The 72,089-nt window shown below is 31.9% G+C and overlaps 1 protein-coding gene across 3 annotated transcripts; it reads right to left on the bottom strand.

Annotated features, from left to right (window-relative positions):
- Window positions 1-29,004: 29,004 nt before the first annotated feature.
- On the bottom strand, window positions 29,005-59,506 carry LOC125504424 (peripheral plasma membrane protein CASK-like). 3 transcript variants are annotated; one of them, XM_048666327.1, is made up of 12 exons: window positions 59,354-59,506; window positions 46,321-46,512; window positions 41,787-41,951; window positions 41,662-41,730; window positions 41,243-41,272; window positions 40,673-40,771; window positions 40,463-40,598; window positions 37,697-37,816; window positions 37,477-37,587; window positions 35,636-35,775; window positions 34,199-34,342; window positions 29,005-33,232 (listed from the first exon to the last, which is right to left on the bottom strand). In XM_048666327.1, exons 1-12 carry the CDS (start codon window positions 59,363-59,365, stop codon window positions 33,053-33,055), a joined length of 1,398 nt encoding a protein of 465 aa, XP_048522284.1. In that variant the 5' UTR covers window positions 59,366-59,506; the 3' UTR covers window positions 29,005-33,052. The 3 variants fall into 3 exon arrangements, with proteins under 3 accessions (XP_048522284.1, XP_048522283.1, XP_048522285.1); XM_048666326.1 differs by having other exon boundaries at window positions 37,477-37,599; window positions 59,354-59,505; XM_048666328.1 differs by lacking the exon at window positions 41,243-41,272 and having other exon boundaries at window positions 37,477-37,599; window positions 59,354-59,503.
- Window positions 59,507-72,089: the final 12,583 nt, after the last annotated feature.

Below are 72,089 nucleotides of genomic sequence, written 5' to 3'. Positions count from 1 at the left end.
TAGTTGGTAAAATGCCAATCCTTGCTAATCTAATTGTAATACCAAATAACAATTCTAACTCCTGAATCTAAAATGTCACTGGATTTTCAGGAACAAGGAAATTGAATAAGTCTCCTTGAACTTCTTCTATTTCAATTTGTACATTTATGTTCATCAGATGCCATCACAGACAAGCCTATAAAGTTATTTTTTGTTAGGTCATAGGTATTTAAAGTTAAATAATTTCAAGCTGCACTTAAGAATTTACCGAAAACTATAAGAAATTCTGTTGACGTCCGTTGCTGTATTTTCACAGAATAAGCTAATCATTTTTGAGAATGTTTTTAGTTCTAAAATATTTTTCTGTCTGTCGTATATCAATATTTGATTCCACATTTGTGTGGCATCCAGAAATGTAGATATCTATTGTTAATTTCCCATACAACGATAAGTCAATGTTCATTTTATCATCATCTGCTATTGTTTCGCTAATGTAAATCATGTATTTTCTTGATTAGTAATAATTTGATAATGATTTTTATTCGCTTATTAATCATGCTGTTAAGAATGTATTCGTACCTTTCGAATTCATCCAATTTATGCAACGAAACAATACGAGCTCAGCGGTAAAATAAGGAATTCTATACAAAGGATTTATTATGTCGGGTGAGAACCGAAAAACAATTACCAGATACGAATTTCACTTAACACGTAACATCACCATTTTAAACACAATTTATTTTAGTTTTATTCAGTTTTGGTGCCAAGATGGTTTTCGATGAAAATTTCTCCTTGCATGAAAATTAGCATAACTTCAAAAGTTATGATATATACACATATGTGTCGTGCTTAAATTGATATATGGAAAATAGAGACAAGATCTTCAGTTAACTGAAAAATATTATAATAAAGAATAAGTTTCTAAACATATTATTCACCCAATATATCGTCGAACATTGTGCATACCTATTTGTTTCTCTGATTATATTTTTCAAAAAATGAATACAGACAGAAATATTCAGAAACGTGGCAACTTTTTTAGAACTGAACATTTTGGATATTAATTATTTTTGGAAAAAAGGAACACCCTGCTCTAAGCAAATGTTTAGGTATATACTATAATAATCTAACACCTAAAAACATAGTCACTTTGATATAGGAGATTTAAAACAAAATTATAATGTTTTAAAGTGGAATCGAAAGGATATTACCTCGTAACTTTTGAGTGCAATTACAATTCTGGATTGTTATTGTATCTGCTAACCTATTTATTTTTTAGGCCTGTGAAAAATTGCTTTGTAGGCTTTAAAGTAATAATTAAGTAACCGGCCTTAAGACAGACATTCCCCCAACAGCTTGTTTATTTAGCAGGTCTTCTATTTTGAATGCGAAATAATCTCTATCATTTATAGTTTGGAAATATGTACCTTGTATTTGAGGAACAATAAATTTTAACTGATGATGATCATGTTATTGCAAAAATTAAATAACAGTGTGTATCACGAGTATTAAATTCATCCTAAAATTAAACGGAAATTAATACATATTAGAATAAAAGTTAAAATTATAAAAATTGAACAAACGCCCACCCAAGAATGAATTGCCGCATTAAAAGAAATTAAATGCAAAAAACTGACCGATTCTAGTACACATGATAACCTGCTCCTATTCCTTCTATGCTGCCAATTGCAAATTGAGATTTTGGACTGAAGTTACAAAAGAATTTGAGGCTATATTGAAACCAATGGTTTATCTGAATATTTCGTATATTGGTTTCTAATAATAATTACTAATAAAGTAATTGCTAAAATTGCTTTGATTCAAAAATACTCAGGTTTTCCTCCGATTGAATCACGAACTGTTTCTCAACTGACGATAATAATTATACTTGTAAATTCGCACTTAATAAACGATACAAATTTGACATTTTAAAAGTTTAAAAGTTCGAGTTACAAATGGCACTATGCGCTATTCTTCGGAACCAGGAAAATTCAGCTTTGTATAAACTCTTCTTCAGATCAGAATTTCGAAACCGTCTTGTTACCAAAGACAGTCACGTTTTACATAATTAACGTATATTGTGGGTACTTTGAAGATAATATGAAAATTGCGTTTTCTACAGCTACATAATAATTAGGTATTTTGAACACATTTCAGTGTTATATTTTTAAGCACTGACACATTTTTAATAGTTTTTTATATTGTTTTCAGATGAGCTGCGTTAAGTGTGGGTAAGTTGAAAAAGTTTAATAGAAATTATTGTTCCTGGTACGGAATTAAGGAGAGTCCGACAGAGTATACTTTTATTTGCAATGATTTTATACAATAGTAATAATTATTATGCAGGAGAACTTGTTTGAAATCAAGCACAAGTACGAGAGTTTAACGCTTCTTACATCAATATATTATTTAAATCGACCAAATTTCAATTATGTAATTATCGCTTATGAACCGGCACGTTTTTGCTAAATATAACTCGACGTCCCTGAAGGCACGGAAAACAATTTTTTGCATGCAATATGCTTTTTAGCGTCCAAAAGCTCTACATTCTACGGAAAACATTCATCTATTTCAGATTCCAATTTGGAAAAAATTGTTCCACACACGTCTTAAGTTCGATATTCAAATTGTCTTGTAGACTTTTCAGTCGACCTTCAGACCTTCAGTCAAAGACCTGTTACAGTTTTGTCGTTTCCCACTATTGATGATTTTGAAGTAGTGATTATTACTTCCTGATTTTATCTCATTTTTTTTAAACCTGAAGAGCTAGAAGTCGCTGTTTAGTTCTATTTTTCTCTTAAGCTTATTTAATTGGTTATTCTTACTTTTCACGGCAATAAGGTTCACCCTGATATTATGAGCTGTATGCGATCGAAGATGACGATCCCGAAAGATAAATACCATTGTCATCTTCCATATTCAATTTCTATTACTTGCACTGGTGGCTTCTGATCGATAGTGTTCAATGCATACTTATAGCATTTACATACAATTTAAATGAATATATTTGCCATCAATTATTTTTATAGCGATTTCTCCCGTTGTTAATGTACTAGTTTCTTTTAAATCAAACGAAGATCCGTCAACAGATGGTTGTGACAAGACGAATATCTTGAATATTATGAAACGGAATAGTTTGGTTGCAAAAACTATTACTGGAAACCCAAGAAAGCCTAAGATTAAAATCAATGTTGCATGTTGAATCAAGACTTTTTTCTTAGAAATATTTTTCATATTGTATCAAGTTAAACAAAGCCGATTTCGTAGAACACTCGACATTATCATGCACCTATCACGACCATCCCACATTCAAATTTCACTTCATAGAATTGAAATATCATTTCGGACAAGCACATTTTCCAAAATGAAACCTAATTGCACTTATCCACATGAGTAGCGTATGATAATTTTGTAATCATTCGACATTTGATTCTCGTGTAACAATAATTCGACTGTTATTTTGAAAAGCAGAAAAATTACAAGTCGGTTTTCTCACCAACAATCGTCACGTATTGTCTAATCTAGGTCTACGTGGAATATGAAATTCTGCAACGACCTCACGTACTTGAACGAGCCTGGCAGATTCATCTGCTGGTTATGAAATATAATTTGTTCCGGGGTAAATAATGATAATTATTAGCTTTCTTTAAAATTTAATTCTTGGGCGGGAAGGTAGGCGACAGCAAAATATATTTAACAGTTTATTAATGGGCATAATTAATATCTTTCGATTTACTTGAAAACTGCTAATGGATTCGTAAAAGTTTACACAATCTAGATATTGGTGTGGATGAGCATTCAAGTATGTCATTGCTGCATCCAAGGCCAATATCCTTAAATACAAGAGTTTGTAATAAGAAGCAAACAAATTGCATTGTTTATTCAGAACAATCCATTCGTGTAAAACGGCTGCACTATGCATATTGACAATTTCCAGCCTGCACAATTAAGAAGGAAAGAACATAAATCTGGAAGTTAACTTATTGCGTTATTACAATGACATTTATTCGAAGTAGTAATTAAATTATGCAACATAACACGATGCCAATGCCGTTAAGTACGTTACTTCGATATTTATCATAAAATATATCATTGACTAACTACAGCTAGCTTGAAGCGTGTTTAGATATGTCACGATCTTATAGCAAATATCATTTTTATTGATATCTAGTCAGTATGTAAGTCTCTTGAGAGCAGATCAGGGTACTGACAGAGATTGAAATATTTGAATGTTTAATTGTAGAATTTTGTCCATAACAGGGCATTGTTATTTTTATAACCTAAGGAATAATAATGCAGTACTTATGAAAATTATATCGCAATTTTCTAGGAGAACTTTCCACGCTATTTATATGCGATCGATGTACATTATTTGATTAAGATTGTCTGTGCAGCTGACGGTCATCTAATGTGTTTTCTAATGTACATTTTCCCTATTATCTTTGATCTGGCCATAAAATTAATTTCGAAAGAACTCGTCGCGCATTAAAATAAGCGAATAGTTACCCAGAGAGCATTTGTGACATTCCAATTCCGATGTCAAATTTAACTATTCAACTAATAGTTCTTATTTAATACGGAAATGGTTTCATTTTGTTAAAACATCTTTATATCTTGAAACTGCAAATTGATCTTCTGCTCGGGGATCTTTGTCGAGTGATTAATTTAAAGCGCTGCATAATGAATAATCATTTGAAGGAAGTTCCCTTCTCTAGCTTATATATTTTCTCTTCACTCCTTTTTGTGATATAATATTGTATCAATAATGCAATGTTTGCAATCTGAAAAATGTATACTCACATTAGTAGAATCACATTTTCTAATAATCACTACCAGTTTTTTTTTAATGTTCGATCCAATTGTGCTGTTTTAATAGTACATTGACAATGCTTTATAATTSATTTTCCTTCACATTATATATTATATTTATATACATTTTCTCTCCAAATTAGAAGATGCAGTTTTCTATTCGTGCTGAGAGTTATAGATTGAATTCAAGCATAAAAAAATGTACATCAATACAATACATACAAAAGTCAATACGTTATGTTTTCATGTTTTTMTATTTTTRTAACATAATTAAGATTGAACTTAGRATAATATGACTCTGTTTATAAAATAAATTATTAACCTATCAGGAGAAAGACATAAATGCCAGATACGGATACTYATATACGTACCTATTTTTGTATATCTAGTATAGAATGTATCTAAASATTGTACTTTGTTTTAATAACGTAATATTCTKTTAAGAGCTTGCAAATATTCTAGATATCCCAGAAATAYGTTGTTCTTTTGTAGGTCTTAGGTAGGTAAGTAACAATTTGAAAAATGGAAATGAAAAAACTATCCCTTTATTACTCTCCTACATGTACTCTCATAATTTGTATCGGTCTGGTAACTACGATTGCGTGCTTAAAACTATCACTTTCCGCACTCGTTTGGGTAATGTGTATTACACAATTGGATCTATCCGAAAATAAACATCTTAATTATTATAAAATGCGTTTGGGTCATACGCGATACATGAGTAATTGATGGAGAATCAAAGAGTTGGAAAGAAATGATATAAAAATGAATTAAACAACATTTAAGAAGATCAGGAAGTATTTAATTGAAACTTAACCTACTAAAACACTTGCTTTAACATGTATGCGTTTGCAGATAAATGCATTTTAGCATAGTTCCAAATATGTATTTGAAGCCCTGTTAATTGGATGCAAGAATAAAATAACTATTTAGATTCACCTGACCGATCATGATCTGAGTCAAAACCGATTGGCTGATTAGGTTATTAAAAAGGTCGCTTCAGTCAATAATAAATTAGCAAGAAACAAATCTAAACAAGACCCGGAACATCCTCTAATGACTTAACATCAACATTGCTTGCGTTACAGAGTCACATTAAGGTTATTCTTACGCCACCTAAAAACAATCTCTACAGGTAAAAATATTGTAGGTGTAAAAAGATGAGTAAATGATGAAGTAATGACATAAACAAAAGGTCTATTGAGTTTAGTAAAATAATTAATAGGTCGGCTAACATCAGTAAAGGTAATTAACTGAGTGTACTTAGCTAATTATTTACTTGTGTGAAAAATCGGTTATTAGCACACGCACGCTCAAACAGTTGAGAAATGTTGATGGGGTGGAGAGGTCTTGGACAACAAACACTTGAACCAAGAACTGATTTAAATAAGCTTGCATCAACATGTTAATTGGTTGATATGAGTAATGTATGTTTTTTGTAAATTATGTTGGAATCACCCCACATTTAGAAGTTATTGACAAATAAGAGCGGATGTTGCCCATGCAGTTGGATAATTATAACTTCAGATCTTAATATTAAATGAAATCTTCATATGTGTAGGATATATTTAGCATGCCCATAACAAACAAGATAAAGCGCTACCGTTAAACAGCTATTAGCGGGCTTATATTATACTAAATGGTTCTTCTTATTTAGCGAAAGTAAAAAGATCTTCCGGTTTCGCTCGGAGAAGTGAATAACTGTTTGAAGATGCGTTCCCAACGTCGTCCATGTCGGCAACCGGTTGTGTCATAAAGAAAGAACTTTCGATTATTGCGCCCGATAGAACAAATTTATTTCGTATGCGAATGTAATAGTGTGTGCATCTTTGAAACGACTTTTTCACTTTCACAGGTTGACTTCGAAGATTACTCATCATGCCAATTATTGACGTATCACTTTGAAAAATGTCGAATTTCTCCGACAATTTGCATTTAAATATATAGCACATCATCAAGTTTACCCATATTTGGAGTTTACAAAATGTATTGTGGTTTTTGTCACAATTCGAAGTAGGAACGAGATGAAATCGCGTTACAATCACAGCTAACGAATAAATCCGTACAATTTATTGTTCATCAGATTAATCAAAATAAGAGTCTTTAGTAGCGTCAAATCTACAGCAAGATTCCTTAGAAGCGATAGTAAAATTCTCCCGGTATTGGAATTTTTTTAAAGAGTCGATCACCTACGTGCAGCCACACATTTTTCTTGTCTAAAATTACTCAGATTTATTTGACCCAAGTAATGTCGCAGTGCGATTTTCAAGATACACTGGACACACGGTATAACTACATATCGCTCAAAAGTTGTTGTTTACTTGATGAAGTTGAAAATTTAAAAAATATTGGTACAAGAGAAAACTCTTGGCTACTAAGCAGAATTTTCTAAAGTGCCAAAATGAGGCTGAGTGTTTGCAGTTGCTGCTACCCTTCTATAACGAATAAAATCGCATTTTATAGAAGAACAAACTTTGCAGATCTTGAGCCTCAGATGCGCAAATATTAACCTGGTAGACAACATGTCAGTATTGATAGAGTGAAAGCTAAAAGTCTCGGTTATATTAATTGTAAACATTTACTTATGAGTGATTTTACTTTTTCATCCATCTGGAGGTTCAAAAAAATGCGAAACATTATCTGTGTGAGACAAATAAACTAAATTAAATTAGACAATTAAATAATTTTACGTACTTATACTGAAGTTACGTTGTTAATTATCAATTCAAATAGAAAAACTACATCTTTGATCTTTTATCTGTTCCCGATTGTTACTATGCTTGTACTGTCGAAAACTGCAGAAACGTGAAATTTTTTTCAATTTTAACATAAAGTTCGGTCTTGTGTTATTTTGTCAAATTAATTTTAAAGTTAAGTTTTTATATTTTATATACTTTTTGCAGTTTTTAAATATTTTAATTCGTTGTTACGTTACACGCTTAATAGGCCAAGTTGAAACTATTTCGGTACATATTCTTACTGAGCTACAAAATAAGATTATACAACTTTTGGTTCCTTATTTGGAGTTTCTTCGCAGACATAAAAATGGAAGGTGACGTTGAATTCTGGATGAAAAAGTCAAGTTGATCAAACATAAAATCACTTTTCAGATTCTGATAAATATAGGGCAATAATTTAAGAATCATATTGGGTAATTCATGGATATTTTGTTGAGAAAATGAATTCAGTTTTTAAAGAATCCGAGAAGTACTTTAATACTTACCAGAAACATTTTCATTATAATTGTAATACATTCTGAAAATTTTGCGCATATTATAAATTTATTAACACTGGAAGCTCTAAAACAAGTTGTATGTAATAGCATGTAATGTGGGGCCATCAAATTAAGCCAATTCGCCGAAACAAAATAAGTAAATGGATAATATCCGTGCCAATAATGCAACAACTTTTACTTTATATTCTAAGGTTTTTTTTATACTTCCGCAAATTGAATAACTGATGTTCTTCAATAAGTGCAGAATCTTCCAAAAAAATCCCAATGTTATTTTCCTAGAAGCAAATAAATAACAAATCAGTATCGCTTGACCTCACTTAACAGCTGAAAATTGTAAGTTAGGCAAGCACTTTAAAATGTTACTCTTTCAACCATCACAAAATAATGAAAAAGTAATGTTGAACTAATTTGCCATGAACAAACCTAAAACATCAGCATTATAAGCGCTTCACCTTTACAAATATGCAGTTTTCTACCAATTGAGAAATATGTTTCATTAAAAATCAAAGCAAATTTGATGATTACCAAATAATTGATCAGTCGTCAAAGGCACACAGTGTGCTAATAATTAGAAACAAAATAAAAACGGATACATCCATCAAATCGGATTCTTGGTGCGGGTCAAGGCGATTTTAAAGGGAACTCTTCATAAATAGGATTCACACAACAAACAGTTCACAAATTGACTTTAACGGTTTTGCACAATCACTATTTGACCGTCAAACAAAAAGTCGTGCATCAGATTCAGCGTGATTCCGGATTTTTATTAAATTTCATTAATGATTGTGGATGGATGCAGGAATATGATTCTTAAAGGTCGGCTCATCAATTTTTTGAAATACCGGATACGAAGTAATACTCGATTATTTTTAATTGTTGCTTGTATTAGTTAATTAAAAGCAATTTTCTATTGTTCATTTAATTATAATATATCTAGGAGTTTCACATTTTCTTATTAAAGGCTTGTATTACTCTCTTATAGGAGTTTTTTGCTAGGAGTGTTCTGAATTAGTTTTCCGTTCAACAACATTTTTTCCTTATTAATTGGCATACTCTTAAGAGAGGAAGTTCAAAATGTTCTCCACAGTTAATGCTTCTCTTATCTTTTCGTATCTTTCTGGCACAGTGAATGTACTTAGTTTCCCTATTCGGATTCAGAATGTTTTCTCATATCGACTTTGTTGGCAGTTGCTGTGTTTATCGTCAGCAGCAAATTATTGCTTCTTTAGTGCCAAGCAAAGGCAAATAAGTGCAACACATATTAAAATTGAAAGATAAAGGTTTTTTGTTCCAAATAAAAACTTCTTTGCGATACCGATTTTTGAAGAATTCACTTTCGGTAATTGGTTTCCACATTGACATTTTCGATGCAAAAACAATACCCGTTTAATTTGCCTTGACATTTTCAATTTTATTCGTAGAATTTGGCTTCAAAATAATTCCAAATTTCTTAATGCAACACCAGATCCTTACCATAAATACAGGCGACCTTCGTAAGTCATCATAATACTTTAAGCGGATAGGTAATTATTACATGGCATGGGAAATAATGGATAAATCTTGTACACAACAGTTTAATAATAATATCTTATCTGGTGCTTAACGGGTTGCTAGAGGAGTTAATTGACAAATTACCTAAATGTGTTAACTTATTTTGTTCTCTTTAATTTTTTTTACGTCGACAAGTGGTTCGAATAATTTTAAACACCGGAGAATGGTGTTGAAATGTCGCTGTTTCTGTGTAAGACCATTAGAGTCTGGCCATTTCAAATTATGAGCTCAAGTTATTGGTAAATTTTCCTCTTAGTGTAATTTATAACCTGATAGAACGAAAGCAATAAATGTATCGTCAGTATTCGATGATTTTTACATGCGAGTATACTTTCCACAGTAAAGTACTGAAATTGCAAATTAAAGAAAATTGCTGTAAATATATGGAAATATTTTTTTTCTGCTAACGTAAATTAAAAATTGTGGAGTTTTGTAACACATAAAAAAGAGCGCTTGCAGTTCTACAATTAAGTATTTGAGCTTAACCAATGCTTAACATTTTTTTATACATGTATGTATAGAGGAGATGCGTATAATGAAAATGAGAAGCAACAGGATTTATAAATAAACCGAAAACGCCAAAATAATAAAAGGTGTAAAATATATGTATTTATCGTATTTAAACTACATAATTTTATTATTTTACAACCACCAAAACGGACAAGCCGGTTATCAAATGAATTTATTATTTTAACAACTCAAGATATTTTTACGGGAAGAGTAAAATCGAAATTGTATTATTAAACTTCCAAGAGTTGTTGGTTGTTGGTCCACATTTTTTAAATTTTATTTTCTGGGAAATGTATTTGATATGTTGAGATGGTAAAAAGCATTAATTTTCTGCATTCTTTCATTAGTGGATAAAACCTTCTTTGTTATCTATTTCGTAAGCTTTAAAGAAGTCGTAAGAAACCCGAATTCGAAAATGCATTTTAAAGGTCAAAACAGTGTTTTTCTTTTATATTAAAAAATGTATATTGATCAAGTCTATGCAAGCTGATGTTGATTTAGAGAGTTCCTAAATTCTGAAGTAAAAAATGAAAAAAGTCAAAAACTCTAAATAGTTTTTTGGAGTATTTCATCCTCTCAAAATTGGTGTTGGAAAAACGGCAAATTTCATTTACTTCACATTTTTCCAAGCTAAATAATGTTTTGAGATAAATTTTTCCAAGATAATTTATCTTAATTATTCAAGTAAAAAACGTAGGGTTTTATTGTAGTAGGGTTTTGTAATAATTTTAATTTTAATCTACATTGTGTACGTTTACAAATCTGTAAAACTTAAAAGATTAGTAGTATGATGAGCATTTTTTCACAACACTATTTCCTTAAAACGAAGTCCTACTGGGTATATTTTAATATGAAGGGTTACTGAAAAAAAAGCGTTCCATCAACTATAAAATTAAATTATCGTAAATTCCTAGTGTGTCACCATTTGGTTTTTATACTATATATTCTCTTTTCTCACGATTTTTCACGATTGGTAGGTCACACAAAAAATATAGAGAAACCATCCTGAAACAACACTTTGCCTGTTGCTTGTTAACTATTTTCTCCTGCTCTTTGGGAAACCGTTGCCCTTTGTTAAGAAGCAGGAAACTGCCTAGATTATATAATAGTCCAGTTAATTACAAAAGCTCTTTTACGTCTAACTTCGCAAACTGCAATCAAATGGCCTAATGATCCCAGACCAACTAACTAACTATTGTGGACAGTGCACAATAAAATGCACTCCAACCTGAAAGAACTTTCAAGTACAGGATCTCATTATATAATCTGCTGCAAATACTAATGGACCATTCGTATTAAAATGTGGAACATTTATGTGGAACATTAAAATGTGGAACGTGAACAAAACAATAGCAAATCAGACATTGAAAATCTTCACTTACAAGTTGGGCAGATCAAAGTGGTAAACGATATCATTCGTATTGTTTCTATTAAGATCATCAATATCACAATCTATAACTATAAAGACATTACATTGAAAATTATGATTCCAATCGATTTAATCTCGCAGGAGTGGCGTTCTGTCAAATTTTGAATACGACCATGTCGACATGCAGTGGGATTTATTATAAGTTCATCTCTGATGGATAGACTTGATTAAGCAGAATATCAACCGTAAGGCTGAACGACAATAATATGACTGTATATTGCAATACATAGAATCTTTACCGGCAATTTTCGATATCTCATACCAACTCATGGCAGTAAATTAACAATCGGAATTAACTCTTGGATATTTTAATAAGTATCATTGTGCTAGTTGCGTAAAGAATTTTTTGTAAAGGTTATAGGCACATCTAGGCAAGAAAAATTGCGTACAATTTAATGGCATAATAATCGGTGTTCAATTAAACTATGGGCAATAGTTTGACGACAAATTATTAAGCAGCATTTATATCAAGTCTTGTGCAAAAGAAGTTAGAAAGAGAAAAAAATGCAATGGGGATCGTAATAAAAAGACATTAGGGTATATCGAGGACAAAAGCAACGGTGCTATAGTTCCGTTCAATTTGGGGGTCAATTTCAAACTTTCCACCCTTAAAATCACTCTTACAGTTAAAAATTTCAAAAATCGGAAATGCACGTCAATTTTATTTGTAAAGGGGACACTGTAAACGAATATTTTTAGCTTTCTTGTTTTAACCCCCTAGGAGGGGTAGATGTCACCCTTATCATCGTTCCAAACTTTATTTGAACTTCTAATTATTTATGAATAACATTTCGATGGTACTGTGAGTACCTAGTTAATTTGCGTTTATTAATTATCGCTTAACTTCCACAAAAAGCCTTTAAGTCCAATCAAGAAACTCTAAAAATACGTTGTTTTTGCTTAAAAAAACATGGTCAGCCAATTTAAAAGCTGCAGCCAAAACAGCAGTATTATTGTTAATTCGCTTTTGCTTCTTGGGCTGTTCAGTGATAACTTTTAATAAGTGCATAAAGTATTAGAATGGTTTAGTCTCTCAAAGAACTGAAAATATTTATGGAGAGGAGGTTGGAAAGTGCGCTCTAAAAACGAAATTGGTTTTCAATTAAATTATTCAGAATCATGCACAGAGAACTCCTTGCGGACAGTAGCAGAACAGTCAGGAATATCCCACGAGACTGCAAGAAATGCACTGAAAATTCAATAACTCTATCCAGACAAAGTGCAGAAACTTACTTATCACTCATGAGCTAGAAAAGAGGAGGAGAAAAGAAAATAGAATTTAAATTTTAAAAGTGAAGTGTAAATTTACATCTGAATATAGACCTAAACATATGTATTCTATTCTTGAAGATTTTGTATAAACTTAACTGGTGTCATGAAATGAAAGGACTGCTGATCTACAGTTTCATGCATTTTTGACTCAAATTAGCTCGACTTCGTCCTCAAAATGCGGATTGTTTGGATGCATAGCTTTCGAAGATAATTGAAACAGTCACACCCAATGACCACTGTAACGTTTCTGTAATTTGCGTTTCAGAATGCCTTGCAATAATAAAAGACAGAAAGAGGCAAAAAGGATCTAACAAATTATAAGCAAGCTTACAGTGAAGTTAAAAATTATTACTTAAAAATTAGTTATTTTTTTATGTATTTTTTAAGCGTAAACGCAAATATAAATTTGGGACTTCAATCAGTTTTTTATTTTTCTCCATTTTGAGTCATCATCACTCAAGTCAACGTTTTCCTTTAAAACAGCTAAATTGTCATTTTTTTTTATCAAAGTCCAGTAAAACATTTCTGCTGTATTTCTCCCAAGATCTTCTTGCACTTATCTCGGGGTAAGGGATAATTGAAGGAGTTTGCAACTGAGAACAAAAAATATATCTGGCTTATAAATAACTGGTTCAATTAATTTACTTTTTATACTCGGTTCTAGAGAAAATATAAATTCAGAAGTCTCAGAATTCAGTGCTAGAAAAAGTGAAGTCCATAATAGACACTAACCGATGAAAATACTCCAAAGTACAAATTTCTTTTATTTTAATGTAATTTTGTCTTCTGTCGATGATCCTATTAGATGTTGTCCATGGGAATCAATGCAAGATACCTACAGATTAGCAAGATATTTACATGGTGCCAAACGGATATTATAAACGCTAAACGCTATACGATGATACGATACGATTGTATCATTCAAATACTTGTTGACTTATTGAACTTCTCATGTTAATAAATGAAAGTTATTGAGCTTGTTAAGTAACAAGAAATGTTCTGTTAACGTTTAAACTGACACCCTTCAATTCCTTGCCGTTAATCTTTAATCATTTCACAGGATATTCCACCTCAACAGGGCTTTGTTAGCTCCTAATTAATATTTGCAACTATCTTTTACATCCACCTATAGCTCTTCCGAACGGCAGTTGAACAGCTATGCTTAAAAAAATTAAATCATCATAATATTAGCCAAACACTAATACTAATAATTTAGTAATCATTAAAGGATCTCTGTATGAATAATGTATAATTTAGTGAAAGTAAAAGTATAATATAGCAATAAAAATAATATCAGACAAGATACACGGATATCTGCGTAAATGTGAGTTTATTTTTAATAATACTGAAAGTTGATCTCGTCCCTCTAATGACTGCAGATTTGTTCTTTTAGATAGTATATTAAATCGGTAAAAATCTAATGAAAATCAAAACATACAATATTTTCAGTGTGATTATTAGTATTAGTGGATTAGGAAGAGAGGAAGACATTGAAGTATCGTTTATAAGATATTTTTTTCAATCTTTGGGATTTTCATCACTTTTGAGAAGTCGATAATGTAATTGGTACTAATTGAATTTTGACCATTTCTTTAGAAATTGTGTTTTAAATATGTCAAAATGGAAAAATCATTTGAAATATTTTAGATTTCCCCAACTTAGTAACGAGTAAATTGCTCATTCGAGAACTAAACCGAATTTAATATGTCCAACAATAGCAACCGTACTAATAATTTCGACATTATATGGCACTGAAACCTCAAAAACATGTTTACACTGTTTGTGAGGCACACTGAATGTGCTACAAATTATAATTTTTTTTAACTTTCAGCATCCGATATTTGAAACCAAGAGTGGTTAAGTCTTATAAATAAATTATTATTATTGTTTCCGAAAAGTATTGCTCTATATCAAGCAAATTTCTCTTGAAAAACAGCTAGAGATATACCACTTTTTGTAACTTGACTGTAGCAAATCCTTCTAAATTTATACAAAAGATTTTCCACAATTCAACTAATAATGAGAAAGTTTTGAACAAGGAAATGCAGCATTTTGTTCAAAATTTGCTTTTTGAAAACATACATCCGTCAATGTTTAGGGTTTAAAAAATGTATTTTGATAGTAAAACTTGAATTTAGTAAACTTTGAATCAGCTTCTGTACATTTCACGTTTTGCAGCAATTGAAGAAGCAATTAATCAGTCATAACGAACATTTGAGCAATACATCGCAAAGCAATCATTTCAAGATCGCTAAATTAAATAAATTAGCTAATGTTGAAATTATGCTTCCTGTCGGTATACTAACCTTGTTTGTACTGGTTCCTTCATAACACCTTTTTCTGATTTCTTTCACACCTATTTATTGTTTTATGCAAGTTAAACCACCCAATAATAATCGAGTGTTTGGCGCGGAAGAAACTGGACGTTTAAATACAAATATATTTTCAAACATTTCAAAATGATGTTAGTAAACGAAAACAATCACTAAACCAGTAGAGTTTTATACTAAAGTTTTATAAAACGTGTATTTTGTGATTCGTTTTTTTTTTAAATCGAACTGAGAGAAACACATTAAAAGTTTTCGGAAGTTACAGTTAAAAATGGGCTTAGTTAGCAATGTGGCTGCACTATCATTAGTTCTGAACGTAGAAAATAATTAAGTGGTCATAATTAATCACTTGGATGAACAGTATGCATTCTGGTTATAACGAGCAATCATATTCACCCATTGAACTGATGTATGCATAGCTCTTAATAACCTCAATATAAGTTTTTAAAATTCCTCAAAAAGTGAAGTTTCCGGGCAAATTTTAACAATTGAATTATCCTGCGGAGAAGAATATAACATTTTTATTAGCAGGTGAACACATAATTCCATTAAATAATTTATTGATACTTGATGAATTAAACTGCAACATAGTTTTCGGAAAAATATAATTAATAACAGATAATCGTATAAATCTGGTCTTCAGTTCCAGCTAATAATATTTTAGTTCATCTGCGTTAATTGAATCGAAGTTGGGAATTAATAACATAATGACGCGTTCATATTATACAACACTAAAATATATTCTCCAATGTACAATTATAGAATCGTGAGCGGCTTAATTGCTTCGGGCTTGTAAAAGCCGCAAAATAATTGTTTAAATGTCACCTTATTGTTGGCTCAACCTGTAAATAAATAAAGTATTTGAATTCAACAATAGCTCGATATCATCTTTATTATTATGGATTAGATGCGATATTCCTCCTCTGGTACCTGAAGAGATTCAATTTTCTGTTACGTTGCTCTTGTTGCCACATGTGAACAGGTCAAAGGAGAAGTCTCCAGAAGGGGTCAGATATTTACCCGTAATGTTTGGAATAATAAAATTAAATGTATAAACGCTTGATTAACTACGAACAATGCCATAAAGTACAAATTTGATCGTTATGGTTGAAGTAAAACAATTTTTTTTGGCAACATTCATAATAATTTTATTATTGTTACCGGATATTTAACTAATATATACTGATTGGTTATATAACCAACTACTTAATTTGCATAAATAACCCCACGAAAACGTGGAATAAAGGAGAGTTTTCAAATCACCCGGGGCAGAATTAGTAACTAATAAAATTCTAACATCCTTTAGGCAATCCTTAGTATAATTATTTAAGTAACAATAAAAAATAGTATCCTAAAGCGAACTTAACATTTTAAGTTGCGGCTATTTGCAAGTGGTTATTTCCCAACAGGTAGCATCATTAAAGATTATTTACAGGTASATAATTTCGCTTGGCTTTTAAGCAGATCGTTTARGAGTTTAATAAATAAACAGTAAATRATTTGAAAATTGTCTTGATAAGTCTAATTAGTGAACAATAAAAGTACARACATWTTARTAMAGACACAGCAAAGTACATTTTYGAAATACAYACGCARATGATCGCCGGTCGACATCAGCAGAATGCTATTTGTGAAGATTAGTAGTTTATATTATAAGTGTGTTTTTGTCTTGACTTTGTCTTGCTTGTTTGGTTTTTTTCTAATTGTTCTCAAGATTTTTTCCCATTCTTCATTAGTTAAAAAACAGTGGGAATTGGWAATTAAATGTTTCTTATGTATGCTGTAAACATTATCCTGACAAACAAATCGARAATCAACTCTATTTAGCTAGTTACTAGTWGTTKAGTTAGCAGACTACATTTTTATCCACATTATCTGAAAAGCMGTTCGAATTATAGTGATCGTGTTGTTTAAGCATCATTCATTGTTAACWGTTTTTTTTATTACTCAATTGRCTTTGCTGTTCTCACAAGTTTCTTAACTCGGTGGAATCTTCGGCATGCGATCCSAGATGCCTGACTTTAGAACTAGGCTTTCGGTATTGTTTGGATTTTTTAACGACCTTGTGTAAAATAATGCTAATCTTGTCTGCGAGCTTTTTTGTTTGTTCCAATTCTTGAAATTTGTTACCTGCTTTAGGTGAAATTCTGATTGAGGAAGGTTTGAGCTTAACATCGAATTCATTTTTTATGYGCCCAATTTGATTAATTTTGTATAATARCAGGCTATTAGCAGCTGGATGCCAAAAGCATAAATTCGCTGATGTCATCAACTATTTCACTTGTTTTGTTGCCTTTTATCAATTTCGGATTGGCTTCGAGGACTTCGAAAGTCTACGTTGAGCAAAATTGAGTCAATGATGAAAGAGCAATAAGGCGAGCTCAAGGGCTCGGTTGAACTGATAAAATAAAATTAGGCAATGAAAACAAAACAAAACGCATCTGATCCAGATGCACTAAGAATATATATAAATCCTATACATTCTGTTTGTAGAATGTTTCGCCAATAAATCATCCTTCAACACATAACTTTGCTTAGTTTTCAGTAACTCGTAAACGTTAAATTTGTTGCTTATTAGAGAACTTCGCTTTTTATCAGTACCAAACTAATCAAAAATCCTTTTCCTATTCATTTTAAAGGTTTTCTTCAAAATTATCAAATATCGAAAAATAATTATGTAACTTGCAAGAAATGTAACCCACGTAAATATTTAAACAACTAATAATTAATTCAACCCCTGAGCTACTTTGAAAGAATCGTAAATCTTAATATAAAGTTGAATCTGTTACAAAAAATATAAACAGATGGGGCGATGGCGTTTCTAATTTAAGACCCAAAAGATCTTCCAATTTCGAATTGCATCATAAAGTGCTAATTTTATCACTGACATATTATATAACAATGTACTTAATTCAACAAGTGAGTAATTTACATTCAAACTGGGACAATAAATGTATCAAAGTTTGGGTAACCGATTTCGACTATTCACAGTTAATTGGCAGTAATTAAAACGTGATCTTGGGTTTCTGCTTTTGCATTTCTCCAAAATAATCAGGAAGTATATCAGATAGCCAATTATATTTAAGATCGGGATTGCATATATTTGTCTATAATAAATTTATAATAGTCTATAATATTTTGTGTGTTTTTTTTGTACTTTACTTTCCCAAGCATAAAATGGATAACCCTGTATTTTCAATGATCTGCTCAGAACTCGATGTTATTTAACCCGTTGAAATTCACTTATTGCCTGTTTTGAATGTTCTTCTCTATCAGCATTTATTAAATTGTTTGATGGTCACGTCGTTTCTTTAATCTGTTAAGTTATAAATGTTTCCATCCAGATCCAAATTAACCCAAACAGACTAATAAAGAAGTTCACTTTAAACAACATTTTCTCAAATTAGTCCTTGTCATAATCTGAAGTGTACACCAAGCAATTCCACCTTTATTCGCTTCTCGCAAGTTACACTAAGACTTAAGAGAACAGGAACACCTTATATTAATACCAAAATATTTTTTACATTTATATTACTTCCTTCCACAATTTGTGGTGATTGTTTTCAACTTTATCGATTTCGATTAATTCACTTTCCACTTTTCGCCCTTTATCAGCCAGCTACTGCCTGTAGATGTTAAATAAATCACGCCCATGGAATAAGTTAGGCAATGTTACAATAAATTTTAATAAACTAAAGGTTTTTAAGAGAAAAATTTGTATTTAAACTTAAAATGAAAAGCTGCAAATAATTTGAAAAGTCGACTGGCCTCGTCCATTATAGCTCATAATCGAAACGATTTAAGCAAAATCTAGTAATCACGAATATTGCCCGCAATGGAGCGCTGATAAGCAAATATTATAATGTTAAAAGTCAGTCAGATGGCAGAGCACTGATTCATATCACGAAGAGATTTTACATCGTTCGTTAACATAAAAATCATTTTCCACGTATGAAGTACTTTTTCCACTCGTTATTAAAGCTTGCGTAATTAAATTACGTTATTATCTAACCACGTATGCAGAAAATCTCTTCATTCGCCTGTTATCGTAATAATTCGAAGCACATTTCTCTTCTCTAAACCGTTTCTTTGGCTTCTCTGGGTCACCTCATAAGATGTCATTGAAGCAACAAAGCTGCCAATTACACGAAAAAATTTCAAGTGTGAACTCGCGAAGTTTTGAAACGGTTTAGTGAACAACAAAATCCAACATCACGAACAACACGTATCAACAATTAGGCGTGATGCAAGCCGCTGATCAGAAGACGTCTTGATGATCAAGTAATGACCCCAAAAGATCATTAGATCTGCGGATTCTCTAAAATTTTTCGAAATTCAGACTAATTTGGGCGAATTAAATAGGATCGATTGGGCTGGAGTCGGTCGGAGCTTTAATTATTGCATGGATGCAACCAGAAGGTTATTGGGTTTCTTCAGTTACCACCGTAACATTAGTTTGGTTGTTTTGTAATGCAGTTAATGATCATTGAGTTGAAATTGTTAATAGGGCAAGGGCATTTTTAGTGGCATTATTATCGGCCAATTATAAAAATGTCGCTATTTTTGTAAGTAGAATTAGGATCCATGTAAACTGTTAGTTGCTAAAAGGCATTTCACGTGAAATTATTTTAAGGAACACTTTTTGGTAACAGAATGTTCCATCAATTAATCACATTAAAATTTTGAACTTCTCTTTTGATTATTAATTGCCTGGTAAAACAATAACGACATTATTACTCGTCAGGTTATTGGATGCATATTTATTTAATTAGTTATATTTTATATTAAAACAGTCCCTAGTAGATTATTAGAGTTATTTTCGAAACACCAGCGAATCAAGTGAATTAAATAAAGCAAGCATGGATGCCCAAACATCCCTCAAATGGACGTAGCATCAATTTTCAGCCGGCAAATTCTCAATTTGATTACAGGATTATAAATTTTCTACAAAACTTGTAAACAAATTACACAATTCGGTGCATTTGGTTCTGATAATGTTCGAATAGATGTAGCCAGAATGTGATTGATTCCCCGTTCTCACTGAAAAATCTAATTTAAATTCAAATTTTACAGTAAAACATGGACTAGCCGCTTAGTAAAGGAAAAAACCGCAAAAGTTCAATTAAGTTATTTTCACGTTTTCATTTGCAGTTGTTATCATAAATTTGTAGAGTCTTTTGTCGTGTGTTTTTCATCACAATCACAATAGCAGCATGAAGGCCTCTTGAACCCAGAATTTCCTAAGGAGTTCAACATGTGCAAATAAACAAATAACTGTCTATTTTCTAAGTCCCAAACTAAATATCTTCTTTCGGTTTTCTGAGAAGGGTAAACCCTCTCTCATTTAAAAACAATGAACCGTTAGAAGTTTTAATACTTAAAACCAACCTGTTTGTACTAAGCCTACTACGTGACATGCATTTTAAATCAGTTTATTAATCAAATTGTATGCTATTCTATTGTAGTAACTAATAGCAGCCATGGAAAAATAATTTAACTATTTATCTTAACCTTTTAACGGTCGATTAGTCAAGATGTGATCAACATGAAGATTTCCGATCAATATAGACGATTATTAGCCGGTGCAGGTATCCCTTTCTAAAGTATTTAATTATTGGCTCCATTATTGTACGTGCGTATTATTATTGGCTGAAGATGGAATCTTATGGTTCTGGATTAGGTTACTTAAGCAGCACCTTGCAAAATCTTAAATACCCCGATGTTAAATATTTACGTCTAGAAATTATAAGTCGATTGCATTGCATTATGTGCATTTCAGAAAACTGCCAATTATCGACTAGTTCTTTATCGAAGGAGTGTTAATTTAATTAGATTTGCCATTGCAAGTTATATCATTTATTGCTGAAAGTTCTGCAATATTGAATTTTATTGAAAGCAATAATATTTTTAAATTATTAGCTTTCTACTAATTGTAATGATGGGTGAATTAGTTTATTGCACTGTATTTAAGAGAGTCTTAGCAAACGGGAAGCTATTCAACTTAAGAACTATTGAAAAATAATCAGCAACGGGCGCAATATTAAGAGAAATATACATGTAAAAACTGGGCAGACAACAGCAGAATATTTCATTTTCTTCTTTGGATTCCGACAGTATTTCACATTTTGAATGATGGAATTCATTATTCTTATTCGTTATTATCCATATTCCTAGCGCAAAATTTATTCTAAAACCCACAATTATCAATGAACTGCGTTTTCGAAACAACATTAGAAGAACCAGGAAATGTACCCGTCGGCACTACAATATGAAATTCTTATTGGCTGGCTAATAAATTACGTTTTAATTTTTTCTCAGTGATTATATTATCAATGATTTGAATGGGGAATTTATGCAGTAAACTAGTTTTATAGATTACGCTGCTACTGTTCAGAATACGGTTGTATAATGAAAATTAAAAAACTTCATAATTCGTAGAATATATCAACGCAAAAATGCATTGATTAGAAACCATGTCTTGCAATGATATAAGAAAAAAACTGTCTATTACCATTCATCTCGCATAGTTATTACGATTACAATAATTGGATCTTGACTGTAAAATTATATTTTAAGATAGTTCCGCAGAAAGTTTTTTTGCGGAGTGGCACTTTCAAATTACGAAATCGAATTATTAAAAATAATAACTTGACATAGGAAATTTACATTCTAATAATACCTCCAATTGCAATGTTCATCTAAAGGATTATTACCCAAACCAATTTCAACAAACCGATTTAATCTCCATATTGTCTATGGAGCTATGATTGGTTCTCCAAAGTGACTTGAGCGAAATGCTTTCTTTCCCCTTGCTCAAATTCCAACAGTTTTTAATACAAAATCAGTTTAATCAAAATTGATATAAAGACAGTGAAATGTTCAATTGCTCGACGTAGTCCATGAACCAATCAGAGAGATCGCTTAAACTTTATACAGTTCAGCGGTTTAGTATATTAGATTTTATTTGTTCTTTTTATTGAAATTTGGTGAGACATTTATTTTCACTATGTATTGATGAAGTTGTGAAGCATCCTGGACTTCAATTCGTTTTGTAGGGCATTAATTAGCAAAGAGATTCTTATTCTTAACAGTTGCTGAGAAATATTGAATTTTCCAAAGACATTCCATTGAGTAATCGCTTGTAAAATACAAAATGTTAAACGTTGTAGGTCAAGGAAATCATCATCGTTTCTAATAAACATATTGCATGAAATCTCCATGTAGCAAAATTGAAAATTCGTCATTGCATCGGAATATCTTAATTAAACTTCAACTTGAAGAAGATGCATAAATGTTTGTGGATATCGACGACCGTATAAAATCATAAAATTTACACAATGACCATAAAATTTGGGCGCATTGAAGGATATTCAAATTTTATTTTTGGACATCTGGACAAAGTAAATATCAAGTAAACCCTAATGAAGTCAAATTAAGAACTTTGTAGTTTATTTCCTAGCCTGAATAATTTCTTTTCCAATTGTTATACGTTTTTCAAATGAATTCTCTTGCTTGTGCTGACCTGGTTACTTCCAGAAAGCAAATATAAATTGATGATCCCTCGCATTCATTGTCAAACATTTTTAGCTCATTGCCCGATTTCTCCGCGTTAAATAAACAATATTCTGCTCTTTTCTCTTCTCGGCAAATAAATAATATACAGTTTACTTATTGAAAGATGGGCAAGTAGATTCCCGCAAGAACCCACGGTAGTTAATATACTAAATCAACTTTTACTTTAAAATTTAGGTGAGCATATGCCTTGCACAATTTAACGCTTCAAATTTACTCACATATTTCATCGAAAGGTCACTTACTCGGTAAGGATACCGACAATGGAAATGATCAATTATAGTGCAAATAAGACAAAACATAGACATTTTCTGACTGGTAATTCCGGCAGGACAATTTTTTGTGAGATTTAATTGGTACAATACATCGTTCTAAATGTCAGTTGATTGACTTGTGATGAAAAAAATTGAATGTGAAGGCTTTTTGTTCAAAAGTAGTTGCTCTAGTTTCTGGAATTTTAATAGTAGTTATTAAAATCCTTCTCTGGGTTGTTGGCACTACATGCTATTAATCAATAATGTGCGAGTAAGCTTAGTTACACAATTCAAACAAGGAAGCTTTTTGCCTGTGCCAAAAAAACTAACATCTCAGGCCCAGGAGTTGATTTGATTTGATTTTTAAACACTTTTAACACAGCCAAGTCAACAAGCCCTTTTCAAACACAGAAATATTCAGCTTTAATTTTTGCTTTCTCAGAATTGACTAAGAGATTATTGAAATTGTTGAGTTTTGCGGACTTTTAGGCTCTCGTCTAAAAAGTCTCGGCTATTCGTGCTTGCCTAACGGCAAAAAGAAATTATTTTTCACGGCTACATAAAAGTCCCAAAAACTCACCAGTTTCACGCAATAGCAACGAAAACATAACTGTTTTGGTAATAATTGGAAACATTTGATCAATCATCAATTTACTGGAGCTGTGACAATTTATTTTTACGTATTTTTTAAACTTTAATGTATGGCTAATTCTGAATAAATTCTTGAGAAAGCTCTAGAAAAAACGGCATTTGAAAACACCCAAACAGAATGCAACTGTAATGTATTAATAAAATGAGTAGTAAAACTTAATAGCTTAATTTTTCAAACGAAAACCTTTAATAAAGTTTTTTAGCCACAATATACTACATTTTGAATCAGTTAAGAAAGGTTCGCAAAAATTTAATCACAAGCTTTGCAAGAAACCTTTAAATTAGTAAATTGATAATTTTCAGTTTTTAAATCCKTWTTTTTCTGMTTTTYCAAAAAAGTGMAGTGACACACGATGARAAAAGATCTAAACTCCGTCAAGAAAAWGCCACTTTTTCAAATACRAAAAATAATTTTCTACATTGTTTATCACAGAAARAGTTGCTTARAAATCYCGCTYAAGTTGGTMATTCTTGAGATAACAGAATTCATATCTGGYGATGTCACATTGTCATTTCTCGTTARATTTTTTAAACAAAAAACGTTTTAATCAAAGAGAGGAGTGGACGACAAATAAATTAAATTCGATTAATATGAAAAACTAGTTATTGGCGTTTGATATCATGTTGGTTCGATCAAAATTACCATTTTCGATTTTATAACAGGCGAGTTTAAGATAGAGCCAGCCTACTTAGACAACAACATTATAATTAAGATATAATAATAACATTATGATTTATAAAACGTAATTTGAAAGTGCTCTAAATTAGTTTGTAAATATAAAATATCGAAWACTGTTAAAAACAAGTACAAAAAAGTCAAATGAATAGTGCCACTGCATAGAGCGATATAAAGCCAGTAATTCTAAAACGGTGAACATGAGCAGGGMTAAAACTACTTCTCTGTAAAAAACAGCTCGAAAATCAGATTTTGCAATATGAATTCACTARTTCACACCATTCCAGTGTTGGCGCCTTCCAGCGGTARAAGTTACCATTTTTTACTTMAAAATTCAAAAAATYCYTTCAGCCTTTTTTAATTTTGCAAATACTTTATTAAYTTATAACYTTATTTTAGCGGTTAAAGYCTTACTTGAAAACTGTATCAACATCGTCTTGRAATGGRAGCTTTTAGAAATCTTGAATCGCGAGGAAACCTAATACAATATAGCAAACATTAACTAAAACACAAATAAGATGAARCAAAACTCATAAAATATTAGATGAAATAAGTATATTAAAAAATACTAGTTGTATAAGTAACATATACAAGGAAAACTATTAATGTAACATTTTTAAAGTAATGACAAACTAAATGTGTCTAAATAACCCAGTTGTTTCTAATTGGAAAAGCGCAAGTAAATTTTAGATGTTGATTATGAACTTTTGGAATTAACTAATTAAGTTAATGCAAAATTAATTTCCTCATCTGTGAAAATAGTTTTTTCAGATTTATTTCTTACATTGTTTACCGCCAAATCTACCAAAGCTCCTGACAATCCGATACTTAAAGAGATGGAAATAATCAGAATCTGTGTTCTAATTATTAATCTATATTACAAACGTAACATGAAAAAACATATCCTTTGGAAAAATTAATTTAGTGCTTATTTAACAATTAAAAATTCAAATAATAAAACCAACTAAAACAGGTAAAAGCTGAAATAAAGATGCCCCATTTTCATCAGGATGTCGAATTCGCAAAGTTTTCACACCTGCCCATGAACCCAAACAATCATTTATTTAGTTGCTTCTATTTAACTTGGCTTTCTACCCGTTTGTCTTCTGCTATAGCAGCCTAATTAGACATAAAGAGTTTTAAAGATTAAGCTACTTTTATAAAACACAAATTAGTGGTTAATGAATTGCTGTTCTATTATATGCTACCAACGTGAAGGTACTTTATATGAAACACTTTAAGGCTGGATATTTGAAAAGTTTACAACTGACTCTGACCTGGTTTCTGATCAGATTCAAAGAATATAAGGCACACAGTTTATTGAAAAATATGTGGTAGTTTTCTTGCCTTCGCCTATGATTTGCAGAGTGCCGAACCTTTCTTTTTGTTCAATCAATGGAAGCTTTGACCGGTAAAAAGGGCTAGATTAGAATGCTTGAAGGAATTGGCTTTAAGTTTTAGTTCTTTGTTTGTGAGCAAAAGCCCATTTTCTTTCAAACTGGTCTCGTTTATTTGTAAATCAAGTGTTTTTTTCATTGGCTTTGTCCCATGTCAATTAGCAACACCACAAACGCGGTGCAAGTAAGAGTATTGACTAAAAAATTAATGGCTAAATCAATCGATCATAACTATGGTGAAATAAAATTGTAAGTGTTGGCAGATCCCCAGAATCAATTGAATTAAATTAAATTTCGAAACATGTTCTGTTATTTTGAAACGTTCATTTAAAAATATTTTACATTAAGAACAATGTGGAAAAAATTGCGAAACATTTCAGTTTTCACAAGGAAGAAGACAAGTTTTTATCAACAACCCAACGATTATCTATTCTGCTAACATCTTAAAAATTAATTACATTTTCTTCAAGATTCCTTAGTTAATAAAACCGTTTTCTTATATCTGACCAATTTGTTTACTTTGCAACACCCGTATCTAGCCCATTAGTAATAGTTTCATCAGGCTTAATAAAATACGCAAATTTTCTTATAATATAAAATTGGCCAACTCACTTCGAATCCGTGTAACCGTTAATCCGTTCGTTTTGTACTAACCTGGGCTAACAAGCAACTTGCTTCATTGATATTCATTTTACTATGGGAAACTATTATGCTCATTCAGCTAAATAGGTACAGTAGAAACTTACATGTTGCTGAATTTTATTTGTTGTTCAAATGTGAGTATGATTGATGTTTCATGCAGCAATATACAAAACAATGCCTGACACCTACAGAGCTGGGATTTTTTTCGATGCAAGAGAAAACATATTGCAAAAAATGCGCTAAAAAGCCCCAAAATTACGCAAATTGGACTTACTTGTCGGCGCAAAAATCAAACAGGTAATCACAAGAAATGGTCCGCTGTGCGACAGCAATGAAGCGCGGTAGCGAGATTCAACTATTCAAATTTCGCGCTTAGACTTCCGCGATTTACCACACAAAAATCAAAATGTTTTTGTACATGCGAGCTCGCAATCAGTCGAGCAAGACGACATCGACTACCGAGAACGACTTCTTCGATGAACCGTCGAAGATGCCCCAAGAGTCCCCCCAGGGGTGAAATTCCCCTTCTTCCACCAAGCGAAGATGCTCTTCAACCGCATCTGCGGTACCGTCGCGACCTTTCCTGGTAAAAGGTAAAAGGCCAGCACATCGCAAGGATGTGACTTATGTCGGTTTCTGATAGTGAGAGTGTTGAATATACCAGGCACGTTCAATATTCGATAAACGTGATTTGCGAATTATATCGTCATACTAAGTCAACTTTAACTTTTTTTGAATATTTGAAAAAGTCCGGAACCCACTTTTCTATTAATCTTCGGCTTAATGCACTTGTTAGAATAATTACTCGAATAAATATTGTTTATAATATTTCCTTCGTCTTTAACTTGGATGTGCTTCTTTTCGCCAAGCATCGATGTGAAAACAGTGTTTGATAATAGAAGGTTCTAACTTCTTTGCCTACACCTCACTTGGTTTAAGAATGTCCTAAAATCTTGGGTTGAAATTCTCTGTGTGCTAGAATCAATTTGTCAGTCGACAGTAGATTAGTTTAATTTAGTGTTTTTAAATAAATACACAAAACTTTTTTACCTAACTTCGAACACTTATTCTGAAAGAGGCAGATTATTCAGCAATCACTATATACACTTTTCCATGAAACAATTTTTTTTTGTATCTCTTATAAACAAGAAAATATAGGCTCATTTTCAAACTTACAATTTTTTTATTTCGCCCTATAAGAGAGTAAACACTTTCAAATGTTGATCTTACCATTTTACATTTGACCTAAAAAGAGGAAATGACACGTAGACTACTTTTTTGGTAGCACAAAAAATTACTGAGAAACCCTATAAAAATGTCGAAAATGGAACACCTCTACTTGTCGCGCAGATTATTTCACTTTTTCGAAGTCCCCCAAAGGGTTAAAAGTTGGGCACACATTTTATGACTTAAGGCAACAATTAAAAAACAAATCATTATTTGCCAACAGATTACTATCTCACCTTATGGTGCCGCTTTTATTTTCTATCGAACATTTATAAACTGAGTAACTTTGAGAAAAGGAACGTTTCCATAGGTTCAGGGAAGTGCTTTAATTGTTTTATTGTATTGTTTAGAGCGTTAAAATTGAATTTTCACCAACTAATATCTATCGAGAAATAGTCCTAAAACGTTTTCTGAATTACCATTTCTTTCTTTGCTTTATTACTCAAAACCGATTACTATTTATCAGCTGGAATAAACGTAAACACATTTTCTCTATTAAGAAATATCACACAAAATTATTTTTCCGCAATGATTTTTGCCTGAAATAAATAAGTTGCAAAGTTTATGATTGAAATTTGTCTGGATGGAAGCAATATTGTTACTTTAGCGCTGTTCATTGAAAGTTATCCAACAAAATCAAGAATCCACAATTTAACTTAATAATTTTCTTCAAAAAAACGTCATTACATATAAAAAATCTAAAAATGAAGTTGTTTTGAAACGCAGATGAAATACATTCAATATCATACTACCAATAATGAAAAATAAAAGACAATAAAATTTTATTATGAAAAATAAAAGACAATACTCATCGTTTAATTAGTTATACTTCATTTATTAAATCGGATTAAAGCTTTACGATATCCGCGACTGGAATTTTAACATCCTAAAAAGGTCAACAACTTTTTCTATAAGGAATGTTTGATCACTTTGTTCAAACAACTTAAAAAAAGTCACCTCATTTTTAAAAGTAACGTTTTTCTAGCAACTAAACTGAGTTAATGCGCCGGTGCATTGGGTTGGCGCACCAAGCAATTTGCGCAGAAATGCGCCAACTCTTATAAATTCACTAAGTTACCCAGACCTAGTAGCCAGTAGCCGAAATATCCAGTTAATGAATCTATTCAGAAATAAAATAAATACAAACTCGGATTTATAGTTTTCTCGAACCTCAATTTTACATCGTCTCTACAAACTTTGCATAGACTGCAAAGCCGCTATCCTAATTTCTTCTGACAAATCTGTTAAAATGCTATGTTTGCTTGTATAGCAGGCTAACAAATCATAAATTGTCCTTTACTAATGGTAGGTTTCCACAGGCTAGTGCCCATGAGTTTAAAAAATCTTCTAGAAATAGTAGCTCAATATTTATTAGTGTTGTTGCTGCAAAAATATTTGTTTTGTAATAACTGTTAAATTTCGTCTTTAAAATTTGAAATCTTTACCCCAATGTCAAATAAAACTTCATTGTTTATTATAACGGTACATTTCTTTATTTCAGAAATATTCAACTACATTATTCTCACCTATCGCTTTAAATTTAATGAATGCGAACTCGTTCTTTCTATTCTAAAATATTGAATTTTCATCATCGATTTTACTTCTTATAGTGGGAAAAAACTTACTAAAGTAAACTTTTAATCGAAATCCGTTAAATTTTCCGTTTCGGATCAAGAATGCCGCATTAATTGCTTAATGCTTCCCACTTGAATATCGCAAAACCTGAGCCCATATCATCAGGCGCTTCAAAAAAGAATCACTTAATTAGGCAATTAAACCATAAACGGACTTTAAGTTTTTTCTCACTAAGGATTTATAAAAATGTTTATTATAGGTACAGTTTTTATAATTATCAGGAAGCAAAAACTTACTTATGTCACATGAATTGGGGTTTTTTTGTATTGAAAATGTAGAGATTAATACATTTATAATTATTATATTTTAATCATACACCAATTTATTAATAAGCACATTTGCAAAAAATGCAAAATAACATACGTGTTCAGTTGAAAGATTCATAAGTCAATCAAATTTAAATTACGTGTATTAACTGATCAATCTCCACATGATCAAAAACCAATGAACACTTGCACCTCTTAAATGCTTTTGATATAAAATGGTGTCGTGAATGGGTAATATACAGGCAACGGTGAACATGTTTATGTATAAAATGAACATACGTAATATATACACAACATTCTTTAAAATGATGATAAATGTTCTACGAATATCCAACATTATCTTAAAGTGAATACTAACTTTATGAAAATACACGCCGGGTGTCCCGTTTATTATTATTCGTCCAATCAAATCGAATTGTTGGATTCAATGCAAAACTTTAATAATTTCGATGCTATTATAATACTGTTAGTGTGACTTAAAAACGGAAGTTTTCTCATAATTTGAAACAATTAAATACCAAAAAATCACATTAATAGCTATTTATAGGCCAATAATTAGCTTTAAGAAATATTCAATAATAACCAGATGTTTAACATTTCTTTGGAACACCCTCTTAAACGCGAATGACAAATCAATATGTTTGCACCTCTAAAACACAATAGACTGTTAACTTAAACTTAATATTTATAACTATTCCCTATGAAGATAATAAATAAATATTCTAATAATTCAAATAAATATTACATCAAACATTAAATAATTTGAATGTTACAAAGTATGGCATGTAAGTTACAAAAGCGCGGTAACGGGGTAGAGTACTGCAAAAATGTATTATGACTATCCAGGGATTCTTAGAGTTTGTAATTTAACATTTTATTAAAATATAAAATTTTCTTATTGTTACTGTATTTTCAGCATAATGAAACGCAACATAATGGATAATTGATGGGTTTTCTTTGTTAACAAGTTTAATTTATTACGTCACAATTATAACTTTTTTGTAATAATTCTGTTAATTTTTGTTTAAAAAGTAACGCCAATTTAATTTAAACTAGTTCATCAAACAGTAAAAATACAGTAAAAATAGTTTAACAGTTTTATGTTGCCTACTACGTGTTCTATGTTCCTACCTATGAGCCCTAGTAAGTTAGCAAGATAATTTTTGCGGTTCCTAAGGTTTTAATTCGTTTTATATTTCATTATTTTACTTACTTTACAAAAACAATGAAATAAAGTTAGAACATTGACAATATCACATAAATAGGTATATTTAATTATGTGCAGCTTGTTTAGAAAATAAACTCGTAGAAAAATACTTGCTTGTGAACTTCATTCGATTTACTTACCATCAAAATTTAATAGCTTCCTGCCAAGAACTTTATAAACAAACTTCACAGTGAACACATCTTATTAATATTCGCTATATTAATGAGAATATAATGATTTTAAAATTAGGTGTAAAATATACCTCATTACTTGGTTAAATGGTTGAAAAAATATGTTATCGAATTATATAATAATACTTATGTGTATTGCTATAAATAATTTTCACTTCTTGAATTGAGCTCTGTTAAGCCCTGCGACTTTTGTATATTTTACTTTATTTCTTTATTAAACTAGTCGATCATAATATAACGTAGCATATCCGAACAATATAATATTAGCTATCAAACAAATAAAAAATTAATTGAGAGGTACGATTAATATGTATAATTTTTTGTCCTACAGTTTCGGTACTGATCAACAACTATATTTTTCAATACGAATTTGAGAAGACCAATTTTCTTCTTCTCTTTGTTCGCTGTATCTTACCCCATCAGGATGAATCGAGCGGGTATAAAATATTTATTTAACATGCTTTTAGTTTCTGAGAATCATTTGCACAATACAGTAGTCAATTTCGAAGAAGAGACGCGTTTGCTTTTTCAATAATTGATTGAGCTTGAATTTCTACAATCGATTTGTATGGTTATTCCTATGATTCTTCAGTTATTTACTTTGAAATTCTTTCCCCTAAGAATCGATGTTCTTTTGCAATTATTCCATGAATCTATATGAATGATATAACATATTGTATCAATAAAGTAAGCAAAGCAAAATATTTACATATATCAATCTGCTGAAATTGAACGAATAATTATTTTTTACACATAACGAAAGGAGTCTGCCGGGGTAAAAAGACGCGATCCTTCTTAGTTGATTTTTCACTGCAGACAAGATGAACAGACGAATTATTGTATTGTTTTCATTTAATATAGTATAAAAGCCCTAATAAAGCGATTATCAGCAGTATCCACAACTCTTCAGATGGTATCTAGAATACCGTTTTGATATTATTGCTATAGCAAGTTAAAAATTGATTTAAACAAATGCTGCAACGGAAGATTAATATTGCAAAAAACTTCTGCGTGAGTTTTGACTGACTACCATCTGAAATGTTGGAATGGAAAGAAAAATAATAAATTTGGAAAATGAAAGTTTAACCCCCGAACACGATTGATATTGGTATTAAACTCCGAAGCAGTATGTACTGTTGAATGTTTGCAGGGATATTTTCTCTTATGAGTCAAAAAAGTCTGTAATTTTTGGAAATAGCAGCTCAGTCATAAGATTCTCTAAAGCTGACTATACTTTGGTATTTTTGGTATTACGTAATACTTTTGGTATTGCGTTCAAAGGGCAAGAAGATGCAATAAATTAATAAATATTTTTTTACTTGCGCATGTCGTGTTGCACCCCGAGAGTACATATCCAAATTATCATAAATCTATCTAGATCTAATGTATTAATTGATCTTTGGAAGTCCATTTTCGAGTTAGTCAATATTAAAGCATTAATTCCCAGATGCTTGAGTTTACGCATTGATTTACAGGATACACATTTTGAAACGAGAATCAACCATAATTAAAAAACCTAGCATTTCAGACGAAAGGAAATGGAAACAATCGGATCTCCAAAAGCCCCTGAATTGCAACATGAATTTGAAAGTCTTTTTTGAGTGTTCGCTCAAATTACTTAATACTCATTGGAAACTTTTGAGTAATTCTGCTGATTACTAGGTACATATTGGCTGAAAATTTGTGATCCTGTAAATCGGATAGTACACGTCTGTATTCAATTTCCATAATCTACTGGCTATGAGCTGATCAAGCGAAATGGATCGCTTTTTATTAATTAAAAGTATTAAGAGATCTAAGGCGCCCTTAAAGGATTTTATAATCACATTGTGGATGTAACATGCGAATTAAAAATTCAATTAGTGCACCAAACTTTTGTATAATTGCATATGGCATCGTATGATGCATGCCAGTAGAGTTTTAATAATAATCAATAAAAATTGATGCAAACACACTAATTAACGATCAAAAGCCGCGCAGAACATCTATAAAAGAGCCTAAAGAGCTGAATGATTAAAATTGGGTTAATTTAATTTAGTGAGTAAATACAGAATTGAAATATGATTCGGTGGCTCTAATTACTGATGTTGGTGGATTATTGAATACGTACGCTTATCTGAGTCGTCGTCATAGTCAAGAGCGAACCTTACACAAGGTCGCCGTCATATTCACTGTTAAAAATACTGCAGAGACCCGTAATAGTCCAGGTTCTCGTGTTGTCAGTAGACCCAAGAGACCGGGATCCATTGAGGAGTGGTCTGAACCTGCTCAATGGCGGCCTCCAAGGCAACGATGGTCTCCTCGATGTCGTTGTTCACGATAATCAGGTCGAAGTAATGGCCGTAAGCTTGCTTCATCATTTCTGAAGCCTTGGAGAGTCTCTCCAAGCTACCGTCAAACTGCAAAAAATTAGATAGAACCATAAAACCGGTCAAAAAGTTGTGGCAAAACTTAACGAAAAATTGAAAAGACATAGAGCTGTTAGCAGCTTCCTCAAACACCGAGAGTGCACAATTAGATAATACGATTAAATAATTGCCTTATTGAAAAATGCATTCATATTTGTATTAGCCACCAGCAATATAATTCACTTCTTGTAAAACAGTAGTATAAAAGTACAATTTCATTTTTATGAAGGCATGTCCGACTCTGTTCCGGTTCGCACCTAGTTGATTGATTTCTACTTTTTCCCAATATTTGTTGCGAAATTGGTGTCTAAAAAGAGTTTTACAGAGGGCCCGGAAAAGCTTGGACAGCTTGTCTTTCTTCAGAAAATTTCAAATGACAAAACGAACCGTTTCAAATTGGTTACGGTAAATTAAAGCGCTTCTTGAGTGTCGGAATCATTTATAAATATTTATCGAGCTTCCTTTGCGTCAGTTTTTTACGGATCGTCCACCATTGTAGGCACGAGAAAATTTTGGCTTTAGAGAATATCGTGTAAACATTTCTGGAAGTGCTGAATTTGTTCATCTGCAACAGCAATTTTACCAGCAAACTTGGTTTCCAAAAGGTTAGTGGATATCTTGAAGGAGCCCACATAAAAATTCACTCTCCAGTTAAGTTCTAGATATTAGCAGTAGGCAAGACCTATTTTCTATGCATATTTACTTCAAAATATATGGCGGGAATAAAACAAGGTATTTTTTTCCTCTCGATCTCGATCTAAGTAAGTACTTATAAAATTAAATTTTGAATTGTTACTGTTAAGGTAATGGTTTAAGACCAAATTTTGCATCGGTAGCTTAAATACGAAGTGCACAAATAAATCTTGAGCAGGTCTTAAAGTTTAAGCATTCCATAATTATTCAATTTTTGGACTACAAACGCTGCAGACGGCCATTAAAGATTTCAATTCTACTTACATCTGCCACGTTTTGCAATTGTGGAGCAGCAATGAACACAACGAAAGGTGCAAACTCGGCTGTCCGAAGAACTTTTAGCGCTTGTGGTTCCACGTCGAGTATTGCCATTTTTCCTTCTTGATGTATTTTTCTAATCGTATCCAACTAGACAAACGAAACAAAAAATTACGTTAAACGTAGAAATCTRCCACTATGTTAAATAMAATATTTCATACTAATTTATTCCCATTTGAAACAAGAACAGGTTTTAGGAATATATTTTTTGGCAGGTTTTGGCACTGGGGTGCTTCCTCATTAGAGGARTTCAAAACCGAGTTTTGWATGTGTCACCAAACYCACCAAAATAAAATAAGTTTTATATATATATAAATAATCTTTATTTCCTACAGAAAAAGGCTATCGACCCAATCGGTCTTTCTGCCCAATAAGTTTTAATTATTTTATTATAAATGTATTCGAWAATAATAAATGTATARTAAAAACCTGTGTAGTTTTAATTGACAATTGTTTATCTTCATTTTCTTCTTTTGTTATCTCTCTKTTGTCTTCTTCATTKGTTATCTCATGTTCAAATGTTAGATTAAATTARCACGTAAAATAGTGAGGAATTTGAGAGAGATGAGAAAATGTGGGCATTTTCGAAYATTGTTGAACATGAACTTTTGACTATTTCTYCAAGACTCTCTAGACACCAAAAATATTTTTTATGGGTTCTTTTCGTGAGTCTTTTCGCAGTATGAYCGGTGGCCACCCTTAGTAAACACAAGCATCTATTATCATTTTTATCGAGATAAATAGGTAGTAAACTGTGGGAAAATAGCGAACATACTGTTTAAAATGCGAAGCAATATTTTGATAACAAATCCATTTTAAGTTCATAGACGTTCATTTAAAGTTAATAAACAACCCCTTTTGGTCGATTAACATCATTGGAGCTATCAGAAGAACAAAACAGAGAGGAAAAAGGGCAGAAACGATAATACGAATTTATACGATACAATTTTAGTTTTATATCGCTGATGTATGCCAATTCCACCCTTCTTTCAAATGCAAAAATGTCGGTTCATCGGTTTTCTGAGTCGATTCAAAGGTAGCTTTTAGATAATCATTTTGATGTTTGCCAACTTGACATGCGAAATAAAAATGATTGAAAATACGCAATATGGTATTATAAAGGAAATGCAATTTTAAGCCTTTATAGTCAAGTATTTTCAAATCAATCATGTCACAGCAGTGTTTTAATCGAAATTTCCTGCTACTGTAGAAGACCCCATTGTTCAGCCGAAATAAAATAGTTAAGCGCACATTGGAACTGGTACAATAAAAAGTTTTCATGTGAAAACAGTTATTATAACGAAACTGATAAATACCGCCTGATTTTTCTCAATTAAAGAACCTTTCAAAACAACAATGAAAACTAGTTGATAGCATACTAACCTTAGTTCCATACATGGCATCTTCATGGGTTCCATATTCTAGATATTCATTCGCAGCAATATCGGTCATCATTTCATCATGGGTTATGAAAAAATAACCGCGACCGTTTTCTTCTTCGGCTCTTGGCTGCCTCGTTGTATCTGTAATATATTTCCAATGTCAGGGAGTCAAATTATAGGAGCTAATTGCACTTAGAGTATATTCTATCCTAGAGAATTTTTGAAATTTCGGAAATTATCTAGGCCGTTAGAAAAAAACTCAAACTGGACGGATCGTTTGCAACTTTAAGAAATCAATCGAAATGGATTATCTAACGTCTTTTCACGACATATATAAATATCTATAACTGTTTAGATAAAATTCCCAAGCTTAATAAACGATGTAGACTAGAAAGTCTTCAAAAATCCAAAATATTTTCAAGTGAAAGCCAAAATTTTGCTAATTGCTGCACACTGCTCCCTTCATAATCTAAGATTTTAGGGATTATTTAAAGCCATCCCCAGTAGGTGTAATTTACTCGAAAGTCGACTTATAAAATAATATCCTTTAACATAAAATGGACGTGTTTTGCATATATCTATTTAATTGTACGAGGGCAGAAATAATGAATAATTTTTCTTAAATCGTTTGGTCCACATATGTGTGTGACTGCAAATGTGGAGGTTGGAACAAACTCTTTCAAAATTTAGCGATTCAACGAAATAAGTAACGAGCTTGAGGTTTTGCAAACGTAAACACCTACATTTTATTTTGTTATTCATTGTGTAACAGTTTTCCAAAAATGTACGTTTAAAATATGTTGTTGTTTCTTGAAATGAAAACGATATTAACATAATTTAAAATCTACAAAAAATATTTTAATCTTATTAAATGTTCAAAATTTGATCTTGAAATTTGGTCATGAATTTCATAACAATTGGAAAGTAATTTATATGTTTTGTTAATTCTAGGAGCAGCGAACCAGTATGACACCTAAATATGTCGCGGTAAATAAGCCTTCATTTAAAAAAAATATATATTTTTAGTTAGTTAAGTCTTAGTTATTGATATTCCAACTCGTCAAATTCTGAATAACTGTTGCGTTTAGGTCTCGGATATTATATAAATAACGCATACTTAGGGTTCGAAAAAATAAATACAAATTGTTTGTTTAAAAAATTGTTCGAAAACGTTTTTTTTTGAAACAATACACCAAGACATGAAGTTGGCCAAGCTAATAAAATTACTAATCGCCAGAAAAGAAACAGCAACAAATGAAAACATAAACTGAATATAAACTGAGAAAAAAGCACAGAAACTAATCTCAAATAGAAAACAAACCATGTAATTATCTAATTGTGCACTGATTTAGTCACTTACAGACTTCAATAAACTTTACAGAAAATTTATTGAGGCAGGGCTATTCTTGAACTGGAAAGTTATATTATATTTTTAAGCTTATAAGCTTATATACGCTTCTGGCCATTTTTTTTCCAACAAGCCCAAAATTAATGGTTACATAATTTTAATTGAAAATATTTTCTGATGATGGTAGAAGCTTGAACGTTTTTTCGTGCTATACTTTCGTAACGCGTTTATTCTTTCCAAGTTAAATACTTTCGCAAAGTTCCGAGTTGTTCGAACAGATTTGGGATTCTACTTCAAAGTTTTGTTTTATCGCTCCGGATAATTTATAATTCATTAGTTAATGCAGGAAAATCCTTGACAGATTTGTGCTTTCAATTACGTTTTTTTTCTACGGCTTCCAATTTTTTAAAATTTAAATAGACTTTTACTAGAAACAGTAGCCGATTGGCAAGATTGTTCGCCTTGTAGGTCAAAATAGTATACATTTTACTTACGTGGTATCGGATAAGCGTATTGATCCTTATGTTTAGCTATCATGAGATTTTTTATATGCCTTCGTCCGACTCCATGGGCACCAAGTAACACCAAAGTCTTCCTTTGAAACGCTGGATCAGTCACTAAAAAAGTAGCATCAGTTACATTTAACCACAATTTATACACAGAAGCAGCGACTTGATTGAATTGTTTACAGTAACGTAAAAACAAAATACTCACTGGGTAGTTTAACAACTTCTTCGTACGTAACTAAATTTAATTGGTCAAAAACTGCATTATACTTAGCCAAGTATTTATCCTTATACTGCTTCTTTTTTCTGCCAAATATTGAGCAATTGACTGAAACAGAAACGACAATTAGAGACGAAATAATATAACAAGCATATTATGTCCTATTAGCCATGCATCTTGTAAATGTTTTATTTTTTCCCAGCATATCATATTGCACCGTGAAAGGCAGAGACAGATTAAAAGCTCTGAAATCAGCATGCTAAATAGATAATGGATTCTACATCTAAACAGACATATGCGTTAAATATCGCATTGTTCCTATAACGAGCTGGTGAGGGGTTTTTCTCTCTAAATGTTGTTCTGTGTTAAAGTAAACAAAGGGATGTTTTCGAATGATGCCTGTTAGAAGCGTGTGCAACTTTCAGATAAACTACGCCATTATTGCAAATTAAACAGATGTTTTATAATATATCTAAAAATTTAAATATTCGCAATGTTTCAATTAAATGATCGCTAAAGAAATATTGATTTTAGACTAATTTATTGCTTACTAAAAAACCAAAGCAAGGCTATGAATAATTTACGCGAAAACAAGAAGTCTCATTTTTCATACAAAAGCTTTTTACACTTATATAATACAATACGAATAGCCAACGGCGATTTATGAAAGCTAATCAGCAAATATGGAAGTACAGACTACGTAAAGTAAAAAAATATAATCTAATGATAATCAAAAAGGGGCATTTAAATACGGACACAAATAAGAAACATTCATTTTATTTGGTAATATAAAGCTACTAAGGCAAGGCCGTTAAATGTGTTTTCAAGTTTGACGTGGTTTCACTACAACAAATGAGTTTACCAATTATATCCGATTCCAATCTTATCCGAAAATTGCGTCTTATTTTATCTACAAATTTCATCTGCAGAATGGCAAATTTGGCGTTATTTCCTGCAAGCGTAACTGTTGTAAATACGTAAATTGACAATAATAACAGCTAAAACCAGAGACAACTTGTAAAAATGAAAGAGTCGAAAGTGCGTTTTTGATGATCGCATAATGTGTTGCTATAAGCTCGCTTTCAGCAAATAATTGCAAAATCATTCAACAAAGTAAAAATGCTGCATTGTCTGATAAAATGTAAAAAAAACAAAAAAAGTAAAACACAATCTACGAATAAACAATGTTTAGCCTATACCTGTTGAACCATCACAGCCGTTAGCGTGTGATGTGCATCCGTTTTCGAAATCTAGTCCATACAACAAAAATACATATCACAACGAATAACAACACAAAATTATATACAAACCATATATTTTAGGGTTTTCTATATTTAAACAGAATGGCAGGTAAATAAATATGAATACATTACTAAACCCAAAAATATATCTAATTATATACAGATTAATGAGCTTAAAAAATAATTTGCCCAGGGAGGCAGGATAAAAATATTTATTTTCGAAATTAATAGAAACCATGAGTACGGTTGAATTAATTTATTAATCGAGTTAATAAAAGTTGCGGTTAACATTTGAAAATATCTAAGTTTTTTTTAAAGAACTGACGCAAAAATAACTTTCCAATATCGGTTCCATTTCATTAAAATACTAAAGGTAGGCGATAAAAATTATACTTCTCATTTATCATGCCTCAAAATACGTAACAATAAAACACACAAAAGTTGATGGTTTCTCAATCAATACAGTAATATCTAGCGGATCTGGCAACAAATCGGAGTGAAATCATGCAGTGGCACAGATATGATTGAAAACAAGTAGTGTACGACAATTAGAGCAGAATGGGAAACAACCAAAATGCAGGAAGAGGTCGCAATATCATTCACATCAACGACATAATAAACAAAGTCATTAACTACGTCGTTCAAATGTGAAAGACATTATATTTGATGATGTGCTGTAAAATAAAACATTGTAGCATTGGCTTTTCACAGAAGAAATGTCGATAATTTCTTCCAATATTTTATTGTCGATTTAAGCCTCTGTTGGAAAATCAAGAGCCCCTCGAGCTTTTCTTACTTTATTCGTTAAGTTTTGAGCAAAAATATGAACGTTTAACTTCAAGGAAACATTAAAAAAAGACAATAAAAACGTATTTTTTCCGAAGTGACTTCAAAATATTTCCTTGTTAGAATTAGCTGATGTCCCGTACTAAAACTCCAATTACTAAACTGAACCGGCTCGAATTGCCAACAAAAAGTAACAAACATATTTTTAATTATCTTCAAACCTCATTATATTTCCAGACAATGTTCAAATGCGAAAGACTCATCAAAATGACTCCCAATAGACTGACCTTCTTAACACTTTCTTGAAATTTTACAAAGTGGCAATAATGACTCGTTCAACGTATCTTGGAATGAGGCAATATTGTTTATGGGAAAATTAATTTTTTTGTTAGTATCACACGCAATTATTTGTTGGTTCTTTTTTAATTTTATTACAACTTTAGAATATTTTTCTGCTTCCTAACGATCAATTGCTGTGCATTAAATAAACACAATGTCAATTAGTTAACTGTTTCGTCAAAAACCGGTTTGTGTTTTATAAATTTTGTTTTTACCAACATTTTTAACGGTTTTTGCGAGTGACCGAGCGAGCACCCAAGAATCTGTTCTTTCCCAACGCCGTATTCACGCGAATTGAACTTATCAAAATCACTTTGAATGGTTGAAATTACCAAAAAATGCATGTCCGTAAAATTGACTTCAAAAGCTTAAAAATTAGAAACAATACCTTGTTCCTGCTTAGATTTCTCCATCGATGAGCAGGCCGCCCTCCATTCCTGCAGCTCAGGGGAAGGGATCAGACCGGCTGATCCAGCTTGATCTTTTCGAGCTTGCCACCAATGGTGGTCATCCTTACTTATAATCTTAAAAAACAGGAAAATTAAATTCGCGTCCGCACTACCAAATTATAATTTTTTTTTTGATTAGTAATACTTACTTGTAGAATATCACCAGTTCTAAAGGCTATACCAGCTTGTGCGCATGGAATGAGGTCGTCCTCTAGAGGCTCATAGTCGAACTGCGCCCTGACAAATATCTATAAAAACATGAAACTAATATGAAGAAAAAATTATATATTACAAAACAACACCTTGAAATCACGTCAGTGAAAACCAAGTTTTACAATATTCTAGTCATAAGTGCTGATATATCGTCTAAATAAATAATTTAAATCGACATTTTCCAAAATTCCTAACAGATAAACGACCTTTGGTTCATGTTAAATAACTTGAACTTTTCCAAGATTTGGGTTGAATTATACAACATAATTTAAACTTGGTGTCCCAAAGCAAATTAACATTTAAAATATATTAACCCTTTTTAGTTTTACATGTATACATATTTTTACATCTAAAATCAGCTATCAAATCATTAAAGAAACGAGGTCAGTCTAACTCAGTAGTTACACACATAGAGCTTTAATAAAAATCCGCAAGAACAAAACAACGTAAATTTTGGAGCACATCACACCAAACACCAGTAAGAATTTAGTTCACTAAGTACTTACAAGTACGGGCAGAGGTTTAATCCTGAACAACTACAGAAAGAGAACAAAAAAACATTAATAATTTTGGGGTAACAATTTGGAAGTTTCGCTCATGAATAAAACTAGAAGCTAAATGATGCAACTATCTTGATAATGTTGATTGTATGAAAATAATTCTATGATTGCAAATAAGTTCAAGTTCCTTTTTGATATAACAAAACATTTCTCTTTTGAAAGTAGGATGGACGAATTATTTTCATATAGCAGGTGTAAATAATTTAATTCAAACTACACTGGAAGCATCTTCAATAATACAATTTTTGGAATAACAAAAATAAAACGGTTACTGGTTTGATGAGATGTGCTAGATGGAAAAATTTACTTGAAAAATTAAGCTGTGGAATGAGTGATAAAGGCTTCAGTACAAACTATCGACTTACCTCGCAAGGCGGAGGGGCACTTCGGTAAGAGGGAACTATTTTGAAGGTGACAGAACCTCGTGCTTCCCTCTAAAATAAAATCACCGGTTACACAAAATATACATAAGACTCGAAACAAAACGTACGAGTATTTTTTGCAACGCTCCAACGGACTGGTTTGCAACTGGTGTCCCATTAATTTCCCTTATTTCATCTCCGACGTGAAGAGTAGCCTGTCGATGGATCATCCCTCCATGCATAATTCTAGCAACAATGCATTTACCATCTTCGTTCATTTTCAAAGTAATTCCCTGAAAAAAAAAGAAATATTCAGTAAGCTTTTCAATATTCAGTTGTTCGTTATTCGTAAACTAACTACAACAGTTTAAAAATTTTGTCTTCTTCATCATCGGTAAATTCTTCTTCATGTGCCATTTCCGATTGTTAGATATTGTGACATATGTGTGTTTCCTAGTTTCTGTTGGTTAAGATGTTAAGCAGTTATAAGATTTCAAACTGAGTTCACTCATCTTTTCCTCGTATTTTTTATCAAAGCGCGCAAAGAAGCGTTATTTGTTGTTCCTACGGTGCTGTTTGGAATATATAGTAGTTGTTTTCTAAATTATTGAGGACTTCTGTAGCAATGTCGTACTTTTTCATTCGTCTAATAGCTTATTTGGTTTCGAAACAAGTTATGGCATGCCATTCTGAACAAAAATTGGTTTATTAAGCACTGGTCGTCATTGAATCGAGCTTTTATACAGTTTTTCCTATAGCATTTTCAACGCTTAATCTATTCTTGTTGCCACATTGATTCGATCATACACCAATTTTTTTTTAAATATGTTATTGAACTATTGTCTTATGATTTTTTCGATTTTAATCGAGTTTCTCTAATTTTGAATTGATCTATCATGCAAATGATTTTTTCATTGCTTGTACGGCTCAGAGCTTCCTAAACGTCTGTTGTTTAGTCACTTAATCTGCAATCTCTCATTTGGCGTTATAGCCTCTGGAAATGCTTAAACTTTATAGAAATTACAAATAAAATTTCATTGAAAATTACACAAAACCACATATAATTCACGTTCTTTATAACCTGCCACATTTCCAGATCAAGAGGTCGCTTAAATAAATTCACACATATACGAAATTACGCTGATGCTCGGCTCCCAAAAGAGCGGGATCCACTCCATTAAGGAAGTCATATCTAATGTTGGCATGTAACGACTTCGCACAATTCCACCTGATATTTAAACTCATTTAAAGCAGATTTTAATTTCAAATTCTTATTACAGTGAAAGATAGTAATAAAACGAGGTAATGACCCAAAAATGTACGTAAAAAATTCCTAAAATATTTCATTGAACTTTTGAATTGCCCAAAATCTCAAATTAGTCTTCAAACAACCGACGCAAGACTCTTTCTTATCGGTCTTAAATATATCGAAAAAATTTCTCACACATGGTACCAAACATATTGAGGATCTATTCCAAGAAACAAACATGAACAAATTGTTAATTTCAAATAAAATAAAACTATACATGTTTTCATGTTGTTATTCTCATGTTTCAGTGCCATAATTGAATAAAAAATAGAAACATATTTTCCTAAAATTGAATTTTTTTACGAGGCGTCAAACGGCTTCGTCCTCCGGTAATATGGATGAATAACATAAAATGCGTATAAGAGAATTTTTCAGCTAACACATAAAGTAATACACGTAAGAATATTATGCCTACATTTTGCTCTAAAATGGGCATCCGAGATGACGGTGACACTCGGGCGAAGACAGACTATGGAGGGAAAGATAATAACAGCATGAATAATATCCTAGAATAGGAAAATTCGTCTGCGTTTGATGTTATTTTTATTACTTAGATTCGCATACATTTTGGGGATTTTTCACATAGAATACATGTGCCATAAGCAACGAATTACACCATTCACATAATCCATTGAAGACGTAAAAATATTTGCAAGATAAAAATAAACCAATAAAGACAAGTACTCTAATAATTAATCAAAAGCGAGGCTTGATATGCTGGTAGTTTCGATAGAGCCTCAAAATTTCACACAGAGAAAATTTTATACGGAATTATTAAGTTTGATATTGAAAAATATGTACATGCTTAGTTACTAACAATATTATTGCTGCAATGTTAGACAGCACCGCTACTTTTTATTTCAGTTCATTTCAAATTTGTTATTCGTTCTGTAAGAGCAAAATAATGAATACATTAGAGTCAAAACTACAAACGGGTAATGGATGAGTTTCACTTCACGGAAATAAATTCGCGTGAACGCGTATATGAATTAAAATAACAATATTTTCGAAATGTTTGGCAAATATTTGCTTTAGATATACGAGTAGGTACATACATTTTTTATATCCAATATAATTTTTGAATCTGCACTAAAGTGAATATTGCTGATGAAATGTAGTGGTCTTTAACAATTTATTGAAGCAAAGTTCATAGTCCTTTTAATACAAATTTTAAAGTTAAAGCAACTCTGGACATCAGCTAATAATAATACCAGAAGAATTTAAAACTTACTTAAATTAACTTAGTTTTAATAACTACTCAACTATATTTCCACCTGCACAAAGTAAGATGGAAATCTCGCTTTGAGCTTTGGTAACTCTGAATTTAGATAGTGTATTCAGAACTAGGATGAACTGGTTGAAACTTGGCAAATTGTTTTATTAGATCAACTGTTGACTTTTAAACAGAAACTAAATATGTAATTAGTAAAACCGTTTGGACTGAACTTTAGAAAAAACTGAAAATTCGTATGCTGAGTAAACCGGTAGTTAGTTATAATTCAGGACAGCCTGTAAGAAGACGTACCAGAAAGCTCTATATATTCACTTTCTCATTCCTCTTCATTAGCAAAATAATTAAACTATATGTAAATTGCGTTCAGAAAATTGATACTGCGTAACAGTTGGCTGGCTTGTTATCCTTAGGTTAGAGCTTAAATTATTACAAGCTAAAACGCGCCCATTTGCAGTCATAAAACTTTAATATTTCGTCAAAAGCAACTGCTCCAAAATTTCGTGCCAGACTTTAGGAGCTATCTAGTTGTAAAACGTTCTCCTATTTCGAACAGAACCATTCTGATGTCTCAAGTAGCACGCTCACTCTAACAAATTTATTTTACCGTCTTGGTGTAATAACGAGTCTCGATTTCGTTTGGCTTCGTTTGTTTTTATTGCAAGTTCATAAACGAAGGTTACAGATGCACGAAACACTGAATATAATGGTTATGTGGATTTTGGAACGTTTCATAAAGTCAATTTGATCTCATAAATGGTAAGGAACCACATCCTTATTTACTTCGGTAAATGGTGGACATGTTTTGGAATGGATACTGAATGCTTGAAAGTCGATCAATATATCCAGAATTTGTAAGCTGTTTAAGAACAACTTTATTCAATCCAGTTCAAAATCCAGTCCCTGTAAATACTTCCGACCTCATCAAAAAAGTTCATAAGCTGAATTAGAAAACGTGAATTTTTTTAAAGCGCCTAAGGATGCGAGCTGTTTGAAGTGAAGACGAAGAACGAGAATAAATGCGGACGCAAACATTAACTGTGCCTGCGGACGTCAAACTATGGACCATATTTTAATATCTCTCGATAATTCGAGTTGCTCCTTTATCAATGATTAATGAATTTCCAGAGAATTAACTATTCAAATGTCTATACTGGAACAAAAGTTAGGTCCGAACTTACGAATGAATAGGGAAAGTACCGTAATAGAAGTAGCTACGTAGCTACAATCTACACACTGGTTTTATTTTAGGATTACGAAATTTATATCACACAAGCCTGGGAAAATTAATTGCTTGTTTATACTGCGAAATTAGACCAAATTCAGATATCATGTAAAATTACTAATATTCCCCATTAAAAAGTTTTCTGAACTGAAATTTTTACAATGTGACTGGGTAAAAAAAGAAAATTCATAAAATAAATGAACCTTAACCAAACTGTAAAACGCCTGCCGCTCGATTGATGTATTGTGAAAAACCAACTATAACTTATTCATGCAACCTTTTGCAATTTAAAATTGCAATCGCCGATTTTAACAGCTCATTTTAAAGCTGTTTAAAAATGCTATACACTCTATCACATTGGGATGGAAATCGGAAAAAATAGCAGTGACTAAATGTATAATTCCAGGTAAAATGGCAAAAATTAAACAACTCTAAATTATTATCGTCTTTTTAGTTTGATAATTCAATAACTGAGCGAGCGAATGTTTTGTAAGTTAATAGTATCGCACACAATTTTCAAGAATTTAATAGCTTCAAAAAGAGCCATTACAAATGGGGGCCTGCAATGCCCTTTCGAATTAAAAAGGTTTGCTGGAAAAATTTGGGTAGGTTATTTATTAGCCACATTGCATTATTTAGTAGGGTATACAGGTTATTTAGTGAGTATGTGAAGCGCAGATTTATGAATTTTCAAGAAGATTGCAACATTTTAACATTCGTACACACCAAAAGCTTCTCGGATAGAAAGTGATTCTTGTGAAAATGTATAAGAATTTTATTATTATACATTTTATATTTATATACGTATAAGTCACGAAATGTGCGATAATTTAATTTGTTACATTTTTTTTAACTGAGAAAAGCCGCGACCATCTGCTTAAGTACCCGGCTGCTTACCATTGGTTCATCAGTGTTTTTCTGGAACTGCACCAAGCGTACCCTGGTGACATTTTCCATTTCCACTTCTCCATTGGGTCCGTCCAATTCGTCTCCGCCATTAAGATAGGGTAAAAGGGGAGGTGGCGTGACGCGGATGGCATCTTCTCCATAAACTTCATGGGCGACTACGTCGTGGGCTTGCAGAAGAGCCTGGAATAGGACGAAATATTTATTAAAAATTCAATGTAAATTCGATATATGACCTAAAATGAACTAATAAACCTATGCTTATTAACAAAGTGCACCCAAAGCATCTTATATTAATGAAGTAACGACATCCATCAAATTGGAATGTGCCATTAAATATAGGGCTATTTAATCCAAAACTCCCATTTGATGTTGCTTATAGATGAATTATTTATATATTCAACCACTCTATGCTTGCACATCACGCACATGCATTAATTAAACTTTGCAACTTTTAACATAATTAGCAAATTATTAATTGCATACGTTTTGTGAAATCGAGTGATTATGACGCACCATAATTAATAACATCGTTAATCTGGCTATGTAATCTATCTTGATAAGTAAACAGAAGCAGACATATTTTACTAATTATTTCGTCTAATACCGAATGCTGCAAACGACTGTAATCTCGATTTATTGCCCGACAATTAAAATTCTGACAAAAAATGCATTTCACCACTTTGATAAAATTGTGCAATTTTAGATTAATTGATACCTACTGAATCAATTTTTAGTACATTAAATAGTAACAACTGATGTATTGAAAATACAGCAATTTAAATGCAATTGTCGGCTAAATATAGTAGTAAAAATGAAATTTAATTGTGGTATTCGATACTTTCATCGATATTTCCTATGTTTTCTGCAATGTTGAGCAACTCAAAAAACGAAACATTTCAAGAACTAAATTATTTACCAGAATTTCACTTAATTATAATTCATCTGCTAAACGTGCCAAAAATATGTAGGAAGTTACCGGCATTGTTAAACACAAAATAGTTAAAATAAGTATATTTGTTAAATCGTATTCGTTCTGCTAAGTGTAAATTTATGCTGGAATGAGTCTGTCACTCGAACTTTCAGACTACTCAAACGGCCTTAAGGATTTCGGTTCATTCATAATTTAAGGCTCGGCTCTGCCATTGTAGGGCACACAAAAGAAGCCAAACCAGACACTGAATTTTCTGTCAAAGAACGGGGTATAGAATAATGTACAAAGTTGGACCGGGATCTTAATGCAGGATTTTTCGCAACAAATTTCGAGAAATTTACGATACCAGAAAGGGATTAGGCTTCTAAGGATCAAGATATTAGTGATTTTATATTCAAATATTTAATGTTTCGTTTAATTGACACATTTAGCTTTTGAAATCCAATATCAAAACAGTTCTTATAGTTATAATTTAAATCAAAATGTGATAAATAGATTAGATACCAGATCATATACAACTGATTATTCTATTGACAAGTTGCTATTATATTTGGCAAGACAGCTTACCTTTTTTGCCAAATTACAAGAATACCTTTATTTATGTGAACGTTTTGTGAACATTGCCTCATCAAAAATTTTATATTTTAAAGATTTCCAATAAAAATCTCAAGTGTCCAAGAATTTGAATAATTACCATTTATCGCATCATTATGCAACGTCGACTAAATTTAGCTTCTTCAATTTCTGCGTGCATTTGCAAAAAAAAATAATCTGGAGTCTATTTTGCACCGAGGTACGGAAAATTACTAAAGACCCCTCTTTGTGACAGAGGTAAGGGGGCTTTCTCTTGTGTGCCTATTTTGCTAGATCATGACTTTCGGCAGGAAAATGGGAGAAATATTTCATTTTCATATGCGCAATATAATTTTCAGCAGAATTACGATAACAGTCGGAAACGATATAAAAAAATATTTTTCTTTACACTTTATTGTAATGCCATTGACGTTAATACCAATAAAACTGCTCGTCGTTGAGGGGCGATAATTGTTGCAATTACAATAAATATGATTGTCACAAATTCCAATTGAGAAAGGTTCCGATGGATTGAGTCTCATTTTCAAATCCGTCGATGTTCGGAAAACACTTAAACTAAATCAACTACAAAAAGAAGTTAAAATAGCAACACAAGTTCGTGCAATTTGGAACAAATTGTCCGGAATTGAAACAGAGCCTGGAAAAATCGGATGTTTTGTGATTTAGCCTGTGCATTTTAGCGAATGTTTTTCTCATTTTTCTAAAAGGATTATGGACGAAACAAACGACTCAATTGTCCTAAAGCTTGAACAGACATAAGCAATAATGAGCAGACTTTAGCCAAGTTGGATTTAAAATTCGGATGTAAATATTCAGCATAAATAAGAAAAGACATGAAACGTGCGAGGAAATCAAGTTTATCGCTGATTTGAAGTTGAATTTCCGAAACCATGCATCAAACCGTTTTCGTTATTTCACGATAGCAGCAATACATCAAGCCGAATGAAACGCCAAAAAAGCAGGTTTTTTTGTGCCATTTTTCTTTATTTTGCATCAAAAATGTGCGAATCACAATACACAAGGGTTGCCTCGATTTAACCTTTACCATATTTTCATGATCATTATACGTATGAAAGATTTGGTTTTCCAAACGAGGGCGTTCTTCATAACCAGACAGAATCATTTTTTGTTCATGGTTCAAATAGATCTCATTAACTTTGCGCATGATATACGTAATTTTAGGAAAAAGTGCACTCAAATTTGTTAAATTAATATGTGTGTAATTGACAAAAACAATTAGTTGTTAAAATCTGGTGCGACCCTCAAATGTTGCCACAAAATTCATGTTACATAAATTGTTATTATCTCTTGTGCAAGCAAAAAATTTGCATTCGATTACCATAACAAAGCGAGATTGGGAGTCGCCATATTAATAAAGTCTGGTTTTTGTGTTTTGTCCACTAGTGTAAATTACCTTTGTCATTTACATTATTTAAACTTTATCAGCGGGTGTAAAATTGTCACCTTTAGTAAGAAATTTGATGGAAATGACTTCAGGTTACATACAAGCATCCTAACTGAAACGAAATAATGAGTTTGTTTTCCAATTTAATTGTACACATGTTAATGTTCCTTCTGTTAAAGTCCCTTAAGTGATTGAATTCTCGCGAAAACGGGTCTTCAAAGTCCAGCAAGCAAAAGCACATTGAATCGAAAGCGGTTAATAGCAATTTAGATGCCACCAATGGCTTCAAATAAAACCTCTGAAATCCCAAACAAAATTCAAAGCTTTTTCCTGATTTTTCCATGAGCTGTTCTAAGTCCGCTGTTTATTCGGTTAGATCCGCCACTGATACCAAATCGCCATCTCATTCATTGTATTATTTGTGCTATTTGGAGTCTGCCACAATTCAGAATCAACAAACTAAACCGAAAGGAAATTCACAATAGCAGAAAAGACAGACTCGCTCTAAATTCCACATCTGAAATGTTGGTTTAACCATAATGTCTTGGACAATCTATACAAAGAACGACAATCGACGAAAGGGTAAGAAAAGCAACATTGCACCGCAGCTCAATTGAATTCAAAAATTCAAGTTGCATCTGAAAAAAGATACGATTTATCACACATCGTTAGGAATAACTAATTATTATGTGCATAGTAAGCAGTTACGTTAGCTCTGAGATTAGGTTCTAAGATTAGAAAGTTCCAGCTTGAGTTGATCGAAGAGAGGAATAATACTTATTACCGATTTATGTTAAGCGTTGTAATGAAATTGAAAAATGTTTAATTTACCCAGTATAAACTTCCACGTAGGTTTTTCTTTTTGAAATTTTGTACTTTATTTCTTCAAATTCCAGATAGAAAAAGTTAATTTTTCGGAAAGCAATGCATTTACGTAAACTGCGACAAATTTATCAAAGCGTTTTTATCAAAGTTTAAATATTCGCGGTATAAAAAGTCCCCAGGGAAAAGCTCGTTACACACCGGCCATTTATGCAAAGTACAGGCTTCTGATAAGTGCACAGCAAGCAACATTTTCTAGACAAACCAAAGTTAAATAGTTCATTACTTAATTTTCCATACAACATATAATATGCCGAGTAGAGTTCTCGTGCCACCGACAACGAAAATTATTCAGTTCAAATATATTATTTTTTGTTAATCTTTAACAGCTCGTTTTCCGAGGTTTTATGCAGGAAATTCATGAACAATTGCCATCCAACAATCGAAAAATCAGGAATCATTTTTGTGCATTCAGTGCTTATCAAATGTGTTCAATCCAGATAATTAAAAAAAAAACGCGACGGTGTTGGAGACATTTCAATTTAAAATAATAATTCACCCTGCTATGATCGACATTGTTATTGGCGCATTTTGCATAATTTTAATTAAAACCGTGCAAATTAAATTTGATATCTTGATGATGTTGGACTTGTGGAATTAAACAGAGCATAAAGCGGTAGGAAAGTACTCTATTTAGTTTTCGACATCATTCCAAATTTTAAATGCATTGTCGGGATAGTGGTATTAAAATTAACACTGGTCCACAGTAAATAAAAGTACCATCTAACACGTAGTTTATTTCTGTTAGAACCGTTGCAATATCAGCCAAAATTCGTATAAATAAGGGTTGTTATTGAACTATATGCATTGAAGTACGCTACTATCATCATGAGGTAAATCCTACCCATTTCATTAAGTAGATTGGACATTATGTACATCTACCAGTAGTAATTTTTCACACATAATGTTCCACTGTCACGTTTAAACCCACAAACACAGTTTAGTAATTTGTGTAATGCTGAACAGTGGTTTTGTTTTGGGGAAATTCCAACCGGAGTTACCGTGTAAACTGAAAAATCTGTTTTATTTATTTTGCAGCTTTTCTAATACTGCTGAATTAAACTATATTTTTATATAATTAAAAACAATGTTCCTGCCAATAATTTAAGCAGTCGTCTATGTTCAATTATGCAAACGTCGATTTAATTGGATTGCGGTTTATACAATATTACATAATAAAACTTGGCAAAATGTGCAGTTTCAGTTCGAAATGTAGGTCTTTGTGAAATTGTTTATAAATTTGCGATACATCCGCTGTCATCGAGAGGCTGTAAATGTACAAGCCTGAATGTATGGGCTTCGATTAACTAAAGGGATTTTTTCGCATAAATATTTTCCGATTTGCATCGGTTTTTTACATTGCCGTTCATAAAAAATCTAGACAAAACCGGTAAAAAGTAATGAAATTGTTCGGAAATTCATACTGTTTTGAATCGTATTGATAATATTTTGAAAGCCCTTTCAAATTCAGCAGCAAAATGGTGTAAGTGCGTTTGTCAAAATTAGCAAATTTATAACAAATATACTTATATTTCGCGTTACAGTGGCGAAATGCTTTTGAACCTTTTACTATAAATAATAACAGCTATTAGTTGTAAGATTATTCACTTAGCTAAAACTTAATATGTGTTATAAAAAGGGCACTTGAACCCCTCTTAATTATAGTGACAACCAAATTACTAGCTTGGTGAAGTCAGCAAACGTACTTACCTAATTCTAATGAAAAGCCAATAGACCTTTTATTAACTAAGAAAAAATTTAGATGTTTGTCGATTATAGATATTACAAATTCACAACAATATCTGAAAAACATAAAAGCTGCAAGGAAAGCTTTTGAGACTTATTAGAACCTTATAACAATGGACCTCTTTGTAATATCAAAGATGAATAGTCAGCACATCGGCAGTTTTTGTTGATTCACCGCATAGAAATCCCTTTAGGGCATATTTTTATGACGTACTTTTCGCCTCAAAACAAGATACGTGTTTTTTATTCAAAATGACAAATGGATGGAATTTCGCATTATAATCTATTATGACACTGAAAGATGTTGCAGTCCAAAGAAAGGACAATAATCTGCTGAATCCGGATATTCATATTAGACATTTAGGAGGAAACTGATATTAACGAGCAGTCACTTAACCTACCTTAAATTTGAATTTAAGTATGAAAAATGGTTAGCTCTGTCTCTGCAACACCAATGAGACTGAAAAATGTGTGCAGCCGAGAAGAAATGGTACATAATATGTAGTAAAATTATTATGTTAACGGAACTGATGAGCAAGTTATTCCAAATATTCGACCTATTTAATATCACGTACCAAAAGCTACAAAGTACAAATTTACATCTGCAAACTTCCGCGTAACTAGTTGGGGCATTGCAGCAAGAGCAATATGAATAAGTCCTGAGGATATCGCGGAACATACATTTACTATGATTTTATCCAATAATCGATGAGATTAAGGTTTCCCTTCTGCTATCCAAAATACTTTAGAAAACTTTGTCGGGCTTCTTCATGAACAAATAATTAAAGAAAATTTAAACCAATATTAGTTGTTTAACTTTCTAGGAAAGGCAAAAGTTAATATTTTCTCATCCTGTTCTCTTTTGAAACGTTATTTAAATTTACTGTTTCCGTAGCTAACAAGCTAAAATTTTCCCGACAAATTCATATGCTTTAACTACGATCTAAATAAATTCACCTGCATATGTACACGGAAAATCAACTATTTTCTTTACTTCGGTAATGTTAAAATAAATATATAAATGTCTTCTAAATGTTCTACATTGCTGAATTTTATTAAATCGTAAATTTCAATGTTACACCACTACATCATAGCAGATATGCCCAATAAAAAAGGTTTGGTTTGTTGAGGGCCGTTAAGATAAAGTATTATCCGGACTGAATGTCGTTTTTAAACATACATAACCTCCGGCAAAAGCCGCTGAAATTCTAGAAATATATTGGCCTTACATCATTGAGCTTTGATGGCCCAGTTTGGATTAGAAATATATGGCTTTCCATGTATCGTAGAATAGATCTATGCCTTTTCCCTTGCAACACAAAGTAAGTGTGTACTTCTGATTAAATCCGCCACTTTTCAGTCAATATTGATTCAGAATACCTATCGGCACTCGAGTTTCGACTTTCAAAAGAGCTTATTTACTCTTGCAATAAGCTGGTAGACTCTTCTATTGCCCGAAGCTTTAAACAAAATTTATATCTCAGAGATATACATACAACACATGAATATATCATGACATTTTCTATTTTCAATATCCAAATCGTTCACTTCCCGACAATATTTGTCATTCTTACAGTCAGAATAACAAAACGTTCACCGAAAATATTCGCCCTCGCGTCGAAGTTCTGGTAAAAAATAGTTCTTTTTCAATGGCACTTCCGTAAATAATAAGAACGAGACAGATACATATCCCGTAAAATATGGCTGGTCTAAAAATTGGGGAAAAACATATTTGTAATACTGTCGGGTGCGGAATGGGCTTTACATAATGTAAAAGTTGCTCTTCGCTAGAGTTTTCAGCACGCCAAAGTTAAATTGTGCCAGCCTAGTTTATACGTATGAGTTCAAATGTTAAATACGTGTAAGCTGCAGTCGGAAAAACAACAAAAAATAATTAAAAAGTGTTCAGCTGAAAGTGGAATGGGGTTTTCACTTTTTACTCTTTCAATGTAACCAAGTAATAAATAGTTCACTATTTCCTTACACATTATTTTTCATTAGTTCCTACTTTTCCATAGTGAACTGATCTAGGCAGATGAAGGTACAGCTATACAGAATCATACATTCATTAATTGGTCTCTCTTCAAAGTGAATCAATTAATTCATATAAGTTCGTCAGAAAATTTCACATATTATTTTTACATTTACATTTTTTTCAGAAATAAAAATGAAATTTCAGAGTTTAAAATATTAGAGCGTTTATTTTAGAACATCATTCTTAACCTGAATTAAATATGCAAATTGTTTTGAGTAACTTTTCTTTTACGATCGTCAACTTTTCAAGCAGCAGGATATTCTTCTTTTATGCCAAAAATGGTGCAATATAACCAAATATACTGGCCACAAATAATAGTTTTATATAATTACTGCAAGTAAAATTGTGTTCCTAGAAACAATAGCAAAGCTTGTAGCTTTAGCTGGAGTAAGTCGAAGTAAGTCAGCATTCTCACAGTAGATTTGATTAATAGACTTTACATTTTCCTGTGAGTATTGAATCGATTAGATACTCTGGATGGATAAGTTTAGTGCTCTCATAAGCTGTGGTCTGTTGTGAAAATATTTGACTATGTTTTTGAGTGCCAACTAAGAATTCTGTTCTAGTCATTATTGCGACTAAATCTTCCATATATTGCCAAATCTTTGGACCATTAAAAACATCGGCCCTAACATTTTCAAACGACAGTCGAGGGAATTCGGAAATAAGATACCTACTTGAAACATTCCATTGACAAAGCATTCAGAAAAATCGAACTTAGCCGAGATTGTTCCCCAGTGTCATATAAAAATAATTGAATATTTCTAAACTACTCATCATTGTTGCAAATGTAGATGGTTTTAAAATAATAAATAACAGAACAACGCAATTTAAACGGGTTCATAAAGTTTCCCATCTTGAACAACACTGAAATCACTAGGTGGGGGTGAAATAATTTAAAAAGTCTTGAAACTTCTAGAATTGTTAACATTGCTGTCGAACGAGCTTACCAACAAATAATGCATGGGGCTATTTTTGCATCCATATCGAAATTAAATGGGGTTAACCCAGTTTTGAACTTTTCGGCAGGCACGAGTGTCGAACGTCGTTCGACTTTTATTTTATTTCATCGGGAAGTTTTGATATAGGGGCCAGTAGCTAATAATCTGTATTGAAGTCGGGTGGCAAACTTTAAAAATCTCTCAGCTGTTTTCAAAACTTTTTCTCGTTGTCAATTCGAAGTAACTTCATTATCTGTGCATTTTGTAGCGCAATCTGTATAAAGTCTCCTAAGTAGTATGTACCGTCTACAAAGAATTAACAATACATTTAAAGAATAAATTTGGAAACTTTAATTTGGAAGACTTCCTGAAATTAAAGCTCAGAGTTCCGATTCATTATGAAAATGAAAACAGCTATAGAAAAACGGAAAATAATAGTTAATTTCTAGATATCTTTCTATAAAGAACAAAAGGGGACTTCTAAACTGTCTTCAGCAAAGCGACCTTTTGACATAAAAATAATAAAAGCTTGACTATGTTTTAAGCTTCATCACTAAGTTTTAAGTTTCCCGTATTGATTTCCAATGCAATTTTTTTATGATATTGTGCAAATCATAAAACTTGACTAATTGATATTGACTATATCCAATAAAATTCATACATTAATATGCATAATTAGCACTAAATGCCATTGATTAACGAACCAATCAATCCTCCGGTATACGAAATTCGTAATTAGTTTACGGCAGTTTAGGATTAATTCCTACATTAATTATTTTATATTTTATTACGGTTGCTTTATTATAGTTTATGCATGGAAATCAGAAATATAACACTGTAGCTACCAGAGCACTTTATTTCACAAGAAGAAACTAATTTACGACTACAATTCAGGAAAAGATTCTGCTATGTAAAATCAGTGCTGTTTTCCATTAGCTTGACCCACACAAATCATGCATTCTAATTGATATTTTCGCAACGTTTTCCAGACAAGTAGGAAATCGGCTAAAATTATGAATTATGGAGAATCTAAAACTTTATTCGGCCAAGAACAATTCAGTTTCAGCTTGAGATAAATCATATGAACGGCTGGCGGCTTTAAAGCATGAAAATTAAAGCACTGAAATCAAAAGAACAGTATTTCGCAGGTTTTATTAAACGTATTTCATTCGATACCTGGAGGCGATGCTGCAGACTTAATGCTAAAATTTTGCGTGTATATAATATGGAAGTAACTTCCCAGCGTATTTAAATAAAGGTATGTAAGACAAGCATTATTACCTACTCCCTTTATCAGACTTTTCCAGGCTTCATCATTTAAGAAAAGTAATAAGCCTCTGGAATAGTTTTTTTTATGAAACAACCAATCAGAATAAAAATGTACTGTAAACATTACAGCCACTATGTATGGTATGTGTATATTTAGCTATTATTCCCGTAGTGAAACGATCAAACACAATCGACAACATATTTGAATAATTCGAAAATTGATTGCAAAAATCATTACATACCATGTAGACAATTCGGGAATTGCTCGTTATTTTAATTATGGCGTTGAGCCCATTTGGCAGATTAAAATCGAAAAGCGATCAACATAATTAATGGAAAGTACTCTTCATGATTGTAAGAGCTTGACAGTCATTTTGCTGTAAACGTTGACATTTAGAGGGGATCCTTCCATTTCCAGTAAAATATAAGGCACTTAAATAAATTTAGTATCGAGAGCATTTCAAACAGTATGAGTGATATGTGTATTAATCTAGAAATGCCTCGAAGTCGCAGAAATCGAAGTAGGAAATGAGAGCCTCAGCAATTCAGTTAACTGAACATATTAATTTTGATTTGCATCTATTTGGCAAATATTCTACGATTTAGTTCAATATTTGTAACTAATTAATAACAGTTTAAAGAAAATAAGCAAAAAAGCTTCATCGGACTGTTATTATAAGCACACTAGAGAGTTTCAAATGTTTAATTTATGGAGAAAAAACAAAGCCCCTGTTTGCTGTGTCGTAAGCGTTTTAAATGTGAGGCCTGTATCAACATTATTCTTAGACATATAGCACATCCCCAAATTTGGAGGAAAAAGTAATTTCCTGCCTTGGGGCATACATCTTCTCTGTTATTTGTGACGGCGGTTTCCATTTTAAGTCTCTCGAAGTAAAGTGAAGGGCAATTTATTCCATTAAAAGTTGAATAACAAGTAATGGAGTTGAACGAAATATAGATATTTGCCAATATTGCTTTACATCTTCTAGGTCCATGTATCGAAGTATGGAACATTATTTTAGAAGAAAAATATTTCCGGTGCTCTTCAAAATCAGCCCGTTTAACTTGAAGTAGAATAAACTAAAATATTGGTAGGTTTTGCTAAGCAAAATTACAAACTCCTGCAAGGTTTTATTCGCCATTATTTGACCATTCGGAGACATAAAAGCCAATTTACTTTGCCCTGACCAACCTAGCTTGAGAAAGTCATGAAGTATTTGCACCATTTGTAGACTCCCTCAACTCTATTGTTCAGTGACTTCAGAAGTTTCAAGGTGGAAAAAGCTTCATTTGTAAAGTTGCTTGCTGGTCGTTTGTTCAAGTGCCTTTTCTAGCGCGGGTGTTGCGGCACAGTTTACTGGTACATTATTAAACTTTTAACGCAAAAAACGGATAAAGCAAAACTAACCCATACCAGACAATAATCAATCTTGATTAATTGAAGCTCTTCCTTTTGCCTCTAATGGATTCAATATTTTTAACAACCCTCAGTGTCTCAAAACGAGATTCATATATTTTCGTAAAAGATAAATTTCCACAAAAAAATGCCTGATTCTACAGTTCGGGGAGATTTACATTTCATATCCATTGCATCAACCTTATCCGGCGGATAATGTATTTTTGTGCATTCTAAAAGCAAAGACGTTATTCAGTCTTAAATGAGCCTCTAGTTGGTGAGTAAGTGGTTAACTTGACTCCTTATTTCGTTTCTTTTGAATTATTATCAATTCTACTAAATTTTCGCTCACTTCATACACATTTTTTTTTTGGAAAAACAACCTCAATATTAGCTCGAGGCCTTTATTAATCTGTTGTTTTCAACGTTTACATAAAATAAGCTTAGTCATTAGCAGACCAAATTGCTATTTATTGTCTGTCGTGATATATTTTCACATTATCTGAACACACTGTTATCTCTCTGCCCCTAAAAGCCTAGCTCGGATTTTTCTAAGGAAGCACAATTATAAACTATGAGCCCATTACTCTCAAACAATATACACGTATAAAGTAGATCGTATAATATAAATAGACCCAACAAAGGGCTAGAATGCCGCACATTTTTAAGCCACTCCTGCGTTCAAAAGAAAAGTTATTTAGATTTACACACGTCTAAGAAAAAGTTCACCGTTTGAAACCAGCTTTCGGGTCCTTTTTGCCAAACGGAAGTGGATAAATTCTGATTTATGCAGTTTGGTTTCTGTTTAAAGCCTCATCAAACCCCTTTCGTTGGGGGTTCAAAACGCCAAACCGAATAGCCCGAAACGGTTTTTTAATTTTTCAGAATTAATCAGAATTTATCCAGTTCCAAAATTGGTCCAAATCCATCCGTGTAACTAAAACTAAAGAATTTATTTCAACAAAAAACTGATTTTAAATCAAATAATACTTAATTTTAAGCAGCAAATACCTCATGGGTAAATTTCATTACATCTGAGCAATAACAAATTAAAGCAAAGTCACCTATAAATTCAACTAACAATCTATAAACCAAAAAGACAAAGAATAATATTGTTTCCTAAACTTGTTGCAAACGGCCATAATTCCTTAACTTGTTGCTAACATTGTTTTTCATTCTATATTTGTCTGATTTCCAATGGGAAACGATTGAGAAATGTTCAATTTTTGCGAATGATTGAGCCTCCAATCTCACTAGTTGGGGGTGTTAGCAAATACAAAATGTATTTTTGCCATCATGACCTTAAATGAGACTGAAATCACTTTGGGGTTTATTTTTATTAATCAAACATAAGACCTTCAATACAAAAAAATTGGTGAGGGTCAATATAATTTGGTTCATAGAGAGCGACTGGACGGCGTTGATTTGAAGCATATGATTGATCAATTATCCGAATAAACAGAATATATAAAGATGCTGATGAGAGCAAGTTATCCAAAAAGGTAATTTACAACATTCAACAATGGTGAGTCAATGAGTCAATACTAAAATGCGAAATCATAAAATGGTAGAAGTCATCGAGATTGTGCGAAAAAAGGAATACATTGTTATGGTAAATGAAGCACTTAAATACATCATTCATGTAGCTGAATTACTTGTTTAGGTCAAAAATTACGAGTTATTTTTATTTAAAATCCCGAAATTTTACGTTTCAATGTAACACCATTCGAACAAAACTGGTAAAATCCGTGTTGCGATTTCAGATAGATATTAGCTAAAACAATAGAACTAAGATACCGGAAAAGCTTAATAAAGTACTTACGTAGCACAGCATCACTGAAGAATTCCATTAGATGCACTTATGTACTTTGTGTTATGTGAGTCTGATTTACTGAAATTGTCTAAGTACTACACGGTCACTTCGAGACACTATCGATTGATACAATTGTTCTTTGCCCAGATCATAATATGAGCTATAATTATCGGAGTGACTATATCTGAAATAGTTAAAATACTTAATGTTTTTCAATTTTCTGCCATTTTCTCTTCAATTTTATCAGGGACATTTTCAATGGTTTTTCATTAACATAAATATTCTTAGGATTTATAACCGTAATGTTTCTAAATGTAATACGATGATATTACCAAGCATAGTGGCTTGCGTTTGCTTTTAAAAAATTTAATTGCATGGAGAAATATTCGAGTATAGAGGACGGGAGCCAATTAGCAGGGAACAACCCAGCTCCGATTGAAACTGAAATGCCTGTAAATGTACCCAATAAAACATGTACCTAGTATTATAGAACATACATTTCGAAAGCATCAAAATAATTGGGCCCAAATTAATTTAGCAACCTTAAGTATGTTGTTTGGAAATACTCTATTAAGAGGAAAAGCATCGTTTCTGCAAATATAAATTGCTTATGGTGGAAATTTGAACTAAAAATCAGCCAAATAATTACACAGCATGCTGGAATTTTAAACACAAGTCGTATAGTAGTAGGATACCCGCTAAGTGATAGTATTGTCAATACGTTTTGATACAGAATTCGTTCTTTCTTCAGAAGTAAGAGAACCAATTACCAAAATGAAATATTAATTCGATATTTTAAATTAAAACTAAAAACTTAAATAGAAAATCGATATACTAACTTGTTCTCAAATTTTACAACTTTCGTCTAACTTAACCGATACTTGTGACTCTTAAGGTTTCGAAGTATATTAAGCATTATACAATATACTTTATTTTGAGTACACACCTCGAATACAATCTTTACTTTATTGCGAAAAGCGATCGTTTTGTTGGCTGCACCATATAATAGAAAGCTAAAAATCTATTCTCATTAAACTAGTAGGTTTATGCGAATTTTCATTAAGAACATAACCATACAGATAAGATCGAGATGCGCCGACAGATATAAATGGTAAGCTATAGTTTTGCCAAAGAGACAGCTTAACCACTTGTCAAGAAGAATCGAAAGCTACAGCTCCCGAGTGGCTGAAGTTGTATTTTCTACTATTCGTGAAGTGTAACACGCTCTACAACTAAAGGAAAATCTCTAGAGAAATTTTTCATTTATTTTACGAAAGGAACGCATGTTAGGGCACACATATCATTCCGAATATTCGTTATCATTGTAGATTGCAATCCGAGTCTTGAGCTTTCAATTAGAGATGTGTTGATATTGAAATTCAATGTTGAAAAAGCCAAATGACTCTAAAAAATACAAGTTAATAGAAAAACAAAGTAACGACCATTCTAAGCCATCATAAAACATTTATGTTTACCAATCCCTATCGAAAAACAAAAATAAAGCGAAGAAGGTGCCAAAGGTTTTTACTAAACCATAAATAACTCCAGCTCAAATGATTACTTTATTCCTGTTTAGAGCATCTTTATTGGTTATAAAATATGGGGCAGAAAGAATCAGCAGTATATTGAAAATGTCCGTTCCAAGGAAATTAAAGAAAATTGTAATTGTAAAAAATTAAATTGTAAAAAGGAATCTATGGTCGGTTTCCAATTTTAGCTTTGGTAATTATGCACTCAAACTGGAGCGATGTGTTCTATCGCTTTATAATTTGATTTTGCAATAACGCAAATAAAAAATGGATTCCATTGCCCGTATGAATTGTTGATATTCTATTGCCGCATTATTTATTATCATTATTATTATTAATACCTAACATTTATTTTCACTAGTAGCACGTTCATACTTTTTGATCTAACACTTAGCTTGGTTTTTTTAATCCTTTTTTAGCTTAGATTATTTTTTTACTGAAAAGGCATTGCGTTTTCATACAAGAGCCAAGTAGAACTCAGGTTATTCTCAATTCGACAGCAACTACCAACAAACTAAGATAAATACGCGATTACCGTTCACAAAAAAATAGCCATCTATTCAACTTTAGAAAATATCAGAAAAGAGGTTTACCTTTTAAATTCTGAGCTTTAGCTCGTTATGATACATCGGGTTTCTGGGACATGTAATGCAGTATGCGGAAAGTTGTATATTATGTCGACATCTACGGTCATAAATTGGGAAAATGTACTTCATTTTTCTATGTCAAATTTATAGTTTAGAAATTTCAAATATATTAGCATTTGATGTGCTTGCTTGGTCAGATTTTCCATGAGATAGGTATATGAGCTAAGCATGAACGAACTATCGAAATACATTTGTAAAATGGCAGAAATTCAGGATTAAAGAGTTTTTAATCACATCATTGAATTGAGATATTAATATGATGCAGCAAAGCATTTACTTATATAGATTTTGGTGACAATGTTTATCACCTAATAAAATCACCTGAATTTCTAAATGCGATTGATTCATTATTATTTATTATTATATGAAAATACATGCAAATTTTCCTACATATGCAGAACTCCGAATAATAAATTAATATGGAAAGTAACATGTTAATAAAGCCTGATTTGCCTTTATATACAATCGCTAAACTGAAATTATTCCTCAACAAAATCTAACTTAAAACAGATTTAAAAAAAATATAATATACTACAACAATACATCTTCCTGCTGGATTATCTCGTCACATTCTGAAAGTCGATTACTTTAAAATACAATTTAATCCAAGCTTAAGTACATTTATTAGAGCATATACCATATTTACGTGAAGAGACTCTAAACCATGAAGGGCATATTAATATGCAAATTCAATTTGGTTTGAATATGCATTGCTGTTAACGCAATATAGCGCTATCGCGTTAACGTTGTGTGTAGCTTGCTATGTCATTATACTAAAAGCAATATTAAAAGTTTATAATACTGCCAAGCAACAAAATCACTAGATTCCCTCCTAATAGTGCTATATTCTAGCATTCTGTGTGGTGATAATTGAATTTAAAAGAACCAAACTAATCAAAAACAAATTTACGAAGAAAGCAGGTCAGCAGCAGTTAATTTGGCGATTGATCACCGCGATTTTATACCATTATTAGTCGAATAAAATAGATTTTCGCTTGCAATTTTGTTAATTTACGATCACTTCATTACTATCTATAACTCAATTGTATTGGAAATTGGAGGTTTTCTTTATAGAAAAGCAGGCAGTAAAGTAAAACAATATCTCACTAGCTTGCTACAGTTGTTAGTAATTTAATAATACAAGAAAATAATATATATGTGACTGGTTCAAGAAACATTAAGTAATCAATCACAACAGAGTCGGGCATTCTTTTAACACTTTTGCCGGGATTAATTTAAAACTAGCAACAAAAATAATTAATAATGTGCTCTGCCTGTGATGGTCAAAATGTTTCCATAAAACGTGAAAGTAATAAACTAAATAAAAACGTTTCAGAGCTCATATCGTAGAACAATTGAGGATTCGTAGAACATAAGAAGAAACATACTGTTTCTAGAACGCAACAATTCACAGTTACATATTTTGCTTTTATAAATTGCACTTCAGAGCTCATAATGTATGTGACAATAAACAACATACTTCCGAGAAACAATTTGCATAATTAAGGAGAAAGTACGCTCAACTCGAAATTGGAAGAAGTGGCTCTGTCGTAGCTAATACAAAGATTAGCAAGATTTGGGAGCTAAAGCTTTTATAAATAATGCTCGTACTCACTAAGCTATTAAAGTAACAGCGTACCAAACTACTAAAGTTAAATCATCAAGCTTTTCTTTGATGTTACACCGGCACGAACAATACAAAAATTGATAGATCAAAACGCTACTACCGATTTCTACTTAATCACGATTTATAGCAAGATTAGGATCAAAACTCAATCAATAAGAGCAAATTTCCTAGATTTATCGCGATGGAGGGTTAAAACTGACCCTAACTGTAATCGTAATTCACCACTTCTTTTATTTCCCCTAATAAATCTCCTTGCTTTCCAAACAATTTCCTGTTGGGCTTGAAGCACGAGCATACATGTAATACAAGTCTCAGTGTCTAATTTATCACTTTAAGAACTAAAATTTAAATGTAAAAAAAGCTTGTATGTAAATCACACTTTACCATTGTTTTAGAGAGTGCCGTCTAGTGAAACTAACAAAAATTAGTTTTGTAAACAAGAACACCGAAAGTGGGATGTAGAATTCCGAAATTTGCGTAGTGGCACAAACTAATAACATTTTTTAACATAGAGAATATCTCTATTTTTTGCTAAAGTTCCCAGAATAAACATATTATAGTAGGTAAATACCTAAAGAATAGGCTTTATCAGATTATTTGTTTTGTCAACAGGTTTAATTAATTTCGCATATCCCGTGAATCTAACGAAGACAGAATAATTAATTTATTATTAGCTAATACTATCATAATGCCAGTGCATATAATCAAATGAAACTATTTATTTGCAATTATTAAGTTCTTTAACTTTAAATAATTTGCTAGAATTAATTAAAGTCAAAGCAATATCGGGGGTTTGCTTTATTCTACAAAAATACAACCATAGCTAATAAATGAAAAAAGTTAGAAAGAAAGCTCTTACTAGTTAATCATATACCGTACTTCAATAATATTTTCGATGAACAAATCAGCATTGTTAATATGAGCAAATTAATAACCGATAATCGTATAAGCCCCAATTATGGATCACGTAAGAACTGGCTGCACTATTCGAAACCCTGGTAAAATTAGATGAAGTTAATCCTAATACAATGCTCTTAAATTTCCGACATTCGAGAAGCTAGCAAACAAGTATTAGCTCAACCGTACAAAGATTGTGTGAAATGGATATCTGAACTTTGAGGAAATGCATGGATTTAGTATAAAGTTTCAATCACTTTGGCTTCGAAAGGAGATTATTCTAAAATAAGACTGTCTAAGAGGTATATTGATTATGATGGCAATAGTTAGAAAGTCTGAGGGTTTCAAATAATGGTAAAACCATACTCAACTACTAAGTCTAAAAAAAGTACTATCTTCTAAGCATTATAATGATCAGCATGTATTTTAAGGGCGCGTTTAGAATGCAAGTATTGCAGCTGAAGAGTAGGACTTAAAAATCAGTTAACGTGAGTCAAAATTTAAATTGCAGCGTTGAATGTATTTTGTAAAAATAGTATAAGCAACTTTGATTAAGAGGGGCTCCAATCGTAAACACTTATCAGTAGCAATATATGTATGTGATAATACCTGACCAAATGAAAATAAAATAACATTTTTAATTTAACTCAGCATGTAGATTGGGGTAGCTGGGGAAATTTCTCACATTAATACTTAAATTGTACCTATTTATAAAACATAAATAAAATATATAAAACACATGTACTGATTTAGAAATGATAAATCTTTTAATAAGACTATCTAGTTGCGTTAATTACCGGTGCATCCTTTCTAGGATGCAATTATGGAATTAATAGACTTAAAATATTGCCTAAAGTAAAGTTTAATTTAATGGAAAAATCTTGAAAGTTGCGTGGATGAGCGAGATGGAATTGAAAAGACCATTTATCAACTGGAAATATACCAAGTATCCTGCAGGTCAATTATAGAACAAAAGCTTCCACACATTAATCAAACTGATAAATTAAATTATAATATAACAAGGCTTTTAATTTAGAACTTGCCCAGTTGCAAAAAGCCCTGGTTGATTTTCCAATAATCTCAAATAGACAACTTCGTACCTTTTAGATTCAAACTAAATTTAAATTTGCAAAACTCCTCCATTTCCGACTACTCAAAAAGATCGGGTCTGATTTGTTGAATTATAAAACTAAAACTATATATTTTTATCTGTTTCGATGAATACGTTCTAGTAGACGGAAAATATTTAATTAAATTCAACGTTTCAATCAAAAGTTTCAAACATTTATTTCGCGCACAGCACGTTCTTTCGTAAACCGGCATCCAAAGCGCAATTGACCGCTCTTTCTTCAACTCGACACCGTGTTTTGCATCAGACTGGAGCACGATAGCAGCAGGAGGGCAGAAAAGTTAGAAATTTTGCTTTTAGCGCGCAGAACACTTTGCCTCTCTCTATATCTCAAAGCTCATAGATATCCGATATCTACGACAAATTATATCAACGCAACAACTTCATGCAAAAAATCACAGATTTTACTTTTTGTTTAAAAGGCAACCATTTTAATACAGACGAAAAATCGATAATCATCTCAAAGAAGAAGTTTATGACAACTATTGGTGTTTAATGTAAAGTTCTGTCATCCTATATTAAGTACATCTAAAAACACACAAACAACAAATAACATAACAAAAGTACATCACAAAATATCTGGCTTTTATTTGATGATATTGTAATCAAATCGTCTATGAAACGTTGAAAAACCAGATATCACCAAAAAAGCACCAATTACAGCCCCACATACAGCCGAACTCAAACAGTCATACTTAAAGTAATTTTAAAGCAAATTTAATATTAATAAATAATGTAACTACTTCTTCCTGAAAAATATGAAACTTTGTCCCCACTAAACATTTCAAAATAATGATGAATACAAAAATAGAAATTGGATCTTGGTCATTTTTGAATTAATCTGCATACATGTATAAAGCATACGCAGCAATATCCAATAACTCCAATACAAAATGGCATTTGTCGTTGTTTGCGCTGATAATTCCCTGATCTCTTTAGCCATGTGCATATAATTAAAGCTTACCTACTTATTAAAAGATAAACCAGTTGGCAACCGTTTCGAAATTAATATGTGAACATAACTCAAAGCCTCATTTAGCGAATAGTAACCGGGCTTTTGCCATTCAATCAACGAGGTTTGGATGCAGAAAATCCATTGACGTCGGATTGATCATTATAATGTATTTCATTTAAACTGAAAAGTTACCCGATGCAATTTTGAACATTTACTGCAGCTTGGTGTAGAATAATTAATGCTTCTAGGCCGGGAAAGAAGGGTTACCATGTAAAAAACAACGCCATTTCCTTTTCAACTGGCTATAAATCAGTTATAATTCTTGACTTGCCAAATGCAGAAGTAAACTTTGCAAACTCGCTACCAACACTTCACTTAAACAGTTTGAATTTAGAGCGCTACTTCAGGACATGGTGAGTACCATTCTGCAAACAGACAAACAAACTTTAATCCTGCAGAAAATCTCAGTCAGTAAAACTCCTCACCGTATTTGAATAGTTTCCAGATTGTTTGGACGAACCTAGTTTCCACAAGGCGTTTAAATTCGCGTTTTACATGCAGACTCCAACTGGTAGAGATTATCAAGTGAATTTGTGGTAATTGCACGCCCATACTTAGTCTAATGGGTAATTGAAAATTAAAAGCAAACCGGAGAGGCATTCAAGGCAAGCAAAGAAATGTATTTTTTAATATCCCACTAACCCATTCGTATCTTCAAAAAGGAATTTCTAACATCAAAAAAATACCAATTGGTGCATATTTTACTGAGCTGAAAATGTGCACTTTAAAAATGCAAATGCACTTATTAATTCATGTGATTCATTATTCATGCATACTCACTTAATAATCTAGGCTGAAAACACGTAACGTTAATGAAGAGCTTAAAATGGTAGGGAAAAGTTAAAAATAGGCATCGCAAAGCACTTCAAGAGTGAGTTTTATTTCAAAAACCCCGCTTCCCAAAATGTATGTATGGTAAAAGCAATAAAAAATTCCAGAAAACAACCACAAAAAAAAACAAATATTTTTATAAACATTTCTATTTAAGTATTGTGCTGATGTATATGATAAATGGAATAATACTAAATTTCTTTTAAGTTTATATTATGCGGTTTTGTTCTGTATGTGGAAAATAATTACATATAATAATATAGTAAATCCAGAACAATATTTAAAAAATATTGGAAATACTGACGACAATAAAGTGTTTGAATTTAAAGATTTGGGAATCAAACACGTTTAATATCTTGCTTTAGATGTCTTTTAAAAACACGTCCACGGGTATATTAAATAGAAATTTTGAAAAAAAGTAATTGCTGCAATTAATAGAAGTTGTTAGAGCTGAGGAAAATTTATTTTCACTTCTTCGATGTGCATAGAAATGTGACCAGATTATATCAAACTGTACCAAAATATGGTCTTCTCACGTTTTTCTTGAAAGCAAAATACTATGTAAATAACCTATTTGAATAGAAATATATTAATATACTGGCAGTTTAATATGGATTGTGACGTTTATTAAGGGCGTGCTTCTTTATATTACTTTTTCGAACAAGGTCAGCTGCATAACATCGTTCATCTACCATTACACTGTGATACTGTTTCCGAATACGTCTACGAAAGGCAATTTTCATCATTATTATAGAACCTTCATATACATGCTTGTAGATTGTATTCAGAACTTAATGCAAATTTATGCGCCAACATGACACCAATTTGCGGGTAGAATTTCCGCCTAAAGCGTCGTTTCTAGTACAAATTTATTTTCAATTTGGAAAACACATTTTTCTATATATATGTACTTCATTTTCTTATATTAAAGGCACAAGTCACATCTAATATAACTAGTAAATATAATGAATAATTTATGCACGCGGAAACAAGTAATTTTATTAATTTACTTTCCTAAGTTACATCTTAACTACCTTCGGCAGATTTTGACAGTTTTAAAGGCTCATCTGTTTCGGTTAAATAGTGGAAGATAATTCTTCAGCCAGTAGGTGCTTCGGAACATTAAATCCTTCAGTATCCCAGGGCGCCTTAAGCAAAGCCTCTAAACCGCAGATAATTCAATTATTCACTAACAGGACCACAATCAACCAGCCTCCACCAACAGTAAATCAAAATTTATTTGCCTAGTGTACTAATTATAAAATATTATTATGCTGAAAATAAACCGCTTATTAAAAAATCAGCATTGGAAATAAGTATACATCAATTAAATTGTATTTGTGCAATACAGATCAACAATTTTGGAATTCTTTAAGAAGTAGAGTCAAAAGTTAAGAAGATAATAGTTACTTATTTGTATAACATTTGAATGCCAAACAATAAATTTTTTTTGAGTTGTGTTTAGACGCTCGGATAAAGCATTACACTTTTTCAAGAATCCACAGGATTGCGAAGAATGATCGAAACGAAAAAATCAAATTCATAAAATACGGAAACAATATAAGGAATAAATTTTACATAATGAGGGTGTTACATAAATGAAATAGATGACAAGAATAAAATACAACAGACAAACTGAAGGAAAGCGTTTTCACTTCCCAATTCGGATAGTTAAGTTTCTGATTTAGCGCTGAGATATTTGCATACTTATTCATTAATTAATTACTTTTAATGCAAACAGCTTAAATTAAAAAATATGCACGTTTCTTATCATTTGTATTCGTAACATTTTGGTGGAAAAAATACATTTTGTAGACCCTTAAAGCCCTAAACAGGATCGCTAATTCGATTTAACTAAAAATTCTTGTCAGGTTTTTTAAGCGGACAGACAACAGAAACATGAAGGGTTTCTGTTCTACGGAATAGACTTTAACGACTCTCAGGTTTCGGAATTATGACTTCTCGTAAACATCTTTCAAAAACTTGGTTCCAAAAATGAGTAAGATCGTCACAATTTTAAACTATATTGAAATTTACTTTTCTCTCCTATTGCCTTTAATTTACATCTGACTTTAATCGATTAATTTTTCAACATGAAAAAAGTAAGCATCTTAATTTAACAGATGTTCTGGAATTGAACTAGAAGCTTAAACAACAATTAAGCTGTGTCACAGATGGATATATTCTTATAGCCTGGAGCAAAGTAGAAAGGAAATATATAGGTGGAGGTTCGAGGGGTTTTATCGCATTGGAGGTAATCCTCTTCAAATCGTAACTCTAGTTTTACCGGATTTGATGTAATAAAATTGCTTCGATGTATCACGGGCAATAAAATGCATAGAGGTAGGATTCAAATTTTACTGTCAGCTTAAGTATTCACTATTATAGTCAAGACATAGAAATGAAAGTAATAAATCAAATAACCAAGTTTCAAATTGTGAGTTGCTCGAAAAAGTAAGTACACTATTTGTTATTAGATGAAATCTGCTTATCGAGTAAAGTAATCAAATTCTGGAATGTGATAGGGGGTCTTTCATCAGCAACATCAAAATAAAAATATCCACTTACAATCACAATTATAATTGCTGGACGATTGCGGGCATTACGGCAATAAATAGAACTGGCTGGTACAACATGGGAAGTGGTAAAATATTTCCTTTCAGTAGATCTTTTCTGTCGAGACCTGAAAGATACCATCTCGGCAGTAATTCCCTTAAGCTCCCGAAGAGGTTTCGTAATAAAGCTTCCTAATGGCAGTTAATTGGACAGCAGAAATGTTAACGTAAGTTCCGGGAATATTAAGGATCGGCTTGGAATCGGCCCGTATATGAACAATACAGTAGATCCTTAAGTCAGAGTATATTTCTTTGCTTTTGGTCGAATTTGGAACGCGAATAACATTTAGAGGGCAAATATGGTGTAGAAAAAGTCCGATTAATAAAGACAAAACATTAATAAACATACTTCCAAACTCCAACATAAAATGTATCGAGCTCGAGATAAGTGAACCGTATCGACTAACTTATTTTCGAAATAATCCACTTGTGATTCACTTATCATGCATTTTTGATTCGAATAAACCCGCACGATTCCGTACGATTCAATTAAAAAATATGCCGAATGGTTAGTAAATTTCCAGTTCGAGTTATTATTCTCGACTATTACCAGATGTAGCTTAGCTTCTATGACCCAGAATAAATTAAGAACATTGAAATATGAACAACTATATTTCTTACTTCCAACTGCATAAATAGCTATTTCGTAGAGGTTTCAGAATAACGTCGAGTGGCACGGACTCACCACATCAAACTTTTTATTTCATAACTGGATGACTGGGAAAGTCGACTAAATCAACTTAGCAACGAGTTGATTTCAGAAAAAAAAGATCAGCAATAATACGTTCTCGACTGGTTTGGCCTTAATGTCACGAAAACCCCGCACATCAGCAAAAATATTTCGATATCCTTTCGTGACAATTTTTTATATTTCCTTAACACTTTACGATCACTGTCACTATATCCTATGAAAATATCTGAAATTGTCCGAAATCGGTCAAGTTGTTCCAATAGCTAAAATTTCAACACAATTTACAACATTGCTATTAACGCAATAATCAGGACTAAACATTTCACATGTGCATCCGAATATCGACGTTAGTAAATGTTTGCATGTTTTAACACAAAATCACCATTTTTGAAATCCTAATTATATCTATAACAGTTCCATACAGCGACCTAAACTAAAAATCAAATTAATAAAACGTGTGTCATATGGCATTGAATTATGAGCACATTTTCTTGAAATCATTGGATCTCTCAGCTAGTCGCATAATAAAAGGTAGAAGTCAATCAACAGTCGTTGCGGATCATTTTAAAACAAACTAAAAATTGGAGAAGATATCTAGGGCGAGAAAGTCTAAGACTTCTAACAAATCCTCCACAATGCACAAAAACCAATAAAATGTAACTCAAATAACCATGTAATACGCACAGAGCATCTCTGGAAAACTGTTGAAACAACCAAGTCCAAATCAATAAAACCTTCGCATATTTTCATCCAGATCCATATCAAGTAATCAATAACGCAAAGCAAAAAATCGATGGATTCAACATGGAGAGAGTCACGAGATGGCGTACAATCCAGACTCTCAAGCATCGACTGGCAAAACTGATCCATAGTTTCACAGCAAACCTGGTTGATCCATAATCCAGACAAGTTGAAATATATAACTTTAGAGGGCGCTGAAAGAGAGATTTCCTCAACTTAAAGCAGCTGAATTGAGTGAATGATTTCCACAGAGGGAGTAAGCTGCATATGAAAAAACCATAAACTTTTCAACGCAAAGAAAAATGATGTGAAAATACCACATTTTAAATGCCGCGGTAATTAGCTAAAAATTTAAGAATCTCCCTAGCCAGACAAACAAGTTAGAATCCCCCCAGTTCGGAAACTAATTTTCACTTTAGAAAATAAACGAATTAATTTAGATTTCCGGCGCTAATAAAGATGGCAGATAATTAAAACTTGCCCTTAGTCGAGGCGCAAACTGCCTGATTAATATTTATTAAGAAAGGCTAACAAAGAAAAATTGTAAACTGCAACAAATTAGAGAACTAGTTTAACTAAAACCGGTACAAAATAACAGGTTGGTAATAAATACCTGATTAAACAAAACAAGTTGTAGGTTACAAGCTTAAAACGGATTTATGGAAGCGGAATTGATTTCTTCGGAATAGCACTATATTTGTAATTTTTATTACTACTATCAAAACTACTTGAATTTGTTGAAGAAATAGTAGCGATTTGGTAGTAGCAACAATGAAATTTTCGGAATCATTAGAAGCCTCAAATATTTCTGATGCATAGTAAGTCCAGATTAGAGAGCACTGATCTCAGGCAACATAAAACCCACAAAGCAAGATTTTTATTTCGACCACCTACTTTCTAATTTCGCGCCGATGTAAAATACTAAAGCGAAAGAAACTTATTAAATAGGACGTAATATAAGCGAAAAATAAAAGAAAATTATAGAAATTCATAAAAAAAATCCTAAGCATAAAGAAGCCAAAC

Source organism: Dendroctonus ponderosae, unplaced genomic scaffold (genome assembly GCF_020466585.1).
Source record: "Dendroctonus ponderosae isolate FM_Combo_2020 unplaced genomic scaffold, Dpon_F_20191213v2 Dpon_F_20191213_49, whole genome shotgun sequence".
Classification (NCBI taxonomy): Eukaryota; Metazoa; Arthropoda; class Insecta; order Coleoptera; family Curculionidae; genus Dendroctonus; species Dendroctonus ponderosae.
The sequence above is the reverse complement of the archived record's forward strand: the minus strand, read 5'-3'. Positions and strand labels throughout refer to the sequence as shown.

Excerpts from the sequence above, each read along its gene's own strand:
- LOC125504424 (XM_048666326.1), bottom strand. Across the intron at positions 40,772-41,242 it reads TTAAACCTCTGCCCGTACTT|ATATTTGTCAGGGCGCAGTT; the intron begins GTAAGTACTTAG and ends ATGTTTTTATAG. Across the intron at positions 40,599-40,672 it reads GAACTGGTGATATTCTACAA|ATTATAAGTAAGGATGACCA; the intron begins GTAAGTATTACT and ends CTGTTTTTTAAG.